At 40.5% G+C, this 54961-nt stretch overlaps 3 protein-coding genes across 6 annotated transcripts; all 3 read right to left on the bottom strand.

Annotated features, from left to right (window-relative positions):
- Nucleotides 1-3645: 3645 nt before the first annotated feature.
- On the bottom strand, nucleotides 3646-8244 carry LOC103705325 (protein argonaute 7). 2 transcript variants are annotated; one of them, XR_003385311.2, is made up of 4 exons: nucleotides 7656-8244; nucleotides 5923-7174; nucleotides 4128-5764; nucleotides 3646-3971 (listed from the first exon to the last, which is right to left on the bottom strand). XR_003385311.2 is itself a non-coding variant. In XM_008788990.4 (3 exons), exons 1-3 carry the CDS (start codon nucleotides 7996-7998, stop codon nucleotides 4318-4320), a joined length of 3042 nt encoding a protein of 1013 aa, XP_008787212.2. In that variant the 5' UTR covers nucleotides 7999-8244; the 3' UTR covers nucleotides 3712-4317. The 2 variants fall into 2 exon arrangements, 1 of the variants encoding a protein (XP_008787212.2); XM_008788990.4 differs by having other exon boundaries at nucleotides 3712-5764.
- An 8133-nt stretch (nucleotides 8245-16377) lies between these two features.
- LOC103705326 (ethylene-responsive transcription factor ERN1-like) lies at nucleotides 16378-17782 on the bottom strand. The gene has a single exon (XM_008788992.2). The coding sequence runs from the start codon at nucleotides 17578-17580 to the stop codon at nucleotides 16378-16380; it is 1203 nt and encodes a 400-aa protein (XP_008787214.2). The 5' UTR covers nucleotides 17581-17782.
- Nucleotides 17783-21913: 4131 nt separating this feature from the next.
- LOC103705242 (LON peptidase N-terminal domain and RING finger protein 1) lies at nucleotides 21914-36097 on the bottom strand. 3 transcript variants are annotated; one of them, XM_039127507.1, is made up of 19 exons: nucleotides 35856-36097; nucleotides 35628-35729; nucleotides 33142-33224; nucleotides 32944-33028; nucleotides 32740-32826; nucleotides 30783-30844; nucleotides 30440-30633; nucleotides 30300-30360; nucleotides 29977-30154; nucleotides 29107-29145; nucleotides 28961-29022; nucleotides 28837-28873; nucleotides 27392-27441; nucleotides 27189-27258; nucleotides 23998-24073; nucleotides 23509-23588; nucleotides 23368-23436; nucleotides 23185-23282; nucleotides 21914-22214 (listed from the first exon to the last, which is right to left on the bottom strand). In XM_039127507.1, exons 1-18 carry the CDS (start codon nucleotides 35925-35927, stop codon nucleotides 23223-23225), a joined length of 1467 nt encoding a protein of 488 aa, XP_038983435.1. In that variant the 5' UTR covers nucleotides 35928-36097; the 3' UTR covers nucleotides 21914-22214; nucleotides 23185-23222. The 3 variants fall into 3 exon arrangements, with proteins under 3 accessions (XP_038983435.1, XP_038983434.1, XP_038983433.1); XM_039127506.1 differs by lacking the exon at nucleotides 21914-22214 and adding an exon at nucleotides 22341-22555; XM_039127505.1 differs by lacking the exon at nucleotides 21914-22214 and having other exon boundaries at nucleotides 22894-23282.
- Between the last annotated feature and the right edge of the window lie 18864 nt (nucleotides 36098-54961).

Genomic DNA, 54961 nt, shown 5'->3' with positions numbered 1-54961 from the left:
TGAATTACCATATAAGTTATATATGGTAATTCATATAACATATATACGGATGCACCCAATAAAATCGAAAAATAAAATATCACGGAGCTCCCGAGGCAGCTCCCCATTATTCATCCACAAAATGCTACTGGCATGGTTAGCCACGTAGGTGGCCACCTAATCTGTAGCACCGTTAGCTTTTCTAAATATATGCAGCGTCTGGATAACCCCTTCATTCCTCATCATCATTCAGATATCGCGAATCAAGGAATGGCCAGCAACAACGACCATTGGACCCCTCTGGATCCAGCTGTGTCGTGCTCTCAACTCTGCACCAAAAATCGTGCAGTCAAATAACTGTGCAGATCTTCTATTTCTTCGCGCATTTGCTGCTGCTCCTTGCCTGCAGCTGATCTATGAAAATCCAGTGGTTGGGCCAGCATCTAGATTGGGTCAATCAAATGGACCGGCGTGTCTAACGAGGGCGTCGTCACTTTGTGGGCCAATGCAACGAGATGAAGATGATTGGGACGGTGCACGGTCACGTCGGCGCTTTAGATGGTGCAGGCTATGATCCCTCCATTATTCGAGGAAAATGCCTTTGTAAACGGCTGATATGACAAGCCTAATTCCTTGGGTGCCAACTTGCCATCGAGGGGACATGCTATGCGAATATATTTTTTTACAATATAAACATGCCTTTGGCTCAGATCTTGCAGCAGTTGTGTCGTATTCTAATCGATCCATTTCCATTGGCATAGCGAATCGTGCCATGTTGAATGGCTGTTTGATAAAAAACAAAGAGAGCAAGATGGAAAAACCTCCGTTTCGCTTTTCCGTCACAGAAGAAGAAGCGTGGGCGGAACGGGAAGTCCAAGGCCGGGGTAAATCGCGAAGATAGCAGACAAGGAGTGCCGACGACAAGGGGGCTGCGGTAGAGGGAGGAGCAAGCGAGACCTCCATTAGTGGCTGCTTAAAAGCTCAAACGCAGGGTAGAAGAGGATCTAAATATTGGTTTCGATAGAATTCTAGATATAGAGATGATAAAGATGGATGAAAAATTAAAAAAAAAATTAATATATATAGTAGGGGGAAAAAAAAGCTGCGATCTTATTCTCACACTACACCAAACCACAAGGTGTAGAAGAGGATGGACAAAGAACTTTGTAATCAATGCTTTTCTCCTTGTAAAACAAGGAACTGGAACTTACACGCACGGTCATTCCTTTTCAGCTTTTTTTTTCAATTGGATAAAACCAAAGTTTGTATCGGGCCGAGAAGTTTATTCACTGGCGGAGGAGGAGAGTGCTCAGCATTGCATGCTCCACGTACATCCATCCTTTCAGGCTTTTTCTCTGACAGCGCGCACAGAGAGAGAGAGAGAGGTCATTCACGCGAGAAGGTGGCAGTAAGTACCCAAGTAACCGACCAGCAAACCCAGCAGCCTCTCGGCAAGATAACCGGGTCAAAGAAACAACAATGGCGTTGTGGCCATAACAGTGAATACGGCTTGCCTGCGTTCTGTCCCTCCCCAAAACTTTGAGGTATGCCGGTACAAATGCCTTTTCTTCCAACTTCCATCCTCTTTCCATTCTTTGTAAACGCATGTAATATATTAGGCGAGTCTTCTCTCTCATTCACTCATCACAATGCCGCCAGCTTTTCGTTCTTTATACAATACACCCACCAAGGAAGTGAAGAAAGAGAGAGAGATGGATGGGGAAGGGAGACAAAATGGACCAAAAGGCAGAGTTAATGGGAGGGTGGAGCCCTTTGGCCTTTGAGTGGTCACTGTTGGTCTGTTCCCTTGCTCATCAGAAAAGATAGCAGGAGGAGAGCAGGAGGGGGCCGGTGTCAGGTGCTGGGCTAGGAACTGCTGTTCTCCTCGCCGGTTGGCCGTGCCTCGACCTACTCTAGTATTTCTAAGTACTTACTTTTTAATTCTTGTTAACTTTGCATTACGTTTGGTACTACGTGGGACATGAACAGTGGACAGGTAATGATCCGATGCAAAACATGAGCTTTTAAGACTTGCTTTAAAATAATATATAGTGTGCAGGAGAGAGAATCTTTGTGGCTTCTGACAGTTGATATGATGTGGAGTCCAGAGCTTTGCTTTGCATTGAATGGAGAGTTGTTTGGGTTGAGATAAAAAGACTTCTGCTGCGAAGAGAAGGCAAAACGAGAGGAGATAAAAAAGGGAAGGGAGATAGAAAGAGGAAAGAGAGCTGAGCTGGTAAAAAGGAGGTGTGATGATTTGGGAGGGGGTTGGAACTTCAAGGTTCAAAGTATAAAACGAGAAAGAGGAGCTCTGGTGGCAATAAAGGAAGGAGGGAGGGAGGGAAGGAAGGAAAAGGGCTTTAAAGGAGGAGGAGCATTGGGAGACAAAACGGCAACTCTGGAATCAAATGAAATGTCCTTGTCATGGATATTAAACGTAGAGCATGATGATTCCCGGCACAGGCACCCAGAAATATTGAATAATATTCTTGTCCTGCATTCCAATGGACTCGTGGTTATGACGTGACGCATGTGGTTTGGCTTTATGCGGTGTTCCAATATTATTATTATTTTTTTTGATAAAAGGAAGTTGTTCCGACAAATTTGCTGACTCTAACAATATTGTACCAAAATATTGTTTTCTATCATTTCCAATAAATTTTCCTCAAAATATTGAATTTAACTTAAATAAAACTGATAATTTTGTCTCATTTTATTACATTGGCTGATTAAGATCTCGTAATGTAGCTTCATTCTTCAAGGTTTTCTCACCTTTTATTGGACAAAGTGAATGAGTGTAATTGCACAAAGTGAGAGCCAATGGGCTCCAACAAGAGCACTGCTTCCATGCGATTGCAAGCATGGAAGAAAAAGAAGATTGCTTATGCTTCTATTGGAGACAATGAGCTGCATTATTCTTTTAGACTTAATTTAACGTAACACAGTAAATAGACAAAATATATGACAAGTTTCGGTGAAGAAAAACCTCAACCACACAAGCACTTGACTGTAATCAGCAGTTAATTTCGTCAAGGCTTGCACCCCCTTACAATCTTCCATGGATTTAAATTTGGATGATAGAATTCTACTGTTTCAAAGTAAAACAGCAAAGAAAAGAGAACGCTAGAATATTTCAAAGTTCATCTGGAAGGACTCTAACAGAGTGAACGCAATAATTTACACAATGATGCCAAAGGTTCAATGTGCACCAATGGAACAGTTTCCACTGCTTCAGACGTGATGGATCCTCTCAAGGTTGCAATTCGCTTTTGTCGGGTTCATCACATGGATCTGTGGCTTGGTTGAGATTGAAACGAAAAAGGCTGGATGACAACATTTTTTTATTACTGTAATGCTTCTATTGGCGATGATCAAATTAATAGTTATTGGAAGGACTCATTTAAGCTTTCAGCAATTGCATTGCAGGCACAAAATGTATAATTTGATAAGCGATTTCGATGAGGCAGAAGGCATCATAATGAATAATAATAATGAACAAAAATCTAGACAAAGAGGACTATAAGCTCAACAGCAAATCATATATTGTTGTCGTCATGAAATAACTGCAGAAACTGAAGTTACTTGGTGTGGTTGAATAATTAATTATTTCATACAGTAGTTTATTTCCATTATATCCATTTTAGAGATGAGTGTGGTTCTTCCACTAATTCTGTTGCTGTTTAGTGAAGAGATAATGTCGATCATGACATAATACGAACAAGAAGAAAAGGATCGATCAACCATAAATCATAATCTCAATAATCATGCTTGAGAGGCTGTATTTCAGTGTAAGGCTTGGCTTGTCTATTGTAATGGTTTTAAGTGACCCAACATATTGGCAATCATCTTTCGATCGTGAAATGATCATATCATCAAGCTAGCTTACCCATGGAAGAATGTCTGAGGTTCAGAACTTTTTGGGCAGGCAGAAGAATAGTCGTACTATAATGAACTACATTGAGAATGATAGTTCCAAATGGATGATGATTCCACTGCATTACAAAAAACATCTGCAGTTGCATCAGCCAGTATAATGGTGTCCTACAATTCATAACTGGTTGCATGCTTGAACATTTCACAAACATATACCTACAAATACAAGATTCCTATTTAGACTGAGATGCACAAGTTAACAGGGGGGTAATTACCTGGTCAGCATATAAGAATATAGATGCTCCAGGAATCAAAAAAACTTCAGTAAGTTCAGCATGTCATCTTCTTCTTTTGCGCATCAAACCGATGCGATAGAAAATTCTGATTATGCTGCACTGATAGATCAAACAAGATACCTTTAAAAAAGCTTGAGAAGCTCTCGAAATGAACTCTTCTTACCCAATATCAGCAGTAGAACATAAGCTTCTTGACATTATCTCGAAGCTTTGGCAGCGGTGCAGTCTGCAGCGGTGCGGCTCTAGACAGTGTAGTTCGGGCACATGGCATGGAGTCTGACCTATCGAGATACAATCTGCCTCTATATGCTGCAAGGTGAGCATAGTATGCAGGAGGCACAAGAGAAACTGGCTTGGTGCATCTCACAAATGTGTAGCAGAGACTGTGAATCAACTTCTGCACTTCGTCGGATTTGAAATTGTTCTCATCCCACAGGATATGATAATGAGTTGGCCTGCTCGTTCCTTTCATCCCCCAATGGCTGCACAGATAAAAATCAAATTCCCTTGGATGGGTTATCACGGTATCAACGACAGTTCCAGGTGGTATGTTTTCATCAACAAACTGGCAAGAGGAGGCATTCTTCTCATTTATGAAGAGCCTTGTATGGTGCCTCTTCTGGACCACTGCGAAGGTGATGGTGGGCTTGTAATTGGGGAACTTGGAACATGCTGCTCTTATGGCCTGCAACTCTTCCTTCAGCACCTTGTAAAACTGAGTCTCGCTCACGCCATCTCTGAAGAAAATAACTCTGCAAGGGAGTTTGCCAACCGTAAGGAAGAACTCCTCAAGTAGCTCGCCTACCATCTCTTCCAGGTCTTTGATGATCTCTTGTCGGTGCGTCTGAGACCTCATCCTAGAAATGTACTTGTTTGCTGCAGGCCAATTCATGCTGCCAACAACGGCAGCAACAGATGGGCTGAAGTCATCGAGCGGGTGCGGGTGCGTGACATCGGCACCCATAAAGATCACCGGCTCATCGTCTCTGAATATCCTGGGAATTTGGCAGGGTATAGTGTTATACAGTACCACGTTGCAGCCCCCAAGCTTTGCATTGATTTTAAGAGATAAATTGGCCAGGAATTGTGAGCTGAGCTTGCTGAGATTGGAATATAAACAGCACTGACTCATCACCCCTATACCGGTCTCGGCAATTCTCTTCAAATCGGCATAGCCCCTGTGCTTTTTCTCCATTACGCACATGAGCAGTTGGAGGTTCCCTGATGCAGCTTCATGGATTCTCTTGAGCTTGGCTTCCAAAGTTGACACATTATTCAGCACATACATGTGCTCATATAGTGGGCTTAGGATTGTGTTCCTGTTCAAAAAAATGCCAAGCTGCTGGCACCTATTAGAGAGCTGGTTTATGAACCTAGGAATGAAGGACCGCTGCTCCGGGGTGCCACCGAAGCTTATCAGAGCCCACCTTCTAATTTGGGAACCTTCAGCAACATGGCTGTTCATCAAGTTCCACTGCCGATCATGTCTGTTTGGAGTTATATCTCTAACATGCCCACCATCACCAAGTTTTAGTTTGGGAGGCTGAAGGACTCTTCCAAAAAGCTGGGTCATCTCTTTTGAAACTTTGATCTTGAACTCATCAGCATAGCATCCACTGCAATGAAACAGTGCAAGTTACAAGTGTTACGAGACGAAGAAAGTAGTATGCATGAAAGAAGAAACGCTAAATTAATATGATTTGGAGTGGAATTATTCTAAAATAATTTGAAGCTTCTTTACAGTATAATTCAGTTAGTTGTATGTAGCAGCTACCTTGTCGGACCAACCGCACCTCCCATGACACCATTGATGATGTCCTTCCGCTCTCCAGGCCTCTGGCAGCCCATCTTAAGTATTCTTGCAGTCTGCTCATCGGAAAGCTTTCCAAGAAATTTCTGGCCTTCACAGACAATGCAGAGCTCCATTGGCAGATAACATGGCTTGCTTCTACTGATCTGCAAGCACGGAAGGTTTCTGAATTGAATGTCATGGTTGTAGTGATCCTTGAAATAATCCACCAACATCAGATCCTTCCCATCTCTGTCTCTGAACTTGAGGTTCTCCGTTGCTTCATCGGTCAGGCTATAAACCCGGTACCTCTGATCTGTTTCTCTATGGCAGACAAAGATCCTAATGTTCTTCAAGGCCTTCTCAACTTCTTTCTTCTCTTCTCCCACCAATCCCCTGGTTTTCCTCTGCGAAAGATCTCGTAAGAATTCACAGCGTTTCTGTAGGTAAGGAATGATGCCTATGCTTTCATGAAAAGCTGTCACTGAGAAATCAACATTGAGAGATAGGCCTTGTTGGGTTGGTCTAAGGCTCTGGAAGAACCCTCTCAATCCCACAGCTCCTCCACCAATGTCTTTGACTCCTCCCATGGACTTGGTATACAAAGACCGGCCCATAGGAATGCAGTTCTCCGTTGGGCTCTCGCGCAAGGCAACATCCAATGCATGAAGATAATCCTGAGGAAGAGGGACACCATCACCCTCTTCTTTTAAATATCTGTTCAAATCCTGGCCACTTAATTTGGAAGCTAGCCTAATGTTTACCCTGAAGAGCTTAGACTTCTGTTTCTCCACCAAATTACCACCATTTTCCGAATGCAAGGATTTCGCCGAGGGAATTGGCAGAGTTATGAAGAACTCAAGCCTATCACCTCGGAACTCAATGGGGCTGTATAAATTGTTCCGACCATCGAAGACCGGCAGCGCACCAGAAAGCATATCGGAGTGATCCTGCACCAGCTTCCTCTTGATCATCCGGGCAATTTCCTTGGATGGACATGGAGATATATCAACATTGTAATGGAAAATTTTTTGTGAGGGATCAAATTGGACAGGAAAATGGTTGGCAATAAGGGGAATAAAGGAGCCCTCGTCGCCGCCAGAATCCGGCCTTCGGGCCGCCACCGAAGCTTGAGGACTGCCCACATGTTCTGTGTGGCAACTTAAAGGTTTTCCATCCGCTGCGGCGCCTTTCTTTCCTGATAAGGGATTAGTTTTCTGTTGGATTACCTCCATAGCTGCTTAAAAGTTGAACATTTTGACAGTGTAAGTGATTAGCAGAAGTTGTAGGAAAAACCTAAGCTACCACCAAGCAAGGAGCCATTCCAAGGTTGCAAAGAAAAGTACCATAAATACTTTGTAGGATCCTTCCCATTCACCACCACAATAAAAATGTGCAAGGAGGCTCAGTTCATCTAGAGCAGAGCTAGAATATCTTATATCACTTATATTAGGATTTAAAGGACCCAAAACATAAAAAGAACCAACATCTACAAATGCATCTGGGATATCCTCAAAAGTATCAAGATTTAAGCTTTTTGTTTGCCTTTCATCCTTCATCGATTGCTACCTAATAAACAACTCAATAGACAGCCTACAAGCTACAAAGAATGGAACAATGCAACACAAAAGCAATGGAAACAAAAAGGTCTCACCTTTGATACGAACGTCAAAAAAAAAGAAAATAAATATGTAGAATGAGTAAAGACCATTGCATACCCTGAGGAATAGGCAGGACTGCGACCTGGGTTTCCAACGAGGCGGCATGAAGTGGCTTCTTTTTCCACAGAGACTTCTGGCCGTGAGGTTTTGATTTAGGCGTGTTGCTCTGGAGGAGAGGTGGTGTTGGAGGGAGCTGAAGTAGTATTGGGGGAGGTAGAGGGAGAGGGAGCGGAAGAAGAGCTGGGTAGGCCTGGTATCTCCTCTGATAATAGTACACATCATGGAGTGGGTGCTGACTAGAGTTGGATAACTCCCTCAGGGTGGTGGGATGAGACCTCCTCTCCATTGGTGTCCACTTCCTGCTGGGATTCTTCCTTCCATCCTTAGCCTCCTCTTCCATGGATTCCTCTCTCTCTCTCTCTGAGCCTGCTCCTGTGCTAGAATATCTATGAGTTCATGTCTCTCCCCAGTTTACTTATGAAGGAGAGCATGAGGGAAAAAGGTACAGGGGATGGGACAGACAGAGAGGATGTGGGCAGGGATGCTGAGCTCAGGACAAGGGATTAAGGGAGGGTGGAGCCAGAAGGGGGGCAGGGGTGATTATTGTTGTGGCAGGGGGAGAGAGAGAGAGAGAGAGAGAGAGAGGATCCTTGGGTCCAAAAGCTTTGTCTTTCTGCTGTGCTGCTGTCCTGTGTTCTGAAGTTCTAAATTCTTAAAGTGGGGATGGTTTATGACAGCAGTAAATACCAGGGCAAGAGAGGAGGCTGTGTTGGGATTTCCATTAAAGGTTTCCAAGCACTCCATTGATCAAAGGGCAGCCCTTTATTCTATTTGAAGGGCATGCATTTAACACACACAAATAGCAGTGGCCCCTCTCATGATAAAAAGGTATCTTGGCACAATCTGGATGTTTGAAGTCAAAGAAGAGAGAGGAACAGGAGGCTGTGGGGTTGAGGGCGCATAGTCAGATGACACCATGAAGTTTCCTTTTCTCCTATTCTTCTCCAACCTGCTTCCAAAAGTTAGTTGTGCACCAACCTTCTTTAGGCATTCTTCACTGAGCTAAAAGTAAATGCAGCCATATGTTAGAAATGGTTTAATCTGAAAGCTTGTCTGTGAGATGTGGAACATAATCATAGCTATGAATCCTAACCAGCGTTTGGTATATCTACACTTTGGTCTTTGTTTTTTGGTGACCAAAGTTATTTGCCATCCAATGAGTGTTATACTATCCTTCTACACCACTTTAGTTTGTTATTGTTAGCCCTTTTCTCTTTCCTCGGCCTTTGATCACAAAGTCATTCTAAAACCATGGGCCTAGGTATAGACTTACCTCCCCTCAAGAATAAATTATACCCCCGCACTCCATGCGCCATCAATCACAGCCGTTTATTTTCGTGGGCTCCATTCATCAAATGCTTATTTTGGTGCGCTGCTACAGAAATAAGTGGCTATGATAATCGATGATTCATCGAGCTATCCTCACAAGTTTATCCTACCTTTAAAATTATTCTTAATCATTGCAACTTTTGTACTTTCATCATCTGAAAGAATAATCAGCAAATGTACCGTCATCATTTTTCACATTTATCATCAATTATTTTCAATTTTATCATGTTTTTAAATTTGTTATGGTTATAATATATAATAGATATAAAGAGGGGGATTTAGGCCCACTTAAAATCTAAATCATTGCGAATAGGATATTGAGATTTTAAAAATAATTATATATAGAAGATTATAGGTCTTGGAAACTTCTTGGTTATTTAATAGGTCTTTTGAAGCATATAGTTCTGAAAAAATGATATACAAATGATTTTAAGATGGCATGATGTATAGGCTAACAGTTTTTCATATTACATCCAATAGTTTAATTTTTTGATTTACAATTTAAGTCATAGAATTTTGTAGTTGGTTTTCACACTTTGTATGTATCATAACTGTACACCTTTAAGTTAATATCCTCATCTCTAATGTACTCATTTGACTCTCTTTGGTTGTTAAAAAAGAGGACCAAGAAAAATATTTTAAACTTTTGATAATAAAAAAGGAATTCAAATAGAAGAAAAGCAAATAGTTTTAAGACTTTGTTTAAAAGATTCTTCTCCAAAAGTAGTGATTTTAGGAACGTTGGTGAAAACAATTCAAACGTATCTTAATAAATTTTATGATAGCTGTTTCAAAAATTTAATTACTTTTTTGCTCATCATTTATTTTTCTTCTCTTTCACTTTCATTAGCATGTATATAGTTATTTTATAAAATTATATTTTTCTTTTAAACATAAAATTTTTATTCATGTCTTCAAGAGATGCAAAAGTTACACAATATTTTTTCTTTCTTCAGCTGAACAACACTTATGCGGCATCTTCTGTTCTATTTCGATGATAATTGCATGATACCTCAAAAATCATCGATCTGTTCTAGAAAAGAAATCAAAAATCATTGTCATTCCAACGCACTTAATTTGCTATGAGATGTGTAATTGAAAGATTAAGCTTATAAAGTTGCGGATTGGATTGCATTCTATATTATTGGCCGCCTGAGAGGTATATTTTGGAAGGGCTCTTTCGGAATTTTACTTTTTTGTGATATTTTTTTAATGATTTTGTTGGATGTATTCATTTCGAGCATATATGACTCATCCATCTCATAAAATAAAAAAAAATAAAGCTCTAATTTAAGGATTGTATTAGTTGGGTATTGTTAGCAAGATTGAAAACGAGCTACAACCAAAAACAATGCATGCAGATGTACGATCTACATGCGATGTGCTTAGTACTTGATTTATTATTTTTTTTTTTTGCTGAGAGTTTTGCTTTTAATAAGTTTCTAGCTAGTTTATGAGGTGAACATGAGAACCAGAGCAATCCATCTTTTTTATGGTGCAAATTAGGTTGCATTCTATAGCACTTCCCCTTTATCCTGTAGCATGATGGTGGGGACCAAGTGTCGGTCACTCACTTCCCACACCAAAGAGTCCCTTCTAGCTTCTTGGCGTTGGCCTAAACAAGGTGTGCATCCTTGACCGAATGTAGATAGCACCAGCCAAAGGAAATTCCGTACTAATGCTCCTTCCAATTCCAAGTTATACTTGGCTAAGAATGAAGTATTGCACTCCTCTTCGGAACCTTAAGCTTTGGTGGCCAATGAAGACAACTCAAATGAGAATGTTGAGGTATCAAAGGTAGCTTTGATTCGATGGTGAAAAAGAAATACAAATATTCTAAGGAGGAAAGATGATCCCTTCCTTAGCCAAATCCAAGGGGGGTTGATATACCCTGCCTTGGCCCAAGTCCCTAAGGATCGAATTAGGCAATATGCCTACCCAAGCCTCTTGGCCGAATGCACTTTACAAGTGGCTAACTGATATAATGTCCAAAAGTCCCTTCCCCCACTCAATTCGAATCTATTTGTAGACCCTTACATTGGCATGCAGTGGCTTCTCCTTTTGGCTGGCGGTTTGGATCCTTTGGCAACTCCTTTGGAACTCCCACTGCAGTGGCTGCTGTCTTAATCCGGTTGCCAATTGGTTGCTAACGGTTTGGCCGGTGGTTCAAAGGATTTCTGGTGGTTGGCTAGCTGTTGCTTGTCTTGGTGGCAATTGCTTGCAGTTTCTTACTGTTATAGCATTTGACTGCAGTTGTGGTTGCTGGCGGTTCCTTGCAGTTGGCCAAGCTCTGGCTACTACAGAGGCCTTTGGTTGGTCGGTTTTGGCTGTTGACACTCCTCTGGGTTTGCCTCTGCAGATGGCCGGTCATGTGGCTAGGGCCTAGCGTGCTGGCCAAGCCCCTGTTGCGCGCGGTCTGGCGGACTGCGCATGGGCATGGGCAAGTCAGGGGCCGCCCTTGATTTCCCACGCTTGACCCTTTGGTTAGGCCAGACGGTTGCTGTTGCGGTTTGACCCTTTGGCCGCTTGGGCGCTGACAGTCCGGCCGCTGGGCGCCTAGGCGCTGGTCGCCTGGCCGCTCGGTGGTCACCTCTTGCTCGCGCCCGCGCGCACACAGACCTGGCTTCCGCGCGCTCAGGCGGTTGGTTGCCTTCCGTTGCACATGGCGCGCGTGCGCGCTGGTCTTGGGCGCCAAGGGCCCGCGCGCGTGGCTGGTTCACTGCGGTTGCCCCTTGCTCGCGTGTGCGCTGGTCTTTGGCGCGCGCCGGCAGTTGCCCCCGTTGCTTATGGCGGTTGCCCCCGTTGCTCGCGCGTGCGCTGGTCTTTGGCGCGCGCCGGCAGTTGCCTCCCGTTGCTTATGGCGGTTGCCCCTTGCTCGCGCATGCGCTGGTCTTTGGCGCTCGCCGGCAGTTGCCTCCCATTGCTTATGGCGATTGCCCCTTGCATGCGCGTGCGCTAGTCTTTGGTGCACGCCGGCAGTTGCCTCCCGTTGCTTATGGCGATTGCCCCTTGCATGCGCGTGCGCCGGCCTGAGCCAAGGATGCCATGGCCACGCACACGCCGGTCCTCCTGTCGTTTGCCTGTGGCTCCGCGCACGCACTGGCCTGGACCAAAGGCATTCAGACCATGCGCGCGACTGGATATTTGGTTTGGCCCTCTCGGTCACTCGGTTTGGCCTGCACATGGCCCTTCTGACCAAACGCTTGTTCCGATTGCTGAGGCGCCCCAGCCGATGGTTTGCGGTCTTGGACGTGCCTCTGCCGTGCCTTGTCGATGCTGTTATTAGCCCAGCCTTTGCCTGCCAAGGCTGGCGGACCCTCGGTTGTGCCCCTATAAATGAGAGATGGCCACTAGGCGGACATGAGCTTGGCTCTTGTTTTGCCTTGGCCTTCATAATTTGGTGAGGAGATATAGAGGGAACCTCACCGGCCACATGGTAGGCAATGAATGTGAAGTGCTTCTTGGCTTTTTCTTTGCGCTCGAATAAAAATATTATGAACTTGAGGCACGATCATACTCTCTTTTGCAGGTTACAAACAGCCTCTTTTGGCAGGTGTTAGGTTTAGAATCTTTTAATGAGGGGTTAGCTACATTTCCAAGTGGATGACTATACTCCAACCTGAGCTCGCCATCTTACCTGTGTATCGACAAGTATATGCATCTCATTTTGCTTTACTAACGAGCCTAAGTGAGAGAAATTTTTATGAAAGCTGCTTGAAAGGATATGGGAAGCACCAATCTTGTCATCATTGCCTCCAAGCCATTTTTTATTTACACTTAATGCAGCTTGGCCCAACTTCCATCACTTCTTTGCCTCATTTTATGCATACAAGGGTGGCATGGATGGGACCGATGGGTGGAAGCATCCCAGCTATAGAGTAGCCTAATGTTTCAGATGATATGCAGTGAATTGCATATTGCTTACCATCTGGCCCATACGGCTAGGCCTTCTTTGTAGAGAAATTATATCCGGTGCACCATGTCAGGGATGCACCATAGGAACAATCCGATACGAGGTGAGAGGGCGAAATCCAAGACAAGCAGCACGATGATGGGGCTTACATGAACGAAAAATTTGATTGGCGTAGTACACCGCTGACATGATGCACCTTGCATAGGGACTAATTTCTTCTGTCTGATTTTAGTTTCTTATTATGCAGTGGAAATGCCTCACAATCTTCAATTTTACCTTTACGCTCAAGGAAAGAAATGTTCTTGGTGGATGCAGGACCTGGTACCCTCAAAATTTGTATGCAAGATGAGCCTACAGGAGTGCCAATCAACCGAGCCACCAGGTTTGAAAATAAAGTGGGATCATAATTTTATGGGATCGTGAGTTGCACCATGACCTACCATCCAGATTAATTTCAAGTAAATCTTTCAATATCTAGTCCTCGATCTCATAGGGGTCGAGTTTTGCCCTTCAGGGAGTTTTCCATAACTCTCCTGCTCTGCCTGCCCCCATCCACCAAGTCATCTAGGTCAGCTGCAATGCAATAGTTGTCCATATTCATGCATGGATTAGTTGGCTTTGTAGAATTTTGTTTTGCTCCCCATGGTTGGTAGCACCTGTATGACCTTGGTATTTTCATTGTTCTTTTCGTCTTGCTTAATACTATATATATCTAGGTTGTGTTTCTATCTTACTTATACTATATCAATAATACAATGAGCTTAGTCGCTTTCGCACCAAAAAACAAAAACAAAAACCAAAACTTTATGTCTGAAAAACAGAAAAGAAAAGAAAACCTCATAGGGGTTTAGTAAACCCATAGGTCTACCTCTGTTGAGTTTATTGGGTTTGGCCAAGTTAGAGATTTCAGAATAGCTGGTGCCATTGAGCCATTCAGCCATTGAGGGACCTACATGATCTTTGTGCTGGTGCCAAACCAACTCATGACTGGAGCTTGATAGGTGTGAGAAAGGGTCTTTAGCACCAAGGGCACTCCGGAGGACCAAGGTACAAAACCAGGGGACAACAAGTTAAACTGCACAAACGATGAATGGCGAGGAGAAAATTGGTTCTCCTCGTCATCATTTTTCCTTGAAAAGAAAAGGAGAAACATGGAGCTCAAGATTCATGCATGTTTTTGTCCAGTGAGGACTGCTTTAGTTTTTCCATGGAAAGCTCATGTATGTGGTGTGCATGAATGTTGATCTTTTCTTGACTGTTTGAAAAAAATGATCCTTTTACTGAATTTTATAAATCAATTCTGATGAAGCAGCATCATTTTGAGAAATGACTAGGAATTTTTGATTGGGTTTCTTTTACACGCACTACAAAAAAAATCAGACATTGCCGATGCTTTTTAATATATATACCAACGTTTATAAGCATCATCTTAATCTCTTGACTTCCGACGGCACTTATAAGCATCGTCTTAGTTTAATTTCTGATGATGCTACTAAAAAGCGTCGGCAAATTTTAGCGTGGCGACTAAATTGCCAATACTTTTTTCTAGCATCGGCAGATCACAGTCGGAGAAAGCTATTTTTCCTGTAGTGACATATCAATCTTCGGTTTTATGAATGAAAAATCTTTTAAATATCTGAGTTGTCACTTGCTGACATAATTCCCTATAGTGGATGTAGTTTACAAGGTAAGGAGTTCCCTAAAAAAATGGGGAGTGGTTACAAATAGGTGACCCAGATCAATAAGACAAAACCGAGAGATGCTATTTTGTGCTCTTCACCTTTGTAAGGCCACTCGAATCCCAATTTTTTCTCCTCCTATCCCTATCGTTTGCTCTTATTTTATGCAAAATCATCATAGGGATTGTGTTTCAATGTGCTCTTTGACTTGGACTTTATGTTTTAAAAGTGAAAGTGGTTATATAAAACATTATTGTTTTCCCCTCTATATTTCCAACTTTTTCTAAGGGAATCTTGAACTGTTGCTCCTTTAATAGATTATTAGCTTAAAACACTTGAGTTATAAGGTAGTCTTCAACTTTGATGATAAGAACAATCTCATATGGACTGAAACTTGTAGCTGACTACGCTCATTAGAAGAAGTCTACATGCAGGATTAAAGATCATAGCCATAGCTTAAGGGCAACGCACTCTGATAACATTAAGTAATAACAACTAGGGAATTACTTTATCGGCGCATATTATCCTAATGCCAGTCTTGAAATTATAACTCTTATGACCACAATTGAACTTGTAACATTTTATGAAGCAGAGGGTAGATAATGCATCAACCACAGGATATAGTTTCTGATTGCAGAGAAACAAATTCTAGGATGACAATTTGCTGAATGGAACCAAAGCTAGCCATACCAATGTTCATGCCATATTCATAGGACTAACAATTAAGTAGACACCTTTCCCCCTCAAAAAAAAGAAGTAAGTAGACACAACTCATGAACAATATACATGCCCTAAACGCAGAGCAGACTAGGATAAGTGGACAAGTAATCAAACCTACAAGTTCAGTGCAATTCTAGAGTTAGGAATTGATGGGCTTGCCTTTCCTTTTCTCTCAGAAGAATAAAATAAATGCAATTCTAAAGTGATCATCCATGATCCAGATGGCTAAAAGGTTATATGTAGCAAACAACAATTTTTCTTAACTGCAAATGATGTATCTAGCAAGTATTAACAACTAGGAAGAGGAAATAAATCTATTGAATGTATTGAATGCTAATTCAAAACAAATGTATGACTTCCAAACCAATTCACATCAAAAGAAAAAAAAAAGACTTCCAAACCAATTCACAGTTGCTAGCTATTTTCCTTTACCATATGTCAAATACAAAAAATGTTGTTCTAAGTCAACTAGCAGTAGCTTAGCTCATTGGCATCCCTCTCCAAAAATAAAATAAAATAAAAATAAAAATAACAATAAATATAAAAATTCAATTCTTTATATAGGCTTCATATTGAAATAATCTTGCTTTCTCTTGGCAAACACCGCATATAGAATTATACGCCTTCAGAAGCATATGCTTTGGTGAAGTACTAATATTAGAAGATTTAATCCCAAATCCATCAGCAAATATGAACAACATAAAAAAATATTATATCTTCTTGAATGACTTGCTCCAAAAGCTTCGACATGATAGTGTAAGTTTAGTATCCTTAACCCCCTTCTTTTTTATATAATCAAAGAATATTGATGGCTAGATAATTGGCATTCTTGAAGCCTAATAAATTGAGCCATACTCGAAGAGATTTGCAAAATTAGTATAGATAAACTTTTTTTTAGTTGGGTCGGTTTGTTTACAAAATTCTTGAATAAATACATCCACTTGCATCAGCGACAAAAAAGTTACAAAAATTTTCCGATAGGGCAAAAGCAGTTTCCCAGGTCTCTAAGCCAGTATGATCGATTTGTCATGTAGAAAGCTATCCAGTCTGCAGCTCTATAACCTCCCTAAAGACATGCTTAACAATATATGAAATCATACTTGACTTGGGTCTCCAAATATCCGTCATGAGGGGATGAGTGGACCTTTGATCCTGAACTGCTGAGGTGATACAGTTTATAACTATCATTACTCGAAGTAGAGGATGAAGATGCTAACTGGCCTGGTGTTGTGAATTCTCCAAGACCTTCCCCTACCTTCTTTGCCTCATCTCCTTTATGTTCCTCACATGCAAAGCCAAGGCTGGTGGAGTCATCAACTCCTCTTCCTTCTTCCTTACTGCCTCGAAGCCTAAGATTCAAGCACTCCGATATACCACTGATAGCATAGAGAGACGCAGAGATCCTCCTCTCATATTTCATCCTCTTCATTGGGGATGCAAACATCCACTTCTCATCTCCGGCGCCACTCACCTGTTCGATTGGCTCCATGATCTCCTCCACAACCTCAAATGGCGAGTAGAGGCAAGAAGACCCCTCCAAGGAATCCACGAATCGGAAATCCATAGCTTCCAAATCTCCCATTCCTCCCTCCTCTCCTACCCCACCCTCCTCACCTTCTACCTCGGTACCAACTTGACCCACCATCACTATATTCTGGTCCAATTCCCTCCCCCCTTGCTCTTCCTCCCTGGTGCAATTAGATTGCACACTCTTGCATACATCATCATGAAACCTGGTATCATTTGTAAGAATAGAATCTGATACGTTTGGATCATCCAAGAAGTCGGCGAATTGGAAGTCATCGATGTCATCTAGTCCTTCATCGCCACACTGCTCCTGCTGCTGCTGCTGCTGCTGTGGTAGCTGCTGGTTTTCAGGCAATGGAACAGTAGCACCGTCAGCAGCAAGAGAATTACTGGCTTTGAGCCTCGCGAGGAGGAGGCCGTAAACCTTGGATGGCAGGGCCGGCGGCAAGCGGTGCAACACCGGAGAGCATGGCCAGAAGTTGGTACGAGTGCTGGCCCCCCGAAGCAGGCAGGCAGCCTCATCGTAGGCCCGAGCGGCATCCTCGGCCGTGTCGAACGTACCAAGCCACACCCTTATCTTCTGGACTGTGTCCTTGATCTCCGCCACCCACCGTCCTGAAGGCCGCTGTCGTACCCCAACAAAGCGCTTCTGGGGACGGCGAGCACCCCCAGAGGCAGCCGCTTCCATCGCAGCCTCATCCCAGCTGCTGGTCTTGGCCTCTACCGCTACAAGGCCTCTTCTCTTCCTCACCATCTTCTACTCTCATCTACCTGCTTGAATTCCTTCACTTGCATCACCAAGAACCTATTGGGGGATGATGCTATGTTCAGGTCATTGCACCACAAAGTGCATTTGTAGTAGTATATATGAACGGTTGACGGTGATATATGGACAAATGAAAGAAATGGAGCAACGAAGACTTTGCTGCTTGGTCCCATCTCTGTTGTTTCCTTGGGTTTTTGGCTGAAAGAGAGGGGGAGGGAGGGAGAGAGAGAGTCTTGTTGCGTGGTGCCTCTTTATTTATTTGGTTTTGAATGGGCGGGTTTGCCCCGGTCGTCATGTCGACAAGTTGTTCCGTCTTATCGGCCTCATGATCTATATTAGTGCTTAGCCTGCTTTTGTCCTAAGGCAATGTAGTTGTCTCGCATGCATATCATTTGTGGTGAATAAATTTTTGGGTTTGTTTGGGTTGCGAAAATTATTTTTTCTTTTAGAAATATGATTTCTGCACAGTAGATTTCTAGAAAAAGAATACTTGAGAAAGTACTTTTGGCATGTTTGGTTGATAATGAAAAACTGATAGATTTCCAGAGTAAATTTATTAAAATGATAGTAAAAAAATATTTCCCAAATTGTTCTAGATTTTCCTTAGGGTGAGTCTACTCTAAATTAATCTAATGTAATTGAATGAAACAAGAATCATCCAACAATTCACAAAGCTTGGAATTTATTCATGACTTATTCACAACTAAAAGAATCATTTGGGAGTTACCAATCAAATACTAAGATTGCTACAATAATGGTGTTTTCGCTATTACTTATAATTGATTCCTTCCATGCTTTGAAAATTTTACAAAATCAAGGAAAAGTTTTAATAACCCGCGTTCGTTTAGAATTTTTAGCAAATTCTCTATATATTTTTTTCCTTCCAAATTCCCATCTTTGCCTTTTGTTGAAATGCTCAGAAAAAGCCAAACTTGCGACCATGTTAGTGGTGGAAATAAAGTATTATTACAAATCTTCTGCACAATTTTCTTCAAAAAAAAAAAAAACATGAATCACACCTTTTTTATTGGCATCAAACTGTCAGTAAAATATTAAATATCAAAAATTCACAAAAATAAATAATAACATAAATCAGAGAAATTTGTTTTTGCACTTGTACTAGATAGAAATGAGTTGTGGATGGGTAGAGCTAGTTATATTAGACAGGAATAATTCTGTGTTTCTCTTGCAGATGACTATCGTTTTGAGGTCGGGAGAGAAAAACTCGGCCAAGGCGGCGATCAGATGGATTTACATTGAGTTGATCAGTTTGCTATTGTCATTGTTGAAGAGTGATAGAAACAATGGTTTCTTCAGAGTCTCACCATGTTCCTTGGATAATCCACTAGAGCTAAAAGATAACAACATGGTGACTAAACACAATCTAATATTCTACACACATCCTCTTCTAAGACTCGACCACAAAGGCAAGCTGTCTGATGATGAAGAGGAACAGCATTTTCCTGGACTCATCTGATCAGTGTTTATTCCCAGGTGAAAGAGATTGGAGAAACAAGATTGCATGCAGCTGCAGCAATTGGGAAACAGCATAAATTAACGTACAGATACAAAATTACAGATTATGTCATTGTTTGAGAACTCTGATGCATGAGATGGACCCAAACCCATCAAACAACTATATCCTAACCTGGTACTGCTGATCTATATTCTTCAGACATGATGATGCAACCGGATCCGAAATTTACCTAGCCAAAGGAATCTTAAAAAACCAAGCCATCTTGGTTAGACCCAAATTTATGGAACAATCCAGGCTCAGCCTTAAATTTAGGCCTAAGTTGAAATGAACTGACATTAGACTTTTTCCCCCTTTTATTTTCTATTATTTCAGTCGCAAATGTATGCACAACAAGAGCAGAAGAGCTAGTTATAAGTACATGAGGACCATTCATCACCCTTGAGCTACACTGCAAGCAAAACCACATCAAAAAAAGAAAAACCAAGGAATGCAAGCAGGACCTAAAACCAAGTCATGCTGGGTTGGTTCGAGCAAGATCCAGACTAACCTACATAATTGCACCCTAGTTGGCACTTTCAGACAATGGTAATTAGGAATTTATGATAATCTTCATGAATTGAGGATCCATCTTTCCAAACAAAAAATGGTGATGATATTAATATGATAGGGTTTTGTGGGGCACAATACCTCGGTTAAGCAGTTTATACTTAATTTATAAGGAATAGAAGAGTAGATTATAGTTTATAAGGCACAGAGGAGAAGTAGAAATGGCTGTGGGAGTAGGGACCATGTGGTGGTCCAAAAACAAAAAAGAGGCCAGTGGTAAAGCCGACGAGGCTTGCCTTTTTTTGTGTCTGTTTGTGGCTATTCCCTTCTCGAAAATGCCAAACCCCTAGGAGAGATTTATTAAAGAAATAGTGCCTAGTTGCTAGTGTTTTAAAAGTGAGAGTGAGAGTGAGAGAGAGAGAGAGAGAGAGAGAGAGAGAGAGAGATGCCAAGAGAAGCAACAGTTGGGAATCAATATAAAAGAAAGATTATATTGTTTTGATCAGACTTCAATCAAAAGAGAAATATTAAAAGGAGAATATAGATCTTTGTATGTATGAAGAGATGGGAGGGAGATGCATTGTGACTTGTGAGTGATGCTATTATCAATGCCTAGCTTAACCATTGGGACCAAAAGGAGCAAACAAGAAGAGCATCTTCGCATAAGACCTCCATTTGGCACCATTAAAGTTGTCCAAGTACCTCTGAAAGGCCGTAAAGCTAAGTCTTTTCCCCTTATACCAACCAAAGCCAAAGAAAAAGTTGAATGGTTTATTATGAAGTTTAAACTCAGAAAATAGGCATACTGTAAAAAAAAAAAAGTAGAGCTTTTGGATTAGGATAGAAAAGAAACAATTTAAAACATAAATATTTTAAAATAAATATTAGCTTCTGTGCCTTCTAACACAATAACAATCTGCACCGGCCGCATGACGATCAAAAGAAATAGCAGCTCAAAAATAGAGCTGAATCTGTAATACAAAAGTAATCGATGAAAATGATGTGCAAGATGATTGGCAATTTCATTATCCAAGGAACAGGGTCAAATATTTCAGCCATAAAAAACCTGAGAATAACCAAGGAATGTTCTGGACACCTGCAAATTAAATATAGCCAACAAGCCTGCCTCCACATGGAGACCGAGGATAGTTCATTTTCATTAGGACAAATAGTCAAATGTATCAAAAATATAAAAAGTTCTCTTTTTTTCATCCAAAGTCAAATAGTTAGGTGGAGGTGGGAAGGAGAGATGGCAATCAGTATGATAGAAGAAAGACATATGGCAAAGTAGGTGTTTGATTGATGACAAGCTACATCCTTTTTTTTTGACCCCTTCAAGACCAGCATATCCACTTCAGCAGGCTTGGAAGTGGAGAAACTGCTGGGAAGTGGAAAGGTTGCTTTAGGTGGTGTCTCCACTTGGCAAGCTCTGAGAACTATGCCTTCATTGAAATGGTTGAATTCATGGATACACTGAACCATCTGATCTCCCATAACCTCACTGAAATTAGTATTCACAACTGTGTTGTAGTCTTACAAACCAGCGAGACATGTTCGACAAAATCAAAAGGTCTCCTGCCCTGTAGGAGCCACCTATGTGCATGCCAATCTAGGGCATCTTCGAACTCTTTTGCCCAAAATAATACAACACATGAATTCATGGGCGCTATTATCGCTGAAAAAAGGGTCTTTAACTCTTCTTTTTGCATGCCCATGTCGGAATGTGGCAAAGACCAAATAAGTGGACTAGGGCTAGCTACATTGTGCTATGACATGGATAATAACCTTACATAAGCTATGCTAATTCTTCAACACTATCTTCTCTTGAATCTTTTCATGATCATGTATCACTCCTTAGAAATAACCTTCTTATAATATAAAGCATACAACAGTTTACATAAAAACATGTGCCTTATATAGGTTTAATCTCCCATCAAAATATTCGTTTGAAAGATTTTACTCTCTTGTCTGCATTCAATGTCTCCAACATGGTTGACTTCCACTTCACCATTCCATAAATCTTCAATTAATATTGTAACAGAATAAACCTTCCAATGACTTCCCTATATCCTGCTGTAAATATCACTTCCCAAATAATGGTTAAAGGAGCCACTAGAGCACCAAGTAGCCTTCTTAAGATCCACACATCTAAAACGATAAAGTCATAAGCCCTTGCTGACTCAAAAATTATGCCTCTTATCAGTATATTTTCCCACAAAATCATGCCTTCTAGAAGGCTTAGCATACCCATCAACATACTGCGCCAAACATCGATGAGTCCACTTGAGCCTTGGCCTATAAATATATTTCTTCCCTCTATTCTCACATAACAGTTGGGTGATTAAAGGCATTATGCCTCCAATAAATCCTAATTATAGAAAAATACTCCTCCCTCATTATGGACTCGTTATTCTTTTGTTCTTATCAATAGGTGCTTCAGTCAGCAGGTTAGCACCTCTCTCCTCACTCCTCAGCACTTGCACCAAGGAGAGGTTCTGATGCAAATTAGAAAGTGACAGTCCCAGAGCAATTCTCAACAAAAGATTAAAAAAAAAAATCTTGTTTTCGCCTAATCATCTGTCCTATCTCTTGCATCCATCTGCATGAAGAAGTGCAAAAAAAAATATAGTCAAGTTTTTATTTGCTACTTTATACATTTTATTTTTTCCAAGAATGACTTTTTCACTGCTAGGATACTTGCCCCTTCCATGCTGACAGAGTTCTATAATAGAGGATGCATAAGTTTTGAAGGTCAATTGCATAAATCTGCAAACAACACATGCTTAAAAGTTTAGACCAATTTTTGATTGGGACTGCACAAGTTTTAAATTCTGTTTGCACAAAATTTGAGAAAAGTTACAAAAATTTTTCAACTACTAAACCAAGAGAATGCGCAGGCATGCCAGCATGGAAGGGGCCAAGAGCATTCTAATTCCATTCCTGAAAAAAGGGAAAAAGGGCTTAGCAGGTTACAGATAGCAAAACTAACTATAATTTTTTCTGCGAAATCCCAAGTGACATACAAATTTTTGCTTTTTACCTGTTAAGGTATTGTTATCTGAATTTATTAACCATAAGACTCATCTTTTTAGAAGCTTCCAACTTGGTAGTATGCAAATGATAACAAGACGAGAAATTATTATTAGTTCAGTAGCGAGATTACAAGCACAAGGACATGAAAAAGTTTTTTATATTACTTCTTGCCAGCCTGGTACTATGATTGAAACACGTATAGCAATAAAATAAAGTACTCATATAGACATCATAGATTCCATATTCAATATTGCTACAAGTACTTATATAGACATCATGAGATTCTGTATTCCATACGGTTACATGGAATGACAGCATCCAACCAAAACTTCTATCATTCTGAGATTGAATGGAATTAGAGAATATATACATCAAAAAAATTAAAAGAATGAGCTTAAGCATATGTATGATTGTACAGTGCCAAAACTAACGCAGCCATATCCTTGTATTTGAACTTGACAGACATGTTCTTCAGATTTTAGAAGAAAGAAAAAAATGAATAACAAAAAAACAAGCTTAAGCATTTATATATGAACCTGTGATCATGAAATACTACAGTTAGCTGAACATTTTGTTATTGGACTTGACAGCCTTCTTCTGCAGCTCTCAGAAAGGTGAGCCCACGTGATATCCTCTGCAGATGATCAAGTAAACAAGAAGATAAGTCATCATACATTGACAGACAGTGACATGAGCAGGAATATATCCTTAAACCACACCTCTCGAGTGTCTCTCAAACGCAATAGTTCCAACCTTGCTGATGGCCTTAAGTTTAACAAGTTAACAAGCTGCCCAGATATGAGAGTCAAACATATGGCACAATTATATAACATACACCAAAGCAGGGTTACAAGAAATACCCAGAAACTAAATCGCTCTGGATCCTGTGGTCCAGGCATGCCTTCAGCTTCACGATGCTCCATTTGCCTTGACCTCCTTCCTGGATATAATTCATGGTTGTAACTTATGGTGCACAGACAAGCTTATTTTTCAGCACAATTACATAACAGAATACCAATAAAGAAGGAACCACATAAAACTAGCATGCAAGGTCGGACATTTATGAGTCACTGAACCAGAAAAAGGTCTTTAATTGGAAATGAACTTTAACCCATGCAACTTTAGACCGCTGCCGTTTGGTTCGTTGTTGATCCTGTGGTCTAAATTTTTGCACATTGTCAGGTAGTTAATAGAATGAATCAAGGCTTTACTTCCAAACAAATATGAGAGTGAGTTTGTGTGTGTGTGTGTGTGAATCTGATCGTTTGTAGCTGAAGCAGATTCCAGGACTTCACAGCACAACAACATGTGCATCTTGTATCCTAACAAACGCATATGCGATTACGCACCATTTCGTGCAGTATTTCTTGCATGCCTGATCCACATTCTAGCCTGTGATGCTGCTCCACTAGCCAGTTGCTGCAACTGTTGAGAATTCAACACAAAACACTCATCAATATGATGTATTTTTCTTAATTGAAATAGTTTGGTATCAGGAAAATGATATAGTCATAAAAAGCATGCAATGTTATGACATTGTTTGAGTGATCCTGGAAGTTCCATAAACTAGTGATCATGTAAATTGCAACTGTGAGTGAGATAATAATCTATCACCAAGCTGACAAACCAACATCAAGTCATGGTTAGTATGTCATGTCACCTGTAAGATAAAGTACAAATCTGTCTTCCATGCATAACCATTAACTGTTTGAAGTTGGATTTTATTTAGTTCACAGGTTGAGCTAAATAGAGAATGTTTCTTTCCATTCCTCGTGAGCCACTTATTTCTCCGAAACAAAGGTTCATCTTTCGTGGGTGAGATTTGTTCAGTTTATCTCTTCGTGTTGTTGCAATGCTAACGAGGTACTAGCTTTTCTATAGAATCTCCATTTAGTCTCGTTCGTGTGCAGAGCGAATAAGCGGTTGAAAGTCCTTGATCAGAACAAGATTAGTGAGCTGAGGAGAGATCAAAGTGATTTTCCTCCTTTTTCCCAAATAGTCGACGGTCTTACACCATTGAGATACTTCGAATAAACTGGAGTACATATAGGAAACACTGGTGCGAAAACCTTTTCTCGAGATATCTTCCAAAGTCTTAGGATCGTTGCTCCCGATCTTGTTCCTTCGGTGCGAAAGCAGTTGGTTCCGTAGTTTGAGAACTCTGCTGATTCCAAGTACTCCATCTCCATCATTGCATATAGGAATATAAAAAGTAAAGAGGATAAGGCATGACCAGAATAATTGTGTAAAATATGTGAATTTATCAAGTTGAGGCATTATTTTTTGAAAAAAAAAACGTCCAGATAGAAAAAGACTCCTTCCTGTACGAGTAGAAAGTGAAGAATTATAGAGAGCTATGGTTGGTTGTTGAGGGGACATTTTAGGCCGAAGTGCGAAGGTGCGCTCATTTTCTTTCCCTGATTTACTTTGTCGTGGGTATACCCCGTTCGGAAAGTAAAAGATAGGTCGAATAACTATTGGTTCTATTTAGTGATCAATCCGCTAGTTTCTTTGATCCCACTCGGCGTTCCTTTTTCATTTGCTTCCAATAGTTCGACCTATTCAGAAAAATTGTCGTAGGATGGGTGGTACCACTCAGATTGCAGCCAATCCTCCTAACTGCGCGCGGGCCGGGCTTAGAGCGCGTGAAACTCATCACTACCTCGTAAGGGCGTTGAGACCATAGCATGTTACACAAAAGCGCCGCTTTCTCTGGTTAAAATAAAGGAGGATTTTCAATGCGAGATATAAAAACATATCTCTCCGTGGCACCTGTGCTAACTACTCTATGGATTCTTCCGACGTCCAGTTCCTACTATTTTCCATCATGCAAATAGCATGGACTGGATCATAGACTCTGGAGCTTCAAGGCACATGGCACACGGGAGAAAGGTCTTTTCTTAATTTCATTCCTGCATCAATCCGAGTGCCAAGGAAAGGAAATCGGTCAAGCTAACCATTAGCGGCTGTCACTTGATTGTGGTACTGCCCTGCCCCTGACTCGAAAAATCAGCAATGAGGAGGACAATGTACTTTTTTTTTTTTCATCAGCCTTTCTTTGTCCTGACGACGCGTCCCTACTATGACAGGGCATAAGCTAATTGGGAAACTGAGACATCCGTAGAATCTATGCTCCGTCATTACCTTACTCTCGAGTCAATATAGTAAGGCTAAAGACTCAAGCGGACTCCCCCTCCCTCTCATGTGAAATGCGAGTTGAATCCTTGGAGACTGGCCCTCGAAAGTAAGGACACTTTGGGCGGAAACGACTATCTTTCATGGCTTTCTCTTTCTCTAGAAAAGTCGGAAAATTTTCAGAAGATCGATCACATACGTGTGTTGATTTAGATAGTCGTTTAGGTCTTTTACCCATGCATCAAATGGATAGGAAATGACAATTTGAATGGTACAATACCATGTTTTAGTTTGATCTATAGTCTTAAAGCATCCAAATAAGCTGAATTTTGGTCTCTATGTGCTTTAATATATTTAGATAAAGATCAATGGATTGGAGTTACAAATTATATAGTCCATAGTACACTTTTGTTCACTAGTTATGCTTTCACCGTTCATTTTGTGCTTGCTCAATAAATAGTAAGACTGAAGCATAAATATAATCAAGGCAATAGCAATGTTGAACCATTCTGGATTGCAGATTGATATCACCAATCATGACCAATGATTTAATATAACAAAAAATAAATTGTACATATTTTGGAGGTCTTTTACTGATGCATCAAGGGGATAAAATATAGAGTATAGACAATATCAACATAGTAGTACACTGATATACACTAAGTTGGATGCTTCTAAACCATAGATTAGATTGAAAATTCGTATTTTGCCATTAAAAAAGTCCATTTTGCGCCACTTGATGCATCACAGGAAATCTATGAAAACTAAGATTTCTGGTTTTAAGGCATTTTATATGTTTGTACTATGTTTCTTTGCATGTGCTTGGTTTAGATATTCATTGGTTTTGCACTGACAGGGCATTGTTGGTGTCACTTATTCCTCGTGAGTCATCAAATGTGCAATAGAGGTGACATTATTACACTGTTTGGCTTTATCCCCTGCATTTAAAAGCAGGGAGGAATCTTTTAATAATTACGTTGGAGAATTAGATGCACCCAAGAAGCTCAAGCACATAGAAAAGGATGGATTTTAACAATTGGCAGAAATTCCAAATTGACCCTTTTAGCTTTTAAGTCATATGGAAACAGCAATAAGAGGTGTTTATGTAATTTCACTTGCGGTGTGACCCTCTCCAGTACACTTAGTGCGTATTATGAACCTACCAACCGTAAGGATCTCCGAAACAGGAATATGATAGGGAAAACACTGAATACATAAATTATTAGACTACATATTGTTTGTCACCAAACCACATGATGCCTGGCCTTCTTTCAATCTTAATATAATGTTTATAAACTAGAAGTAACGAAAGTGTCTAATTCATGATTCTTATATGCGACAAAAGCAAATTTGCAAAATGAGAATAAAAAATGGTTGAATAAGAAAAAGATAATATCATGCTCACTTCCTCTTTTTCTTGAGAACCTTCTGGAGGAAGTATATCCTGAATCCATTCAACTTCTGCCACCCGATACCTGCATGGATGCATAAACAACATAAATCCCCATCCAAGAATGCACCCAAATATATGGTATGTTATAGAGAACAGCTAATCTAGAAACTTGCCACAGGTAAACAAATGCTAATAGACTACAGAGAAAAACTCACCCATCTTGATCCCATGCTCGTAAGATATGAAACCGCCTACGACCTTCTACCTACATACAAATACACAATATATTTTTTTCCCTGTGAAACTAATGCACGCGATATAAAGGCATACAAAGACCGAGTTACCTGATAGATAGACAATTGAGAACTTAATTATTGACTTAATATTTATATATAGCACTTCCCAGTATTCTAGAATGATGAGACCTTATGCAACTGTGATAACCATTATACATATGATAGTAGGTCCATTGCAATGCACATCATGTTAGAATATTTAAGCAGGGATATACTTTTTTTAGAAAGGCAGTTTCCATAAGATGGCAGCTAGAGGACCTCATAGTTCTTAGCAAAAGGTGGGGCTCTGATTCCTAGTTGGATCATTTTAAAAATTGATTAATACTCTTATATGTATACAAGATAACTACATAAGTCAAGATGGCCCAAAAAGGAAACAGAATAGAAGAAACTTGCTACATTTAATCTAGTTTCGTGTAACTTAGTTCCAATATAATATGCAACAATATTTATTGATCATCCAGGGAAACCTGTTTATAATTCATGTAAATTAATACAACATGCAACTCTACCAAGTAATAAACAATTAATAAAAGGTCAGGAATGTTCATCAATAACTAAGGGACCTTGCATGTTGTAAGGTATTTCAGAAGCAGTATGAAACACAAAAAGGTTTTAATCTGCCCATAGAAAATGCTTAATATCTCAGCCTGTCTACAGATGCAAATATTGCTGATATTGAACAACTTATTGCATCCAAAGGGAAGAAAAAGAAAAGAAAAGATATCGAACAACTAAAATGACATCAGGTAATTTGGCTGGACAGATAGCAAAAGGTATCTATAGCTGAAGGATAACAACATGGCATACCAGCTGACATGTCCAAAGCTTGGTTCCGTTGATGTATCTCTGTTCAAAAATGCAGAACTAGTTTCCAAGAAACCTTTTCACCAGATTTAAGATTTTTAGATCAGACATTGAGGGGGAAAGGGAAACTAATTTGAGTCTGACAATCTTCCAACATCAGCTGATGGTAAAGGCACAAGATTCTGGTGATAGTTCAGAAACAAAGATGCAACATGTAGCTAAAGTGTATTGATTACAGTGAAGAATGAAGATTCACATTAGATTCATGAGGTCATGCAAGGCCACTTTAGTCAGTTGTAAGCACACAAGAAGCCAATCAGAAGCTCTGTTGCATCAAAATTTGAAGAGCAAATGTTGTGAAGTGAAAGTTATGATGCTGCAATAATTCATGGCTAGCAAACCATAAACCGATATGCTTTTACAAGATGGGATGTCAAGAAAATATGTCCAGGAATACATTTACATTATATAGAAGTGAAAATACATGATAGTGTCGATAATAAATCAAACATAATCATCAAAACGTGAGAGATTCAAGGAAGAAACTTGAGTTTTACCTCTAAATAAAACCGTCCATCTGGGAGTGGCTCACACCTAATTTATATATTTATAAAATCATATAAGTGTGACATTGCAGGAAGCCAAGAGAGAAAGGAGGAGGGAAGGGAGGCCAATACTTACTCAAGAATTTCCACTTCACAAGCAAAATCAGCAATAGAACCTGTCGTAGGATCAACAACAACCTGAAAAATTCAATCAGCATATGGATTAATGTGAATAGTCCAGCCTCTCATATATAAATTAGAGATGGATTGACATTATCTGACCATTCCCATCCGATGATTCCCTTCCATCACCCTCCTCACCTGTTGTACATGAAGAATAAGAATAGGATTAACGCAGATGTCACAAGAGACTATATAAAAGATAAAGAGAGGCACATGGAGACTTCTGATTTATCTTGCAAAATATTGAACTTGATAAACAGAATAGCTTATATAAAACTAAGCCTGAATTACAATATTACTTATTAAAATCCAGGTTACCAACTTACCATGTGCTACAATCTATATGCATTTCATAATATCAACATGCACCACTTCAATTCAAGTAAATAAACATCTGTGGATATTCAGATATAGCCTCCGAGACAGACTACCTAAAAGCATAGCCACTGGAGCATTATGCTTTACCCATAGCTTAACTTAACACAGAGCAAGGCACTTTGAGGATATCTTCCTGATAGTTTCAGAATTCTATATTAAAAAAAAGCTTAAGAATTTGTATTTGGTAGGGAAGATAGAAAGGAAATGATATTCAAGGAAAATCTTGTGATATAAACCGAAAGAAGACAAATTAGTCTGATGCCTGAAAAATAGTATATGTTAAACTAAATCTAGGAAACACAAACAAATAACCAACAAATATTGAACCAACAATCTGAATTAAATTTCTACTAATTCATATCAAAAGTTTCATTCATTTTAAACACAAATTTCATAAATAGGTCCGTAAAACTCTCATCCAGGTTATATTAGTCCTTATCCTCCTCATTAACATTTTCCTACTAAGGAAAAATCCAAGCCCATGCCCCTGTTAAAAGCATTAAGTATTGATGACCCAGAAGCAAGAATAGCTATTAATGCAACATAATCATGAACAGCTGGAAAAGATAAACATTTAACTAATCATCATACCATGAGTCTGTAGCGAGGTTCAAATATATTAAGTGACAATTTTTGACACGGAAGGACAACATCCATGACAAAAAGAGGCAATATGTCAGCACCTAAGTGAATCAAACTTTCATGGTCGGACTTTCTCGCAGCATATTCCTTGGGAAAGTTTTTCTCTATAATGCTGTTCAATGTCACACTGAAGCAAAAGGCACATAATACTGCAATCAGACTCAAGAAGGCACTGTGGCCAATGGACCTTCAACAATTTTATAAAACAAAAAATGAAGTAATAAATAAAGATTCATACAGGGAAAAGTTTATGTAGCACAAAGATGCTTTACCTAATAGGATATGTTCTAGGACCGATAAATAGAACTGTCCGGCACATTGGGCACTTATTGCCTGTCAATTGTTTTAGCATATGAGGTGAACAAGATTGTACAATTATTCCATAGAAGAAATGAAATATTTCTAAGCTCACCATGGTCCATAGATTGATACAGGCAAGAGCGACAAAAGGAATGCCCACAAGGAGTAGTGACTGGTTCATAGAATAACTTAAGACACAGCGTGCATTCAAAGTCACCGGTAAGCTGCGGTTTCCAGCATCTGGCCTTTTTAAGTGATGCAGTTGTAGTATTATCCAAATCCCGAAGATACGTCTGGAGCAAATAGCTATACAGACGGTAGTCACACATGATGTCGTGGACCAGCATTATAATTTTTTTTTTGTATATGTTGTGTGCAAAGTATGACCAGCTGTATTACATAACTAAAAGGAGAAATAAAAATAATTAGTAATATGTGTAAGCTAAAAGTCCTACCTAAGAGGATCAACTTGAAGACCTGCAAGAAGGGTTTCGCGTGCCTCCTCATACCGCTCAAGCTGCAGAGAGCAAGGAACATATTGTAAAAACAGTGGAGGAGAAAAATGATCTGATGCAAATAGGAAATGCCATGGGTAGAAAAGTTGATTGATCTTGTAAAGGAAATACAAAAAATCATCCAAACCTATGCACATAGATCCAAAAGATAGAAATTGGAAAGATAAATTTCTTGTTCTATTTTAATCAACCTTTAGCTCCCACTAGGTAGCATGCACTCTCGAGAATGCATATTATGAGCAAGAGAACTCTTTCTCATTTTCATTCTTTTTTTTTTAATGTAATGAGCCTACCCTCTCTTTTCTGTTTATATTCAAAAACATCGAAACTGACAAAGAGATCTTGTATAAAGCATAGTACAATACTAATCTACTCTCAGGCCAAGGAGGTAGTGCATAGTTGTGAAAAATCAATAGCAATGAAATAGACCTCGAACCTGCTTGTCACATTAGAGTGGGACTTAATTAACAAGCCTTATCCCATTTAAAGAAGGCCACATTGTGGAACAAGGTATTATCCATCAGAGTTAGGAAATGTGATGAGGCTGGATCTCAAGTCTCAATTTAACATCAACTATAAGCTCATTTTTGTGGATAGCTACCCTCCCAATGCTCCCTAAACTTGGACGAAGTGTAAATGAATAGAGAAAAGCAGATAAAATTTTACGTATGAATTAGATTCATCATATAATCTTAAAGAGAGAGAGAGAGAATTATTGAAAAATCACCTAGGTTGTCACACTGCTTTCAATATGAACAACACTACCACAAAAGCATTCCTATATCCATGATAGGTCCAAGTAATAAATCAATATTCTGAATAGAAGAATGAGCAGCATCGCTGATCATAAGGAAGCATGCAAGAGAGGAGCTGATTGCTCAGCTTGCTAATCATGCCAAACCAAGTGGCAGTTACTCTAATTTTAATTTGTTTGGTATGAAATATCAGAGCACTGACTATCTTTAGAGCATTATTGAAATACCACCAACAGCAAGTATAAATAAAAACAAATAACTGAGTTAATTGCAACAAAGTCCAATGAGTTCAAGGAAAATAAAAGGTCAGATCTGAAATAATAATACTCAGTTCCCAGCAGTCATTCATCCCCAGAAATGAAAGGTTGATGTTTTAAATGAAGAGTTTGCTCAAGGCTCGACCAACTGAGCTGTGGTTAAGACCAAATAGAGATATTCAGTAACCTTTATCCCGTCTTTTCACAAATACTTCTTTTTTTTTTTGACATTCATAGTTCATTTTTCACATAATTTTAGTCAACTTTAAAGTGTTGTTTCAACCGAAAAAGTGATTCCCAAAATAAAAGGTTAATGTTCCGAAAAAAGTTTTTGCTCAAGGCTCGGCCAACTGCAATGCAATAGTCAAAACTAAACAGCCATTTCCAACCCATACATCCCAACCTCAACTCCATGTTTTTCTATGACTTCATATGTTCAAGTATCTTGCATCGGAACCTCTTTTACTTTGAAAGTGGCAATAGTGAACTCTGCTGAAGAAAAGATAAGAAGTATATAAAACAAAGGGAAAAGAAGAGGCATCTTTCCATTATCTAGGAGGTGAAAGATAACATGAACTTTCTAAACAAAGACATGCAACTCATAAGAGGGATAGCAGTAAGCAGCACCATCTAAAATACAGAAATTAGGGAAAAAAAAGATGGGAAGAGTGAACCTAGCATAGGTGCCCAGCTTTAACCTAGTAAAAATGAAACTAAATGTCGTGCAACTAAAAGGTAAAGAAACATGGAAAAGTTTTGTTTAGCAATTAGTGCTTCCTCATGGACTTGTTCAGCAGTAACTACCAGGAGAAAGAAATTTAGTAATTGACATAAATTTGCAATAATCCTAGATATTAGCGAAACATGGAAGGCTACAACCATTACCAGAATGAGAGCATTGGCCTTCAGAAAATATGACTTAGGTGAATTACTCCAGATATTTATCACTTTCTCAGCATCCTTCAATGCAAGCTGAAAAAGGTAATTCAAAAATTCAGCCAGGTAATCTGGTGATAAAATCTGGATTTTCTTGTTACACTGTACTCAGGTTCCATTTTGAGTATTTATATGGTAAATAGGAAAGCATACCTCAGCATGTGTTGTAGGATCAAGCCCATATAATGGTTGATTCTCAGATTCAACTGCAGGTCGTTCTCTCAGAAGTTGACTAATCCTGTTATAGTATGAAACATATACCAGCAGAAACCTTTAAATAAGTCTAAAGGGTAATATGGGTGTTAAACAATGAACTTAATATAAATTATTGAAAATGATAAAAAAAATCACCTGCAGAAAGCAGTACTTCTATTACTTAGAATGACAGGATCTTCTGGTTTTAGAAATTGAGCTCTCGAGTAAGAAGCAATGGCCTGCATAGAATCTCAAATGATAGCAATATCAGTATGGCAAACCAAACAAAGAGAAAAACAATCATCTGCAGAATGGAACAATACCTAACATCAAGAAAATATATAATCTTAAGATTCAAACATGAAATGCAAGCTTATCAAACTTGAGGAAACTAAATAAAGAAATGAAAGATTCATTAGTTCACTTGAAGTGTTAAGATGAGAATAAATTAATTGAATCCTATACATGTAAGGATGAAAAAGAGATATTTAAAAACCAAAACTACAGGAAAAAAATCTAGCTTAAAATTGGTTGTAACTTGGAAAATGCATATTAGTTATTTATACGACAATTTTTTCACTTCAAATATAGCATAAAAATCCTTATGTGATGTTCCAAAATCACCTATTTTTGTTCGAAGAATGATTGAAAAAAGGTGGCTGGTTTGACATGAAATCAAAAGCTGTGAAGTGAGGCTTATCCCAATGATCAGAACCCTCTACTTAGCAACCAGAGGTTCTGGGTATGATTCCTAGGTGATGCATCCCCAAAAATTGGGACTTAGGTAGTTGTAGTGTATGCTGGTCTCTCTCTATATCTCTCTCTCTCAAAAAAAAAAAAAAAAGCAAAGAAGTGCATCCTACAAAATGAAATAAGAAAGCTTTTAGAAGAGCTTGAATTAACATTTGATATAGCCTTAATTGGAGCAGATGGTGAAGCAGAATGCCTTAAGATGAGTACGGATAGATGGCACAAAGCTTGATAGTTATGATTATGCTACTGCTATGCTATGTTTGGTTGTATGAAGAGAGAGAGAGAGAGAGAGAGAGAGAGAAGAAAAGAAAGTTGAAATTTGCATTTTGTTTGATTGTATGTATGTGAAAAGGAAGGAAAATGAATACAACATTTCTCTTTTTTGCCTAGGATATTGTGACAAGTCAAGTAGTTTCACCTACATGCCTGTATAAAGAAAATTAAGATAATGATCAATCTTCATATAAAAATTCAAGTATATGGCAATAATATATTATATAATAATATATAAAATTTTCACCCAGCCAACAAGTATATGCTTCACTTAAACTATATATGACCTAGCAAAAGATCAATACACCCAGTTTTATCCTCTATAAAGGCATATGCATGAAATATATGTAACGTAGGGTGAAAATATCATAATATATTTGGTGTATGACAAACAACATTAGTAAAAGAAAAATGTTTCAAGAGATTGATTGACATATTTAATTCTAATGGTTAAGTCGGAAGGCTTATTGGTACCCAAAGTTTAACTTTCTTTTCTCATGCCATGAAGGTCACCTAATAGTACACTTTCATGACATAATAAATGCCCATGTCAATTTCGGTAAAGAACTGAAGTTCAAGAATGATCTACAGCCAAAGGATGCCAAGCAAGGTTCGCAATACCGGATTCCTTGCCATAGTGGTACGATGTTGGTACATTGTTACTATGGGTCTATCCGATGTACCGGCACTCCGTATGCCCCTTACCAGGTATCGGTTTGGTACCGGTGTGGTATGGTATGCCTGGTATGGGGCAATATGAACCAATATGGTGTATCTTGATGCCAAGTCTTAAATTTGAGAAGCCCTACCAAAGAAATGGAACAAAACAAAACCAAAGAGAGGAACATGCTAAAGAAGCACAATCTACTGGTCCAATAGAATCAAAATAACAGCATAAAAAGGGGCCCTTTATTAAGGATCATATGTGGCATCATCTTAACCTAGAGTTACTTGATAATAGTGCAATTTAAAAACACAACACAAATACTGAGCCATTTTCACAAGTCTTAACATAAAAGAAAGATAGTAGAACCAAATAACTTTCCTAACCTGGCAATTTGTATAGACCATGGCTATTCAACAAGCTGCTAATAAAGCTATGTCACCAACCATCTTTTACATTGGTCAAGTAACAAGCCCTCAAGGGACCTCCCTTTTACGAAGTTCACTCAAAGATAATTACATGCTAAAAGCTAGGAAATCCCTAATATTTATCATCTTCTCAAATGGCTCCTTCCATGTACAAGTAACACAATGCAAAGTTGGAGACACAACTTCATCTATTCTGTTCTTCAACCACTTAACATACCTCACTCAAGCTATCGAATGCTCCAAGTTGTCTTTTTGAAATTCATTTCAAGGATAGTAGTGATATAAAAAGATGCTCTTTTGAAAGTTTTAGCAAATTTCCAGAAATTTTCAGGACAAAATTTTCTTACTATAGTAGAACTATTTGTTTCAATCAACCTTGGCCCAGACCACATGACATGAAATCATTTTTTTTTTCCATGCTTATTTGATCCTCCTCCCTCTCCCCACAATAGAAAAAGGGGGAAAGAAAGCGTAAAAAAAGGAACAAAATCAAAACGGAACATTTTCACATCCAGAGTGCTCACCTCCTCGAACCTCCTCTCCCGAAAGGCCCGGTTCCCGACCTGCATAAGATCAAACACCTGGGCGAACCGATCCGCTGGAATCCCCATCGCCGCCTCCCCCACCTGCATGCCTCCAACCAATCCGCAACATCACCACCTCCCATCCCAACAAGTAGTGAAGCCAAAAACAAGTAGAAGAACAGAGAGAAAAGACACGAAGCACGGAGAAGGGAAAGCGGGATTTCTCACCCAGCGGAACTCCTCCAGTTCCACCTCAATCTCGCGGGGCTCGCCGGCAGGGCGCCTGGAGGACTCCGCCATTGAAAATGAGGAGGAGGAGGAGGAGGAGAGATTTGAGATGAAGTTAGAGTTGGAATTGGGAAGGGGGATGGCGTCGTGGCGTGGTCGGCCCTCCGTCCCCAGTAAACACGCGGCCAGGAGCGGGGAGACGTGTCCTTCGCTTCTCCGCCACCCGACGACCCACGAGCCAAGCCTCTCCTTTTATTCTCTCTTTGTTTGATTATTTTTTACCGCCGTTTACCGCGTCACTCTTTCAATTGCAGCAGCAGGAGGGGGATGGCGGCAGTTGAGGGTGAGACAAGAACAAGGCCACAGCCGCAGAAAGAGACGGAAAAGCATATCCAAAGTGGCAAACTGCCATCAGGTTCGGGTCGTATCAGATACGGATGAGACCAAATATAGATACGGGTCAGATTGGATTGAATCTAAAATTAGATCAAAAATCTATCTATCTGAATTTAATTTATTTATTAAACGAATCAAAGATTTAAATTCGAATCTAACCCTTTTATTCAATAGGTAATCCAACCTCTTATATAACAAGTTAAATCAAGTAAAATAGATCAAGCATTGCCCTCTTCTGCTTCCTTTTACCCTTGAAGCCCATCGAAGGAGTGGGTTGGATGTAGCTTTGCTTAGATTATGGTCATCTTCCAACAATTACTAATGAAGAAGTTTCTAACCATGGTATCTAAAGCTTACATTGATGTGGAATTGATACCTATAACTGCCCATTATCCAAGTTCAAACTTCTAGAAGATTGTAGTAGGGGTGGATGGGTGGGCAGAAGGAATTATGACAGATATATAGATTGGCTAGCTAATTTGAGCGGATCATATTATGATGGATGTCTATATTATTTCTACACAAGCAGTGCTTCGTATTCCTTGCTTAGTTGGGCAAGATGGCTCTTGGAAACTGCATAAATACAAAAGCAAATTAACGAAAAGTTGATTTCTAATGGTTGATTTGATAGCCTACTAATATTTGGGGTATGGCCATGTTTCCTTTTATATACATATTAGTTCTAACATTTTGATGGTCCCAAGAGGGTCAATTGAGTTTGGCAGCAACATGATTAATATTCTGGATGGAGACTATAGAAAATAGGTGCTAAGGCATCTGCTAAAATTGCCTCCTAGACTGTGTGCTTGCTTTGTCTTGGACATGCTAAACTACATAAATAGCCATTTAAGCCTTTTAAGGTGTCAGTAACTGTACTCCCCTTCAACCTACTCAATAACTAGCAAGATCTAGTATCATGATTAAATATTAATATTCTAGATTAAGACTATAGAAAATAGTTGCTAAGCAAGCATCTGCTAGGTTGCTCATCATAAAATTGCCTCCTAGATTGTGTGTGCTTGTTTTGTCCTAGACATGCTAAACTACCTAAATAGCAATCTAAGGCTTTGAAAATGATGATTACTATACTCCCCTTCAAACTACTCAATAACTAGCAATATCTAGTATCATGATTAATATTCTAGATGAAGACTACAGAAAATAGGTGCTAAGCAAGCATCTGCTAGGTTGCTCATCAAAAATTGCCTCCTAGATTGTGTGCTTGCTTTGTCCTAGACATGCTAAACTACCTAAATAGCAATTTAAGCCTTTTTAAAATGTCAGTAACTGTACTCCCCTTCAACCTACTCAATAACTAGCAATATCTAGTATTATGATGTACCTTTGTTCCCAATATCCAATTTGAGGGGATCTATATCCATCTAGGAGGAGCTCTATGCACAATAGGTGATCTTTGACTGCATGCATGGCTGCCTAATCACCTTCATGAAAAAAATGAAAGAAGCATGGACGAGAAATAATAATGAAAAGGTTAAAAGTATTAAACTCGTATCTTAAGCTAACCCCTAAGACAGCCACATGAAACATAATATAAGTGCGGGTCCCAACTCGCTAGGAGACGGGAGGCCGCCCTGCCGTTGTTCCCCTGCCGAGTACGTAAGAAAACAAGAGGAAGTACACCTACGCACCGGACACAATGCCTGATCCTTGAGCTTGTTTCTACTCGCTGTTTTTTTTTTTTTTTTTTGGAGTACTCGGAGGCTGCCAACCCACATCCACTACTCTCTTTGTCTTCCTCCTCTTCTTTCTTCTCTTGGTCTTCAATTCTTGGACCTCTTTTTTGGGGCTTGTTTCCTTGTAAGCGTCTCATCTGGCGTCATCCTGGTGAAGGAAAATCTGGGTTTATTGTTTATGCTTCAATTTATGAGTGTTTTTATGTTGTCTTTAACCACCTTTGGAAACTTTGTGTGAAGCTTCCAAGGTGAATGATTAGTAGCATCATGGGTTTTAAGGTACAGCTTGGACGTCAACCGAGGTATACTTTCCTCCTTTGGTGTACCTGGGGAGTAGAATGACGTGGGTCAACTCATATCTGCATGTTGAGGGGCAAGTGGATCGGTTCGAGTTTGCTAAAATTTGCTTGGGGGTCTAAGATTTGGATCCAAACCCACTATATTGGTTTAACAAGCTGGTGCGAGGGGTTAGAGCAAGTTTGAGTTTGGTTTTTTGGTTTTTTTTTTTTTTTGGTACAAAGTTTGGTTTCATTTCAACAAATCATTTTGCACTGTTTAATTCGTATGCGTATTTTTTGAGAGCCAAAGCTTAAGCAATAGTTTAGTGGCTGCAGACCACTTGCCTCTTGTTTAAAGGCTTAAGCAAACCCAGCAATGTAACTTTTCTCTCATTAGAATTAAAAGATGTTTTTATTATTAGTTTTGAAAAACAAGAGCCTCATGGACAATTTGAACTTTGCTAGGATGAGTTGCAAGTGGGTCGACAAATGGCTCTATGTTTCCATAACTTGATACATTCATATCATAACTACTTAATTATATACTAGATTTAGATAATCTATCTACCTGGTGTAATAGTCATTTTGTTTCTAGACTTCGCTGCCTTAATTTAGGTATTGGATATGAATTACTTTGATCTCTGTATATACCTGGTTTTATGCTTTGTTTTCCTCCCTTATTTATAGGTCCTAAAGACATACAAGATGCATCTATGACCTTTTCTCTGATGGAAAAAAATATTATCAAAAAAGAAAAAAAGAAAACTTTGGCCCATGTCCTAAGCTCCATTACTTTGTTGCAGCCAAATAAATTTGTACTAACTATCGAGATATAGGCCTCATAAACTTCTACGTAAATAGGAGGGACCGGTAATACTAGACTTAGTCCTTTCAATTCTTTCTAAATTATTGATGCATATTTTTTCTGATATTGCTGAATATTTTCAGTTATAAATGCTTAGTGAGGGTGGTTGTAAACTATTCTCGTCGTTCTTAAATTTACTATAATATTTTAACCTTGTTTGTGAAGGTATTTAGAGCATGCTCGTAATTGTTATTGGAGAATTTTTCAAACCTAGGCGAGAGGTTTGAGAGCTTATAAACATTTTTCTATTTTATGATGAATTTTTACTTGAATTTATTACATAGTTTTTCCTTCTTGGAGAATTTTTCAAATAAGTAATGGGGTTCTCTTGTTCATGTTTGGTGTGATTTCTTTCTAGGTTATTCTGGCCGGCATGCCTTTTTCGATTATTGTTGCATATATATTTTGATACGTAAATACCTTCTTAATTTGGGTAATTGTAAATTGTTCCCATCATTCTTAAATCACCAAACTATGTTTTGACCTTCTTTATGAAAGTACGTGAGCTATTTCTGTAGCCATGCATGCATGCTCGTACCCGCTGCGCATCAACTTCTGTTAAGACTATTACTTTTGTTACGTTGCATGGATTATTTTCGGCGGAGATGGTTCTCAGAGCTGATAAAAGTTAGATAAGGGAAACTAGACTCGGCTTTTTGACCGTATTTATATCCTCATTAAACATGGTGGGTATATATTTTTTGAAAAAAAAAGGCGCGAAGCTGAATAATAGTGATAGAAACCTTCTTATGTCTTGAAAAAGATAACACAAGCTGAAATAATGATGATAAAATGTGGATAAATTTTATCATATAAGCAAGGGTAAGACTGTTCTCACATCCATAGATTTCAAATACGAAAAGCATACATCCTCAAGTTCCAAATACGAAAACCAGGGTGGCAATATTTGCAATTAACACTTTTCAGTAGGATCAATCCAATCATCCAACACAAACAATATAAAATTTGGCTGAAGGTCTTGTTGACCGCACCAATACTACCTGTACCAAGCCTATGTAAAGCTATTTTCAATTTTTTGCATATTTTCCAGCTCCTCTATATTCTTCTAATATGTTGCTTTCGTTCAATTTTTTTTCATTTTTTGTTTCTAATTCTTATATGTCTTCTCTACCGCTGTTTTAATTGGGGTTTTATAGTTCTTATTGATTTTTATGATCTTTAGAGTATTCTCATCCGACATGTGAACCAGTTCATTTTTTTTCATTTTCTTTCATTCTCTTTCTTTTCTTGAATGGAAGAAGTTTCATAATAGGCTTAACCATTATTAAATCAACTAGATTTAGTGAACTAGAGATTTTAGTTTCAAATATTGAGTGTTACATCTTCAAGTATTTAGCCAGACATAGATAATTAAATATAGCTGAGTCTCTCTCCTCTTTCTCAAAAAAAAAAAAAAAAAAAAATTAAAGCTCAACAGGTTGACATCTCTTTCCATGGGAGAAGGTCGATATTCAAATCTGCACAGTGGAATTAAAGATTAAGTTGGCCAAGTCGATCACATCTAGTTAGATGTGCTTCTTTATGTAAGATTCTTTTGGCTGCTCTAGGCTGGAGTCTATATATATTTAGGTCCAGCCAGATTCGTTGAGTTATTGAACCAACTATATTAAGGGTCTAAATCTGGTTGTTGAACCAGATTTCTTGAGTTATTTTAGATTGTACAGGCAATGCTGTTAATAAATTTTAGGATCAAGCAAAGAGAGGCATTATGGTTAATCAAGGCTAATGCAAGTTCATATACTGATGGATATTTCTTTTTTTCGGGGAAAAATGAGAAGAAGTTTACCAACCCCTAACCAACTGCAAACAGGATTCCAACCTAGATCATTAATATTAATCCTTAGCTACTTTATCAACTAAGTTATTTGGTACCCGGGATCATGTACTTGACTTTTGATTGGATTTGTTTCTCCAAGTATTAAAGCTTCTATTTCCTTCTTCATTCCACTACCTCTTTGAGATGAAGTAGTCATACCTCCTAAAAACACATACATCTCTCCAAAATCATATTACATATTTGAAATAGTAGCAATACTGTAAATTATGAGCTGTAGAAAATAGTTTTTCAAGCCACCAAGTGTTTGAAATCGGTCCAACAAGTAATCAAATGGTTGAGAAACATGAGGAAAAGCCTTAACAATAATGGAAAATCTAGGAAGGATGAGAAAAATGTATGAAAAGCTAGGGAATGTTTTAGTAATAAGTTTTAATTTGGTTTTCTTCATGCTTCCTTTTGTTTTAGGCACGCTTATTTGCATCAATTCTTGCATTTGAAACTAACTCACTTCATGTTTTATGTCTAAATTCCACATCCATCTCTCAATGTTAAAGCAAATATTCAAATATTTCATTAATGTTTCTTAATTGTTTTTAAATTGCTCTCAAATCCCCCCCCCCCCTTTTCTCCTTTTTCATGGTTGTATGTTGCAAACTTGTGTTTTAAGCTATAAAATTCTAGTTCTCTTAGTTTTGACTTATTTGTGATAACTTCTTAATCCCCTATGCTTTTGTATCACATTTGCAATTTAACGTACCAACTATCAAGAGATATAGTGGCATGTTTTTTCTTATCACCAATACTTCTATTTTAATATTCTCATTACTTCATAGCTATTTCTAAGATCTTTATTTTTTTTTTGTGTGCATGTGTGTAACATCCAAGATACAAACTGTTGCTGGTGGTCCAAACCGAGAACGATTGGCACAGCGGTGTGAACGGGGTTCCGTTTGAGTTGCCTTGGTTGGTGTTGATTGCGCTCCACCTTCCACCGGAAAACCTGCAAGCAAGCCTCGCACCACCACTGGGGTAGTGGGGGCCCTCCGACGATCAAGTCAGAGGAGATTGGAGGAGAAGGAGAGATAATAGTAGCAAGTAAGAGAATGCTCTGGAAGTTCTCGCTTCCCCCCCTCCTCCCCCCAGCCGCATATATACCAGGCTGGGGGGTCCTTCAGGGGGGTTCGTCATCGTGGGGCACGATGGAGTTGCCACTGGCATGGCCGTTACAGGGCGTCGTGGGGCAGCGCTGGGTACGGCCATGACAGGGCGTAGTGGGGCTCCGCTTTGTACGGCTGTTACAGGGGATCGTGGAGTAGCGCCGGATGCGACCGTTGCAGGGAGTAGTGGAGCAGGGGGCCGCGGCGTGCCTCAGGGGAACAGCCTGTCGTTGTCGGGAGATTGCCGACTCGGGGTCGGATGACTGGATCAGGGGGCAGCCGACTCGGGGTCGGGCTGCGGAGCCGAAGATATCCGACTCGGGGTCGGATTGCTGGATCAAGGGACTGTCGTAGTCTTCCTGGGCGCGCGTGCCGGTCACGTGGGGCATGGTGGCTAAGTTCCCCCGTAACAGTAGCCCCCCACTTCCGAGCCTGGAACCAGGAGGGGAACGGGTGAAGGGAGTGATGTTTCGAGATTGCCGCCATCCCTCGGAAAGGCGCGCACTTCGAGCTCCCCGCCTCCTTTATGGCGTATAGCGGTTGTCGCTGATCTGGCAGTCTGCGGATTTCGGCGGACATCCTTCCTTAATGGCGTCGATTCGCCTTTGGGGCGCGAGCGATCCTTCGGCAGCCAGGCGTCCTCTGACGTCACCGAGGCATCACCCGCCTTTCCGCCTATTTAATCGGGGGCCCTCCCCCGTCCGCTTTTCTCTTCGCAGGCATCTTCGAGTTTCTCCCTCGCGCTGCTGTCGTTGCCGTCGGACTGTTTGCTCGCTCCTCCTTTGACGCTCTCGGAGCCGTTCTTCCTTCTCTTCCGGTGAGTTGCCCCATTCTTCAATTTAAGGCTCTCCATACTTTCTCCTTTTGTATTAGTGTACTCCAGTCGTTCCGGTCCTTTCCCCCTTCTTGACCCCGTCCTGACCGTAGATTCACTGGCCATTAGGGATGGGCGAAGTGAGAGCAGACCGCATTAAGTCGGAGCTGGTCGCCGAAGACCTAGATAGGTTCGTGGCTCGATACCACCTTCCCGAGGCCTGCAATGTTACGCTCCCGGGGCCTGAGGAGAGGATGTCCCATCCTCCTCCAGGGAAGGTTGCCATCAATGAGGGCATTCTTCAGGCCGGGTTCCGCTTTCCCCCCTCGGACTTAGTTGTGCAGGTGCTTCGGGGTTTAAGAGTGGCGCCGACGCAGCTGGTGCCGAACTCATGGCGCGCCCTGACGGCCTTCCAGGTTCTCTGCCGCATGCACGAGGTTCCCGCCACCCTGAATGTCTTTTGGGAATGCTACGGCCTGAACGGCCACCCCCAGGACAGAGGGTGGTGGTGCTTTGTGGCGCGGTGAGGGTGCGGCCTCGTCAAGGAGGCTCCTTCCTCCATTCACGGCTGGAAGGAGCGTTTCTTTTTCATTGACGTAGATCCCTCTTGGGGAATCAGGGCAACCTGGGAGACGCCGATGAAGTCCCCGATCGGCCTATCGAGGTTGTCGAGGGAGGAATCCGAAGGCGTCGCCGTCTTGAAGGGGTTGGTTGCCGAGGGCCGGCTCCCCCCGGTGTCTCGCCTTATTTCTGAGGACACCTTGGTGAACGTCGGCCTGAGCTCGGTCCCCGCTGACCGTGAGCCCGCCACCACTTCTTTTTTAGCTTTTTTCTCCTCTTTCGTTTCTTCTTTCCATCAGCTTCTCAGTCTTCGACCATCTCGTCCTTTTTGCAGAAATCGACGACGTCATGCGGTCGGACAAGGCGATGGCTGTTGGTAGGACGTCCCTACTGGAAGCGGTCCGGAGGAAGAAACGGACTCCTCCGAGCGGGGTCCCACCGGCGAAGAAGTCCCGCCAGCAGGCGACTCCGACGCCGACAGACGGGTCCGGACCCACCGATCAGGGGGACGCCGCGGGATCGGACCGACAGTTGGCGCTGTATCAGCCCTCCGGTGATGAGACTACCGTTATTCCGGAGGTGTCATCCGAGCGTGCCCGAGACGGCCGGGTTGGACGCGATCGGTCCCCAACCCGACCTTCGACTCGGTCGGCTTCGGATGACACGAGAAGGAGGGGCGCGCCGAGGCCCCGGCCAAGCGGGACCCTGTCGATTCCTGGAGCGGCCCCCGCCCCGAGCACGGTCAGCATGACTCTTCCCCAAGCGATGGGTAAGGGTAAGGCTGTAGAACCACCGTCCGGCTCCGGGGCGAAGTCGGGGTCGGCCTTCACTTTCGCCGGCGCCCGAAACCTCATCGAGACGGTGCTGCTGGAGAAGGACCGTAGGCAGGTCCGGCAGATGAGGATCTCTGACGTCGGGGCTGCCAGCTGCGTCTGTCTTGTTGGGAATTGTATCCTAAATGTCAATCGTCAGCATATTGATGATTGAATATTGTAAATAAATTGACAAATTAATAAAGTATTATTTGGCATTATTCATCATTTCATCTTCAAATGAACTCTTATATGATGAAGTCCTTAGGACTTATGTTATGATAAAGGAGGATTTATCTTTGAGTCCTTAAACTTGTTCGCGACCAAATGATATGTTGTTACTAGGACGACAACATTATCGAGATTAGGTCGTTGTGTGACATATACGTTGGTTGTCCTCTTAACCAAGGAGTGTGGAGACACTGGTATGCCATACAGGTGAAGTGTAGGAGTACATTTCACTGAGCGTGACCAATTCCGGAACGCTCTACTGTCGAGAGATGTTCCGAGTGGATATGGGTATAAATTTGGCCCTCTGACCTGAGACCGCAACCTGTGACTAGCAAGCAACTCACTGTACTTTGGTACCGGACTACCTGAATTTCTAATTCAGTGACGGAAGGTCACTGGGTGCAGTCAAGTACTTGCGTAGTCAGTTGTGAGTCAAGATGGAATTGACCCCTCCTGCAAACAGGAGATAATGTCTTGTGACTAATTTAGCAAAACCTTGGCCAGGGTAATCTCAGTGAGGAGTCACGGGATATCTAAAGTTAATCACATAATGGATGTACTAATTATAGGGTTGACAGTGAGCTCTAAGTCATCCTGGCATTAAGAGTCAAAGGGATTGAATTATACAGTAACCATAGTTCAGGGTTCCAGAATATTTGCTTCGCATATATTCGGCCTATTCGGACGTCGGGTACCATTGCTAGATGGTCACATCGATTAGTGTAGGAAGTCGTTCCTATACTACCGGCTTAGGTTCGAACCTATGAGGTCACACGCATAGAAGATTCCTGATTGATCAAGAAGGCTGATGAATGATTAAGAATCATTCAGGGGTAATTTGGTCAATTCGATTGACAAATTATCTTATAAAATAATTAAAGTAATTATCGGAGGATTAATTAGTAATTAGATTGCTAATGAACTCAATTGGATTGAGTAATTAAACTAAGGATGAGCCAAATTGAATTAGACTCAATTCTGGGCTCAATCAGGGTTTTTGACATGATTGGATTAGGTCTGAATCAAGAGGACTTAGGTTGACCAAATTAAATTAGATTAAATTTGTGTTTAATTAGGGATTGACCTAATTGGATTAGGTTCAACCCATGGTAATTGAATCATTCTAATTGTTAGGATTTAATTAAATTAAATGGGTTTGATCTGAAACTATTCGGATCTTGAAATCCACTTGTCACATATCCATGCATGGCGCCATAAATTGATTTTTAATATGATTAAAAATTAATTTAGACTCCCCACTTTCAGTGGTATCAGAGCAAAGGATTAGTGGAGACTATCCGATTTCCGGGAACTCTCACGCGTGATCGTGTGACGAAGCGTGGCTCTCCACCCGGGGGCGTATAGAGATGCGTGCTCTGATAGGTATACATGGGTGTCACCCTATTTTTAATAGGACCGAACTCATGTAGGAGTGGAGACTCCCCACTTTCAGTAGTATCAGAGCCAGGTTCATGTTTAAACTTTTATGTTTTAATTCTTGTAATTAAATCTGAAATCATGAGCATGCTTAGATTAGATCTAAAGTATTTTTTATGATTGATTTAATTGCTGATTATGCATGATTAACTAGATCTGAAATTTTGAATGCATATGATGCATGTTTGTGTTAAGATTTGTAACATAAATAAATCTGAAATCATAATATTGTTTAGATTAGATCTAAATAAAATTTATGATTCATATGATCTCTGATTTTAATGAACAAATCAGATCTGAAAATAAAAGTGAAAAAACAAATACATAAGATGTATGTTGTTTGTATTAATTCATGTTGTTATGTATATGTGATGCATGAACATTAAATATAATGACTTAAACATGAATTTAATCTGATTACATGTGATTAATTACAAAAACTCAGATCTGAAAATATGTTTTAAGAACTGAAAGATTGTAATTAATATGTAATTAAAAAGAAATATGCAATGATCAAAACTTTCATAAGTCTAAACTTAATTGAGAATTAAGTGTTATGAAATAGAATTGTAACTCAATTAATTGACATTGCATAATTCTTTGGGCATATGGGTTAGCTTGAATCAAGTTCCTAGGATTGGGTTAGACCTAAGGTTAGAATCATACATGGACAAATAGAATTAATTGATCAAATCTAATTAAGTAGTAACTAGATTAGGTCAAGAAAATTCTAGATCAATTTACAATAGTTGTAGATGGATCAAGTCCATGTCTTTGATTAGACCAAGATGGAACTTGATTTAGGCTCAGAGGTGTAGCCCGAGTCATTTGAGTAATCAAATCGAAATTGATTAACCAGTCGGTGTCTAAGGTAAGTTTGGCAGTTTTGACCGGTGGTTTTTAATTGGGAGCTACTCGCACTGATTCGTCTTTGCCGAGTTAATGGCATATCCCTTCCACCGATCTCACTTACCTGGCCGACATGGTCAATCACATTTTGATTGGATCACTTAATGATTCGAGTTAGCCCATGCCTATAAGGAAAATCAGTTTGACTGATTTAGGTGTCTCCTTAACCGGTTTGAGTCTAATCTGATTTGGTGAAGTCAGTGGGAGAAATTAGACTAACCGGATCTTCTCATCTATCCTAATTATGAAATCCTCTAAAATTATTAGGTCCTTAAAATGAAATGGTTATGGGGATAACTAGGTCATAGCCTCCCATTAAGTTGGGTGATAATGGGTCCAATGTTTTGATAATTATTGGAGGCGCGACACGCCTGGTACTTATCAAGCATTGGAATTGTCATTCAATATATGATGAGTTAAGTGTACCTTCAATAGGCGGTCAGGTGAGCCGAGCCACACTCGGGCTTGGTCGTCTATTAGTTGATTAGACTTAACCCTATCATTTAATGGTTGGACCTGACTAGGGTATTCGGTGGAGGCGCCACACGCCTGCCGAAGAACCTAGGGCAAAATTATCACTAGAAGTTGCTTGGTGAAGCAACTGGTTTAGAACCTACCAATAGGTGCATATGGGTTAGCCGAGCCACACTCGGGCCTATATGCGATCTATTGGGTTCTAGTGCCCACTAAAGAATTAGGAGTAATTTTTCGAATTGGAGGTAGAGGCTACCAATTTGTATAAAATAGTGGGAGTATCTTTAGACTAAAGTCCAAGTCTACTGTGTTTAGTCAATTCATATACTAATAGCCAAATTTTCTTTTATGTAGAAATGACCACAAGTTTGTCACTTCGCTCATTATTGGATAATGACAAGTTGACTAGTCCCAACTTCAATAATTGGTATAGAAAGCTGAAAACTCAGCATAGTCAGACCAAAAGGATTAAGGATGACCAAAGTCAGGCAGAATGCTTCTATTGTAAGAAGCAGGGGCATTGGAAGAGGAATTGTCCTCAGTACCTTACCTCACTTGACCCGAACAGGCTAAGCAAGAGAAAAGGGCAATCAGTTGCTGATCAAGGTATTTATATGATAACACCTTGTAATTTCTCTATATGTGATAATTCAACCTGGGTATTAGATACTGGAAGTCCGTTTAATATATGCAATTCATTGCAAGGACTTCAGGTCAATGAGAGATTTGAAAACAGCGAGAGATTCCTGAATGTTGGAGATGGAAGATCTGTTCCAGTTCTAGCTTTAGGAAATCTCAAACTTGTTTTCAATTCTCATGTAGTTGTCTTGAGTGATTGTCACTATTGTCCTGCATTCTTATTGAATATAATTTCCGTAGGCCTTTTGGCCATGAACGGTTATGAAATTTCAATAAAGAAATATTCTTGTGATATCATTATGAATGGTGTTACTGTAATGAATGGACAATTGAGCAATGGCATCTACTTGTTATCACAACCTGTTAATGTAATGTACACGTCAAGTAAGCGTCCTAGAATAGATAATGTCACGGATGTCTACCTTTGGCATCATAGGCTAGGTCATATTAACAAGAACAGGATGAACAGGTTAAGTAAAGAGGGAATCCTCAATGTTAATGATTGTGAATCATTGACAACCTGTGAGTCATGTCTTCTTGGTAAGATGACCAAATCACCTTTTACCGGAAAAGGTGAACGAGCCAGTGATTTATTGACCCTTGTACATTCTGATGTATGTGGGCCAATAAGCACAGATGCTAGAGGTGGGTATTCATATTTCATTACGTTTACAGACGACCTTTCTAGGTATGGTTATGTCTATTTAATGAGACATAAATCTGAAGCATTTGAAATGTTCAAATTGTATCGTAATGAAGTAGAAAAACAAACTGGAAAGAGTATTAAAACTCTTCGATCAGATCGAGGAGGCGAATACCTTTCCAATGAGTTTTTGACATATTTAGGAGAGAATGGGATTCTCTCCCAATGGACTCCTCCTGGTACACCACAGTATAACGGTGTATCAGAAAGAAGAAATCGAACTCTGTTAGACATGGTTCGATCCATGATGGGGTTTGCAAGTCTGCCCATATCCTTTTGGGGATATGCACTTGAGTCAGCCTGCTACATTCTAAATAAGGTTCCAAGTAAGTCTGTAAATAAAACACCACATGAGATGTGGACTGGACGTAAGCCAATGCTGTCTCACCTTAGGGTTTGGGGGTGTCCAGCATATGTCAAACGTTTGAAGACAGACAAACTTGAACCCAAGTCTGACAAATGTTTCTTTGTTGGTTATCCTAAAGAAACTAAAGGATATTACTTCTACTTTGCTGAAGAACAAAAGTTATTCGTAAGCAATAGAGCTGTTTTCTTAGAGAAAGAATTCCTTAGTGAAGGAACTAAAAGCTCTAATGTTGAGCTTAGGGAAGTTCAACATGTAGAAGATCCGACACCATCTACTGAACTAGTTGAGTCAGATTTGATTAGATCAGATCCAGAACCCATCTTAGATGCACCATTAAGGCGATCAGGTAGAGTACCACGTCAGCCGGACAGATACTACGGTTTCTTGGTCCAGGACGGGGATCCTGTCGAACTTGATGAAAACAATGAGGATCCGATCACCTATATGGATGCTATGCAGAGGCATGACTCTGATGCATGGCTTGGAGCCATGCAATCCGAAATGGAATCCATGAAGGTCAATGATGTATGGACATTAGTTGACCCACCCGAAGGGATTAAACCCATAGGGTGTAAGTGGATTTTCAAAAGAAAACGGGGCGCAGACGGAAAAGTAGAGACCTATAAAGCCCGTCTGGTTGCCAAGGGATATCGTCAACGTTATGGTATTGACTATGACGAGACGTTTTCTCCTGTGGCAATGCTCAAATCCATTCGGATTATGCTTGCGATAGCAGCACACTTAGATTATGAAATCTGGCAGATGGATGTTAAAACCGCTTTTCTAAATGGAGATTTAGAAGAAGAGGTGTATATGATGCAACCTGAAGGTTTTATATCTGCAGATGAGTCTAAGGTGTGCAAGCTTCAAAAATCCATTTATGGATTAAAGCAAGCTTCACGGAGTTGGAACATACGATTTGATAAGGTGATCAAATCATATGGCTTCATTAAGAATGAAGAGGAACCTTGCATTTATAAATGGGCAAATGGTTCAGTTATTATATTTCTTGTTTTGTATGTGGATGACATTCTTTTAATCGGGAATGACATTCCTGCATTACAAGGAATAAAGGTTTGGCTATCATCTCAATTTGCCATGAAGGATTTGGAAGAAGCATCTTACATCCTAGGGATGAAGATCTATAGAGATAGATCTAGAAGATTGCTTGGATTATCCCAATCCACATACATTGATACTATACTGAAAAGGTTCAGTATGATTAATTCCAAGAAAGGCTATCTTCCAATGGGCCATGGAATTAACCTCTCTAAAAGGGATTGTCCGACAACCTCTCAAGAAAGAGAGACTATGGATAGAATTCCATATGCTTCGGCAGTGGGATCTATAATGTATGCCATGAGATGTACTAGACCAGACGTGGCATACTCACTAGGAGTAGTGGAGTAGATACCAGTCTGATCCAGGTAGCAACCACTGGAAGGTTGTCAAAACCATCCTTAAGTATTTGAGAAATACTAAAGATCAGTGGCTTGTCTATGGTGATTCTGACTTAAAACTTGAGGGATATACCGATTCAAGTTTTCAGTCAGATCAAGATGATAGCAAGAGCGTGTCGGGATATATCTTTCACTCTTAAGGGTGGGGCCATCTGCTGGAAGAGTTCCAAGCAGCATACAGTGGCAGATTCTACATGTGAAGCAGAATACATTGCAGCATCTGATGCAGCCAAGGAAGCCGTATGGTTGCGCAAGTTCATCACCGAGCTGGGAGTGGCACCTTCCATTGATGGTCCAGTTCCTATATTTTGTGATAACACTGGAGCCATAGCTCAGGCAAAGGAACCTAAAGCACATCAGCGGACCAAGCATATTCTGCGACGTTATCACCTGGTTCGAGAGATTATAGAACGAGGTGATATTGATCTTCAGAAGATTGACACAAAAGAAAATCTGGCTGACCCATTTACCAAAGTCCTCGGCATCAAAGAGTTCAACGAACACAAGTCGAAGATGGGTATTAGATACTGTGCCGATTGGCTTTAGGCTAAGTGGGAGTTGTTGGGAATTGTATCCTAAATGTCAATCGTCAGCATATTGATGATGAATATTGTAAATAAATTGACAAATTAATAAAGTATTATTTGGCATTATTCATCATTTCATCTTCAAATGAACTCTTATATGATGAAGTCCTTAGGACTTATGTTATGATAAAGGAGGATTTATCTTTGAGTCCTTAAACTTGTTCGCGACCAAATGATATGTTGTTACTAGGACGACAACATTATCGAGATTAGGTCGTTGTGTGACATATACGTTGGTTGTCCTCTTAACCAAGGAGTGTGGAGACACTGGTATGCCATACAGGTGAAGTGTAGGAGTACATTTCACTGAGCGTGACCAATTCCGGAACGCTCTACTGTCGAGAGATGTTCCGAGTGGATATGGGTATAAGTTTGGCCCTCTGACCTGAGACCGCAACCTGTGACTAGCAAGCAACTCACTGTACTTGGTACCGGACTACATGAATTTCTAATTCAGTGACGGAAGGTCACTGGGTGCAGTCAAGTAACTTGCGTAGTCAGTTGTGAGTCAAGATGGAATTGACCCCTCCTGCAAACAGGAGATAATGTCTTGTGACTAATTTAGCAAAACCTTGGCCAGGGTAATCTCAGTGAGGAGTCACGGGATATCTAAAGTTAATCACATAATGGATGTACTAATTATAGGGTTGACAGTGAGCTCTAAGTCATCCTGGCATTAAGAGTCAAAGGGATTGAATTATACAGTAACCATAGTTCAGGGTTCCAGAATATTTGCTTCGCATATATTCGGCCTATTTGGACGTCGGGTACCATTGCTAGATGGTCACATCGATTAGTGTAGAAGTCGTTCCTATACTACCGGCTTAGTTCGAACCTATGAGGTCACACGCATAGAAGATTCCTGATTGATCAAGAAGGCTGATGAATGATTAAGAATCATTCAGGGGTAATTTGGTCAATTCGATGGACAAATTATCTTATAAAATAATTAAAGTAATTATCGGAGGATTAATTAGTAATTAGATTGCTAATGAACTCAATTGGATTGAGTAATTAGACTAAGGATGAGCCAAATTGAATTAGATTCAATTCTGGGCTCAATCAGGGTTTTGACCTGATTGGATTAGGTCTGAATCAAGAGGACTTAGGCTGACCAAATTAAATTAGATTAAATTTGTGCTTAATTAGGGATTGACCTAATTGGATTAGGTTCAACCCATGGTAATTGAATCATTCTAATTGTTAGGATTTAATTAAATTAAATGGGTTTGATCTGAAACTATTCGGATCTTGAAATCCACTTGTCACATATCCATGCATGGCGCCATAAATTGATTTTTAATATGATTAAAAATTAATTTAATTTATTTAATGGTGCCATGGGACACTTGGCAACATCAGGGACCTCTTTCATCATTAGATGGGTCGAAATGGAGAGATAAATTCATGAAAAGAATTGGATAAGATCAAATTCTCTCTCTTCATGACATATGCCATCCTTATCTTTATCTCACTTCTAATTAAGGTTGAATTTCGAATTTAATCACCACAAAATCACCACGTGACCCTCTAATCTGATTAGGGGCATGGAAATTTCGAAATTGGAAAGAGGGAAGTGGCAACATGATGAATGGTTTAGATTAGATCAAGCTTCATCATGTAATGGCACATGAACTTGAATTTTGAATTCAAAATTCAAAACCCCACAAAATCCTCCACAAATATGGGATGGTTGGCATGAAGTTAGGTAGGAGAGCAACATTAAAAGGACCTCCATCATCTGGTGGTCGAATTCAAGGAAAAAAGAGAGAAAAAGAAGAAAAAAAGGGAAAAGAAAAGAGAGGAACCCTAGTTCATGCATGGAAAAATTCTGCATTCAATCTAGCTGACTTCTTCCTTCTCTAAGTCCATCGCGCCATTAGTGTTAGGGGTCCCTGATAAGAGTCTTTAGATCAGATCTAAGTCCTCTTCAATCCCCTTTAAACCTTTCCTCCAAGTTCTTCCAAGAAGGCGGATCAAAAGTTGATAGTGTTTGGAAGATCAAATTTCAGCCTCAAGAAATTCTGCGCAAGCTAGCACTTCCGCAGGATGGATCTCTTCAGGAACTTCGCGTGGACTTCTCGTAGAGGCCATTCGTGTGCGTGGCTGCGAAGTCAAGGATCAGATTCCACAAGTTTCATCCATCATAAAAGGTATTAATCCTACATTAATCTTTTACTATGGTGTCAAGATCTAGGTCTGATTCTCCGAGGTTTTACCCTCTTTTGGGGCTCCTCACGGAGATATCTCCAGAATCCATTCAATGGATTTTCAGAGATTAATCGGAATAGAGTTCTTAAGTTTCAGATCTGATAGTTAATCATGCATGAAAGTTTTAGCATAATGTTTAACGATTCCGGCATAATCCTATGTGTTCTTAAGGTGCTGATTTCTAGATTGATCTTGTAAGCATGCATGAATTAAATTGTTTGATTCGATTTTTCCGCTGCGTTTTAAAAACTTAAAAAGAACTACGTATGGCTTGATCCCCCTTATTGAAGGGGTACGTAGGCAACCCGATCAGGTTCAGCCATGGTTTAAAAAAAAAAAAAAAATCCGCATGCTTACACCCGAAGAACTAGGATTCACTTTCAGTGGTATCAGAGCAAAGGATTAGTGGAGACTATCCAATTTCCGGGAACTCTCACGCGTGATCGTGTGACGAAGCGTGGCTCTCCACCGGGGGCGTATAGAGATGCGTGCTCTGATAGGTTATACATGGTGTCACCCTATTTTAATAGGACCCGAACTCATGTAGGAGTGGAGACTCCCCACTTTCATGTCTTATGTCGGTGAGTGTTCTTTTGGTCGCTTCTGCCACTTATAAGTTCTATTGATTCCCCGTCTGACGCTCTCATTTTTCCTATCTTTAGCTCGCCCAGTACATGATTCGTCTGGAGGAGAGCCACGAGGAAACAGGCGAGGCTCCTGGCGAGGGCCGAGAGCCGACTGAAAGCAGTAGAGGAGGGAGGCCAGGCCTGCGCGGGGAGGACGACCAGGGACCTCGAGACGAGGCTCCAGGTGCCGAAGAGCGGGCACTCGGCTTCGTCGCCCTCGAGAGGCCAACTGTTGAGGCTCAGGAGCAACTAAGGTTGCCTCGGGTCTCGAAAGCGAGATCAGGAAGGCGAGGAGCGGGCCGAACAGCAGTCCCGGAAGGCTGCCGACTTTCGGGAGAGGTGGGAGAAGGCCCGGCAGTCAGCCGACAACGCCCCGCAACCGAACCCGGTCTCTTGAAGCCAAGCTGGGCGAATTGGAGTCGGTCTTGGAGGAGTCCCGCGCGAGCGACCAGGAGCTTCGTTCGCGCTTGGAGGAGGCCGAGGCTGCTCGCATTGCTGCCGATGGCCGAAGCACAAGGAGGCTCGGGCTGATCTGCTGAGGGTCTCCTCCGAGGCGGACGACTGGAATTGTGGCGAAGGTCATGGAGGCAAAAGCTCAGATTACGCGGAGCGAGCAGAGGCGGCGCTGGCCGAGAAGAGCGCGGAAATCGGGCGTCTGGCGGTACAGGCCTATCGTCAGTCCGCCGAGTTCATTCGTCGACATGTCGGAGGCGGTACAGGCCTATCGTCGGTCCGATGAGTTCGTGCCGTGCATGTCGGATGCGGGGTCCGACTCCTTTGTCTTAGGCTTCGATGAAGGCTTGGCAAGGGTGTCGGCCAAATACCCCGGGATTGACCTGAGTGGGGTCTCTCTTCTAGACTCCTCTCCGGCGCCATTGCCTGCTGATTCTCCAACCGCCTCCCTACCCCCTGCGGACGTGCCCGGCGTTCCGACCCGGGGGTTCTCCAAGCTGACCTTCTGTATTTTTGTTCTTTTCTTTGTGTGTTGGCGTTTTGCCAAGTTGTATGGGTCTCGGCCTGAACAATGAAGTTAATGCAAATAGAGTTTCTTCATTTTACTTTCGTCCTTCTTCTTTTTAACTCTTGG

This window comes from Phoenix dactylifera, chromosome 6 (assembly GCF_009389715.1).
Source record: "Phoenix dactylifera cultivar Barhee BC4 chromosome 6, palm_55x_up_171113_PBpolish2nd_filt_p, whole genome shotgun sequence".
NCBI lineage: Eukaryota > Viridiplantae > Streptophyta > Magnoliopsida > Arecales > Arecaceae > Phoenix > Phoenix dactylifera.
The sequence above is the reverse complement of the archived record's forward strand: the minus strand, read 5'-3'. Positions and strand labels throughout refer to the sequence as shown.

Coding starts and splice junctions, on each gene's coding strand:
- LOC103705325 (XM_008788990.4), bottom strand. CDS start 7,998: ATGGAAGAGGAGGCTAAGGATGGAAGGAAGAATCCCAGCAGGAAGTGG. Junction 7,175..7,655: donor AGTCCTGCCTATTCCTCAGG/GTATGCAATGGT, acceptor ACTTTTAAGCAG/CTATGGAGGTAATCCAACAG. Junction 5,765..5,922: donor GGTGCGGTTGGTCCGACAAG/GTAGCTGCTACA, acceptor GTTTCATTGCAG/TGGATGCTATGCTGATGAGT.
- LOC103705326 (XM_008788992.2), bottom strand. CDS start 17,580: ATGGTGAGGAAGAGAAGAGGCCTTGTAGCGGTAGAGGCCAAGACCAGC.
- LOC103705242 (XM_039127507.1), bottom strand. CDS start 35,927: ATGGCGGAGTCCTCCAGGCGCCCTGCCGGCGAGCCCCGCGAGATTGAG. Junction 33,225..35,627: donor GGGAGAGGAGGTTCGAGGAG/GTGAGCACTCTG, acceptor GATTCTATGCAG/GCCATTGCTTCTTACTCGAG. Junction 33,029..33,141: donor AGAAGTACTGCTTTCTGCAG/GTGATTTTTTTT, acceptor ATACTATAACAG/GATTAGTCAACTTCTGAGAG.